The following is a 72,089-nucleotide window of genomic DNA, read 5'->3' as shown; positions in this document are numbered from 1 at the left end:
ACTCTAAGAAATGTGTCTCTTCTTTTATACATGTGAGAGTCATGTGTAGCACTCTCTTCAGAGAGGCACGTTGACTCTCCTTACGTTTAGAGAGTCACATCGACTCTATTTAGCCGAGTCAATGGGTCGAAAGAGAGTCACTAAAGAGAGAGGTACACATGTGGCTCTCCCATGTACGAAAGAAGAGTGAAAGGACACCTTTTTTTCTTAGGGTGTAGACTGCAATCTATGATGTTAATGAAGGCTTGCAAGCACTGGCTCCAAGGTTACCAGGACTTGTAGTGCGCTTCGAGCTGATGGTGTTGTCATTCCGGTGAGGAGTCTGCGCATTGTGCTTATGGATGACCTCAACACATTGAAGAACGTTAAGCTAGGAATTGTCTTCGAGCGGGACTTGAACCAAGGCACTTTGCGTGACAGTAGATTATTCTACCATAGAGCCATGCTGGTGCTACATACTATTCGCAAAAATAACATGTACAGGCGTCAAGTCGGGCGAGGAACGACGTCAAATGATGTAATATTGCGTCGCAAAAAAACAAACTACATCAGGCGTCACACAACGTGAACGGCGTAACGTGTGGGTGGTTTAAGAGCTTCCCACGCGTTACAAAGGGCTCAGCCATAAATCATCATCATAAGCATCCACGGCATCAACAAGAAACTGAGGAGAGGCGAAGCATGTAGGGAAGGGCATTTTAGCTCCACTAACGTGAAACCTGGGAGGGGCGAAGCATGCAGTGTGCGCCGTGTTACAGACGGCAAAATCATTACTCTTTACTGCTTTACTCGCCACCGGTTCACTAACGCGCCATCACTTTGCAGATGTGTTTCAAGAAGTGGTGTTTCAAATAGATGATTTTACCGTAGAGAGGCATATTTGTGTATCTTGATTTAGATAAGAAACTTGAGCACTTTGGTAAGTTTCACTGGTGGTTCTGACTCAGCTGCTAAGCCAAACATAATATTTTAAGCAGTAACGACGAACCTTTAACTCATAATATGCCTGGTATGGAGTGGTGGCGAGTAGTGGGATTTAATCAATTTTTGTAGCGCATACTCCTTTATGACGGAACGTGACGACGACAACGCCGACAAGGCGAGACCCTAAGGTGCTTCGCCCCTAAAAGTGCAGCTACGAAGGTGCGCATAGTTCCTTTCAGACGCTTAGTGGGTACCTCGCTACTTCGCAAAACGATGAATTATGGCGTAGTGAGTACTACCCTACTTCGCGAAATGATGGCGATTATGGCTTAATGGGTATTTCTCAACAGTAGTTCTCGCAGTTGACTTAATTTATTTTACAACGGACTCTATATATAGAAACGAAGGTCCTACAGGTTATGCTGCGGGTGTACTGCGTGTACTGCGCGGACCTGGCGTATTATGTTATTAGAGGACATATTTCTTTATTTAAATATTTTAAATACCTTACAGTCCTCAGATGAGGCATTGTGTAAGGGGGCGGTTCAAAAAGTGAACTTCCATAGTACTTTCATTACACGATATGCATGAACAGCGGTATGTACCAGCTCACATAATGAGGAGAGGTGTAGTACCAACATAGTTATGTAGTCAACGCAGCCGCTGCAGCGGTGGCTACATAGTAAAGCGTTTGCGTCTAATGCGGTAGGTACCGGGTTCAATTCACACTGCTGACCGGAAACTTACCGGTTTTTCCAAAAGGGGAACTGACCTGGCACTCGGCTGTTCCTGGGTACTCATCTCGAAAGGAGGCCCTATAAGCTTCTGTAAAAGGCCCCTGGGCACAGTCTTCCAACCACAGCCTTCGTGAAATAGTCGAGCATCCGCCGCTGCTGTAGGAGGTAGAGAATTGCTGCCGGCGGGTACCTACTGGTAAAATAGGTACATCGGCACTTTCGGCCTGGTGCTCGGCAGAACAAAGTGCACAGTCGCTTGGGAGGGCAACCACCCTGTGGGAAATTGGTTGGTTGGTTGGTTCCTCAGTACTTTGGCTCAACCCACTGCGGGGGATAGGCCATGAAGCGGACGGTGCTTTGCTTAGGAAACTAATTCACTTCGTGAAGGAAAAAGCTGAAATGAAATGTTTAGCCTTTACATATAAACTCGCAAGATTTAAAGCCGAGAAAAAGAAGAAAAAAAAAAAACGCCTATATAGAAACAACAACAAGAACAATAAAAAAAAGTAATATATTATATACTAGTGCATATAAGACAACTGAGGCTACACTCAACATTCAATTCTTTTGGATTCTCGTAAAAAATTAGAGACAGCGTTGAAAACGCTCCTGTGGCTAAAACCAAATATGGTTGCCCCAAATGACAAGAATCACCGGAAGTGACAAATTCAAGCCCAACTTCCGCAGGGGGTTCTTCTAGTAGTCTTTTTCTTTGTGTTTTAAATCTTCGGCACGTCAAAAGAAGTGTCTCCAGAGATTCCCTCTCATTACGTGGAGGCATAACGGTGACTGAGCCAGAACCCGACCTGTGAAGGTAAAAGTTCAGTGGTGGGACCGACAGCGTAGCCTTGTAATTTGTATTTCTTCCTTCCTAGATGAAACACCATCTGCTCTTCCAAGGAAACTTTAGCTGTGGGAAATCTGATGAAAACAAAGGAGATTTATCGAAGTTATTGGGCCGTGGTACGCTTTTCAAATCTCGCTGCTGTGACATACGCTGACGTGGGCAATACAGACAAAATAGGGCCATCATGGGATGATATTGCCAGTGGATCCGCATATTCATTGAGTGCTAGCCCTCTATGGCCTGGTACCCACACTAATCGAACAGCCCGTACATGCCTGGGAATCATCGAATAGAACGTCTGTATGGTACTCGATAAATTAGGTGCACTTAACGCAGAACAGACAGAGAGGCAGTCTGTTAGTACAACCACTGCTGATAGACACTGGGGCAATTTACTCAATGCTAGGACTATTGCCAGCAATTCAGCTGGTAAATAGGGGTGAAGTCCGGTAACCGAATCGAGAATGACCAGTCTAGAGAGAATGATACAATTCCCACACCTGCCTTCTCTTCACAAACGGACGCATCAGTCGCTATCACAGTGTTAGTTTCTAAAGTGGCCAGATGATCTTCCAAAATGCAATTTAGATATTTATATGGTAAATTTTTCGCGTTCTTGGGATATATATCATCAAATTCAATCTTAATTGTTTCTACAGTGCTGAGTATCTGTACTTCCCAGAGGTGAACTTTTAATGGGTCCAAAAGTCTCTGTGTAAAAATGACCTGGGGGCAACGTAATCTAGACCATTGGTGGTTAAAAAATGAGGCCTTGCTGGTTAATGAAGACATACTGTGACCTCCTCTGTGGAGAAGCATAGATTTTTAGGAATGTACGTACTGTTAAAATCTGAAATCTTTTGATAAGAGACGGCAGGCGTGATTCTTCGTATAGAATATTGTTTGCAACAAATTTTGGTAGCCCCAGACATAATCGTAATGATTCACGTTCTAACAAAACAATGGTCGAACTTTATAAGCCGGAGAGCCAGAAAACCAAAACGCAGCCGAATTCTAGAATTGGTCGAATGTACATGCAATAAATCATGACGAGCACGTCTCTGCGCAAACCGGCACGTTTATTGCTGAGCCTACGCAGCATCCCTACTGCGCGTGCTCCCTTAGTAGCCATGTTTTCTATATGGGGTCTCCAGTCAAGTTTGTCGGTATAGGTTACTCCTAAATACCTAATTGACTCGACCTGAGGTATCACGGCTTGTCGGTAAAGTAATGAAATTTGCACTGGTACATTTTGTGCGAAAACAACCATTGCACTTTTATTAATATTAGCGATAAATTAATACCCTCTAGCCACGTTTCCAGGCTATTCATATATTTCTGCAGGGTTTGGTAAAGAGTGTGAATGTCTGCTGACGTAGCGAAAAATGCGATATCATCGGCATACACATACACCTGCACGTTCTGCTGTATGGGAATAGAACATAGTAGAATGTTAAATAATAAGGGTGATAACACTGAACCCTGCGGGAGGCCTCTCGTTTGCTTATATTTTGAAGAACTGACACCAGATTGCGAGCAATAAAATTCTCTATCCCTCAAGAAAGCATAGACCCATGCCACAAAGTATTCTGGCAGTCCTAAGTTCTGAAGCGAATTTATCAGTTTCACATGCTCCACACTGTCATAGGCTTTGGTGATATCTAAGGTTACTAAAGCTGAATATTGTTTCTGATATCGAGCAAGCTGTATTCTACTTTCTAGATCAACATGTGCACACCAAATGGAACAACCACGCCTGAAACCAATTTGACATGGGCTTAGTGTCATTTTTTCTGACATCCAGCGATCTACCCGGCTATGGGAAATTGGCTGCATGGGACCACCTAACAAAAGACAATCCTCTTCTTTCTCCCCTTCCTAGCGTCTTAGTTTAGCCAAAGGCATATTGCGTTGATGTAATTTTCTTTGTATAAACGATAGTGGAGCCGAATGAGATCAATTAAGAAACAGATTAAGTATAAATTACGACAAAAAGTTTCCCACGTAGATTGCTGGTTAAATGGATGTTCTTGACTGCTTTTGTCTTTTATGCATTTCTTTTCTCTATGTGATTATGTGCTCATTTTACCCCACTCAGCAACAGTTCCCGCCGGAGTTTGCAGTATTGTCAAATCATATAGATGTAACACTGAGACAGGCTTTAAAGTTCAAGGATGAGACATGTGACTGCTTTGCAAAACGCAAAAAACTTCTGTATCTTGACTAAGCACCGCTAAAAATCAATCACCGGACGCAACTATATACGCATGTAATCGAAATACTACCGCATGGAGCTCAATTTATTAAGGCGCAAACATTCAGGCGGTACGCCGGCGAGCGCCGTTACCTACCGATAGCAAATAAAGCTCACGCGACGAAGTGGTGGCGTCACGTGACGACACCACATATAGCGGAACGACGCCATCATGGGATGACGCCATTTCATACCCCTACGTCATACAGACGTTGAAGTTGTTTAGAGGTTCATGTAGCCGTAAAACCCACACACGCTGAGATTTCGCGTTGAAAGCAATTACGGAGACGCAGGTGCCTCTGTAACTATCTTACTCGTTATTCCAGCTTAGGGATTCAGTCATCTATTTAGGTTACCTCTGTTATTTAATTGCATCATTACATACCGCTATAGTCTTAAGTACTGCCTGTGGTAGAAATGGGATGCTATTCCAGCGCACACGTAGGTTCTCAATGAATACACAAAAATGTAAGTTGAAATAACATAAGTTTGGGCGCGGTGGTATTTCATTTCAATTCAAGACAAGGGCCCATTGACCGTCGCTTGTCACTCGGTCCTTGTGTTGTGCTCTAGATGATGGAATACATATCATTCGCGGCTCTCGCCAGCAAAGATTACTCATTTCATACAGGGTGTCACGGAAGTTTTCGGTGGTGCTACTTCATGTCACAAGAGGTAACAATCATAGACCACATGATCACAAGTTTTGATAATGAAGCCACCGAATCACACTGCAAAATTAGGCAAGGTAGCAAACAAACAGCACGCGATATAAGCATGTGAACGCAAAAGTAAATCATGTTTGCCAGAATGCCGAACACTGACATACCTAAACACCAATACGAATAATCAGTTTCGAAGGCTTTCACAACGCATGCACTGCTGCCAATTGGTACTCATTGAGGCAATGGCATCAGCGAAGTGATGCGCTTTGCGCTTATAATCTTCCTTGCATTTCTTTTTTTTTCAGCCTGACTTGGAACTCATCACGTACGGAATTTTGATGACACCAAAGGACAAAGTTTGGGTTCAGCTACACAAATTAGAGGGTGTAAAATAAAACTGTATATTTTAGTCAACGCTTTTTTCACTTTTTTTACATTGCAAGAGAAATACACTGATGTCACCAGTAATACACTGATGTCGTCATTAATACACGTCTTACACCTCTACACGTGTCAGATGAGGCGAGAAAACTTGCAGACCACGCATCAGTAAAGACCCCGGAAAAGTACCCCTTTAAGACGCTATGTACGCAATTGTGTACACCAATTCTCTTTGCTATTCGTAATCAATCTAGGCTTGAAGAGAGCAAAAGACATTGAGCTTTTAATGAAATGAACATCCTCCATAATAAATTTGCCCTCATTTAAATTCATTTTTCAGGGTCTGTTTTACGTGATCAGTTTGGTGAAGGCAGTGCACTGTTCGACGAGTCGTTTGATGTGCGCCTTCCCTCGAGCCACGTCAGAGGTGTAATTCTCCTTTCCTTCAAATGCACGTAACCGAAAACTAATTCGCACTACATTTCTGGCGTGAGATTTCGTTCTATCTATGCAAAAACGGACATGAACGACTTCGGAATAAATAGATATTTAATTACAATTTAATTGGAAATAATTATTATAACACACATAAATAATGCATTATGATATTGTGTTTGTTACAATAGGATATCGAGTGCCTTGAAATAACGTTGTGTCGATTTGACGCATTTACAGTCAGTTCTTCATATGTGGCGGGTGAAAGGGTTCAGTACTTTCTTGTGTACCCGAGGCAACGGTGTTCTGTACCATCGTATGCGACGGCGAAGCACACCAAGCCGGCATTCGCTGCATCGGTTTAGCTTCAACTGTAACAATTTTTGGGGTTTTACGTCCCAAAACTACGATATGTTTATGAGGAACGTTGTAGGGCAGGACTCCGGAAATTTCAACCACCTGGGGTTCCTTAATGTGCACCCAAATCTAAGTAAGACACGGGCCTCTATAGCAATTCGCCTCAATTAAAATGCGTTCGCCGCTGCTGGGATTCGATCCCAGTGACCTTCGGGTCAGATGTCGAGCACCGTAGCCGCTAGACGACCGCGGTGAGTGGTTTATCTTTAACAGTCTAGGAGGGATACAAGTCTTGGAACCTTGCGAGACTATGCTGTAGAGCTTGTGGGCAGTACGATTACCGGCCCCTGGGATGGCATTTAAATGGGGGCAGCGTGCAATGAAAACGCCCGTGCTTAGTTTTAGGTGCTCGTTCAACAACTTCCAGTTGATCGATATTAAGCCGGAGTAACAACTACGACATGACTAACAATCACATCGTGCTCTTGGCACGTAAAACTCTAGCAGTTTTAATTGATCGACTACAGTTTGAAATGTTCTGCCCCTAGTCTATAAAACTGCGGGATGGGTAAAGGTGCCGCTCTAATCGAAAGCTGTAAAAGACTTATGTTACGCACCACTGAAAACAAACATAAAACATCACCGCTTTTGTTTTTTAATTCGGATATGCCTTCTCTACAGTTTTGTTTGCTCCCGCCGGATGTGTCTACATCCTCACACAGATGGTGCAAACCTCCACAAATTTTTCATGGGCTGCATTTCTTTTCACGCATGGGCTGCTACGAAAGCTTCGATCGCTGCCACTCATACATATTCGTCTTGGTGAATGTTTCTATTTTGCCCATGAAGCTATTAAGCAGTGCTCGTGCCGCTCTACCAATGTTATGCACATATAGTGTGTCCCAGTTTGACACAATAGAGTAAAAGTTCGCAGGCAAGCGTGACCAATATCTCTTAATTGATACTTCAACATAAGCGGATAACTATTTGCGAAAAACAAAAGAAGGCTGCAGGATCGAAGCTTCTGCAGATGCATTACGTCGTCAAGTGTCACTACCGGGTTTGTGAGAGCTTTCGACGGCTTTTCTATTCCTTGAGGCGGATTCCAGGATCAATGCAGATTTCGCTTAGACGGTTTTTAAAATTGCCTTAATGCGAAAGGGAAAACGGCTTTTTTTTGCGCCACAGGACCTTGAAGGGAGCACCACTCAGGGTCTCCGGAGAAAGGAGTCACGGAGGAAATCCGTGTACCTTATAAATAGTAGAATAACACGCTGTCCCCAAAATTTGGTTAAAATTTCATCTGACGCACACGTTCAGAAAAAATGCCGGGCCTGCGCGGAAAGCGCAGCACAGTCACAGGGAAAGCTGGAAGAGCGGCATTTCTAGAGCCCGTTGTAAACTCTCATGGGGCTACTAATACAAGTACACTAGCAAGGTACCCACTACGCCATAAATCACAATATTTGTGAAGTTGGTAAGCCCCTACAACGCCATTATTCGTCATTGTGCGCAGAAGCGTCGTTCCAGCTACACATATGTGAGGCATTATGTGCACCTTGTTTACGTGACGACTGATGACAATGAAGAATTGTGGCTCAGCCCTTGTAATGGGTTGGAAGTTTTAAACGGCTCACCAGTTACGTAATTCGCGTTGTGTGACGCCTGGTCGCTATTTCACTCTCCCACCATGCAATATAACATACGTTGACGTGAGAAAGAGACAGAGGGAGGAGGGAAGAACTTTATTGAGACCCTGAGGAAATGGATCATGGGAGCCTTATGAGCTTCCTTGGCAACCAATGCAAGTGCACTTGCGGGGAACCGACTACGCTATAACTCATCATAATATCTGTGAAGTAGGGAAACAGCCACTATGCCATTTTTCGTCATTCAACGGAGAGCCGTGGTACCCGCTAAAAACATGTAAGGCATTATGCGCACTTTGTTGATGCTGTGCCTGATGACGATGAAGAATTATTGCAGAGCCCCTTGTAATGGGTTGGAAGCATCCAACAGCCCACTCGTTGCGCAATTTGGATTGTGTGACGCCTGGTTACAGAATTCGCGTTGTGTGGTGCGTGGTTTGTTATTTCACTCTTCTACCACTCTAAATTACATATGTTAATGTGGTTCCTTCCGGACATGAAGCCTGTATAGCGTCTTCTTGAAAGGCAGTTCCAAGCACCGGCATGGCTCTGAGGTACAACGCTGGGCTCCCACGCAGAGGGCCCAGGTTCGAACCCCGTTCCATCCTGGAAATTTTTTCTTATTTCGAGCGATAGCGGTTACGGACAACGGTGGCGGCGGCGGCGGCGGACCACTACGGCACCAAAAACGGCCGTTGAAATGATCTCATAACAGCTTTCGCTGTAAAAAAACAAAAAGACCAATTAGAACACTAAGTACCCTATTGTGAGATCGCGGTAAGCTGTTCCTCCCCCTAAGATATCAGAGGTGCCTGTGTTTAGAAACGAAAAGTTAACGACTCAGTGTACCATGTACGCAACTGAGGGAAGGATGAAGGAAGAAACAAAGGGGGAGAAGGCAGGGGGGTTAACCAGACACATGTCTGGTTGCAGGAGCGTAGCTGGGCAGAGGGGGGTGTTAGCGACATTTTTAAATTTTGCATGTGCGTTCGTGCGAGCAATTCTGCACGCACGAACAGAACATACATAAAGTATGCTTAAACCCTCCCCCTCCCCTAAAATATTTATGGCTACGTTACAGTCCGGTTCGCTACCCTACGCAGGGAAACTGGAAAAGGGGAGTCGAAAGGTGAGAGAGACAGAGAAGAGGAGAGAAGCGGTAAACTGTCCCCGAAGAGGCCAACAGCTTAAGCAGAGACAATCTGTGCTTATTTAGAACAGAGTGTGAGTGATTTATATAACCTTGTACTTTACTGTTGGAGATCTGTGTGCAGCTCTTCTGCTGCAATATCACAAACGTCTGTTTGAGGCGTTTAAAATAAAGGTCAACGGTTATAGGAGTACTCACTCTGCTTGAAAGACTGGAAATCTGTCCCTATAGTCGTAACATTTTACAAAAAAGGGCGAAGCTTGCATTAAGTCGCGCAAGGCTTCAAACAAGGAAACTGCACTGTTCTGAAGTCTAATCTGATTGCTTCTAGGTTGCTGCTAGGCTTTAGCTGGGTGATGCTAGGCTGCTTCTAGGTTGTTTCCAAGATTTGTGAGGGTGATGCTAGGTTGTTTCTAGGTTGATTGTCTGTGGAGTATGATTCGAGTAAACCACAAAGACTGTCACAGACACAGCACGGATGGCCAAACTCCAGAGACAGAAACTCGCGCTGAAACCGAGCTCTCGCAGCAACCGTATATCTACGGGCACGTCGTCGTTGGCGTAAGGCTTCCATCGCTTCGGAGTCTTCTCGCAGCCGATATTGCCTTTCCCGTTTCCTAGTATTCTCTCATTGTACGTACTCGGGGTCTTCGGCTGGCCGCCGTCGCTTCCCAGGCATTTCTTTGGCTTACTGTTCCCTTCTTCATATTCAGTGGACGCGTGGTGAGTATTGCCCAATTTATGTGGCACGTATCCGTGACAGCCATTTCTTGTGCTAACTGTTGCCTGATTTATTTCTAGTGGAGCAGTAGTGTGTAGTGGGATTTACCAAATTTTTCAGGCACATAACCGTTTATGATAATGATAATTTTTTTCGGTCATACGTTTTGCCTGAACTTTTGAGAGCTTAACTAGTGAAATATGTTTTGTGGTTGAATGCGGTGAAACCTAAGTTCTCGAGCGAAAGCTCGGTTTTGCTTGCTTTGGCAACGGACAAGACCATTGATGAGGCCATAGTTTTGAAATGACAGGGACAAAGACAACAGAATGTGCGCTTTTCAGTGCTATGGTCTTAATGGAGATATCGAGCCAACTAGCCCAAAAGTATTTACTCTCGCAAAACCATTGGTTGCAGAGATTTAACTTTATTAAGACGAAAGACTTCGATGTCTGACCCAACACGAAAATAGGCCGGCGGCATTCCGCAACGTTGTCGTCAACACGAGCGATGCGAAAAATTATCATCACTATGGTGACTTCATCACATGAAGTCATCCTGATGACGTCATATTGACGTCGCAGGTTGCCAAAATTTGTGGCGGCATCGTGACGTCACGTCACGTGACTTCAAATGGTTCATCACATGAGATCGTTGCTTGGTCAAAGGTGAGCCTATCAAGGAGGCAGTGCAAAACCAGGTGAGCTGCAGAAAGCTTGCAACGCCTCCGATCCTGGAGGCAGTGCAAAACCACGTTAGGTGCACAAAGCTTTCGGAGAGGGGCCCGGGAGGATCAATACACCAACTGAGAAGCAAAAGAAGATGGCTTTCGCCTTTGAGTCATCCTAGGCGAATGCATAAAGGACCATGTGAGTTTTTACATGCCTTGGTTTAGACAAGGACGACGAAAAGTCCACACGCTTCGACCCGACGCCGCGACAAGGGTGCGAACGTGTTGCACTTGAAGACAACACGCAGGCGCTGCTCGGCGCCAACGCTCCCTGAAGGATAGATGGATGGATGGATGCTATGAGCGTCCCCTTTATAACGGGGCGGTGACAAGTGTGCCACCAGGCTCGAAAAAAAAAAAAAAAGAACCTTTACTCTTTTTTTTTTGGCGTTGGCCTAGTGTCTTTACTTCAATTAAAACTATTTTACTCCAGAAGAAAAAAAAACCTTAAGTTTTCAGCTCCGTTCTGTGCCCTTTACGGCAGAACTTGGAGGCAGGCAGCGCCTCTGGCGGTGGCGGCACGAGAGAGAGAGAGACATAACTTTATTCTTGTCCTTGCTGGGATCAAGGCACGAAAACGCACCTTGAGTCGCTGTTCGTTTTAGCGAAAGCGCCGCCCTAGGTCTCGCTGAACGTTTTTCGCCGGCGTTGACGTTGGCTGAGTTTGAAGGTCAGATTCACGCACCGGTGCGTTTTCAGGGTTTGTAGCGGGATGAGCAAAGCTATCGCTGTTCGACAATCAGCTGTGTGCGTCGCAGCACCACGACACCACCATTTGTCGGTGCAGCAGTAGAAACTATACGTACACTATAGTACAAAATACCAGAAAAGAGTCGCCGTAGATTAAAGCAGAAAACTGGGTAAGTTGTAAAATCGAATTTTCATAGATTTCCAGCGCTTAAAGAAAACGTTTGGCTGATACCACACTTTGTGGGAATCGGTTTCATGCGAAGCAGTCAGCGAGTAGTTCTATGCTGCATTTTTTTTGCTTTGAGTCAAGCGTTACGAGGTGGATCGACGCGTTTTTGTAAGTGTAGTAGTTGTGTGCACATCGTGGGCTTACCAGGCACGTCAAAAACACTGCTATTTAAAGGGCAGCATATGGTCTGAAGTAACGTTAGCATTAACGCTAGAGCACATGCGTCAGTATTAGCGAAACAAAGTGCACATTGCGGTGCGATAATGTGAATAGTACATGTAACTTTCGTCAGCGTATTTATCCGGGGTCGAGCGACGCTTACATTTGCGTCATAGGGATACAAGTACAATGTTTAATAGACTGCTATAAAAGCGAAATCAACACTCGAACCACAGACGTTAATATGATATGACGCCTGTATCGCAGGAGTACATGTGTTGTGTTTATTGCTTTCGTGTAAAATTGATAGCCAGCACCACAACTACGACTGACGTTTCACCAACATTACGCTTGCATAGGGTGTTTTTCCGAAGAAGTTTCCACACCTGGCGTGGATCTGTGGCAGAATACCTGACTGGCACGCAGAATGCATGGTTTCTATTCCAGCTGGGATTCCGATTTTTTTTTCTTTGCATTCATCGGGTCAACGCTGCCGATGTCGGTTTTTACCAATGTCGCCGTTCTTTGTTGTCGCCCTCCTTGGGTAGATATAAACTATCAATCACCTGCGGTGCATACCCGTATATTACGAGCCGTCGTATGTAGGTGTGGTGGTTCTTGGGCCCTCAGATGCAGGAAAACCAAGGCACGAACAAGAAACACATTTATCGACTTGACACACAATTACACACACACAATTACACACGCTTTGTCCCACTGAACAGTACAGATATCCCTAAGTCCTAACTTTTAGAGTTCTAATCACACGCGAGAGAATCGGCGCGTCCTGCCGTATAGGCCCGTCGAACGTCACTCACATACCGCAGTCAGGTAGCGATGATTCCAGCACGAAGCGGACAGGTGCGTGGTGCGAAGGTGCACGAACATACGACGACCTGCTCGTCGCGGAACGTACAGGCCCACGCTGACGACGGCGAACTCGGACGTGGCACCGAGGCCACGATCTCGGCTCCAGAACGGAGTCAGCTCGGGTTGCGCCGGAACCGCTTGGACGTGGCACCGAGGCCACGGTCTCGCCTCCGGAACAGGGTCAGCTCAGGTTGTGCCGGAACCGCCTGGACGTGGCACCGAGGCCACGATCTCGGCTCCTGGCCCGCGCGCTCGTTCACCACAGGAACAGCTGCTAGGCCCGGCCCGTAACGATTGCTCGTTCCCGGGACGCTCGTTCCTGGCCGCGTTCTTCCAGGCCGGCGACGTTCTCCAGCTCTCGAGCTTCGCGAGCGTCTCGCTCGCGCACACCGTCGTCGTCCTCTTTGGTTCCGTTTTTCTACTTCGGTTGTGGGTTACAGTCTCTTACTACACTACACTTCCCCCCACTTTCAGTACGTTGTTCCGCGGATAACGTTAGTATGAACGCGAACAACGGAACACAGCAATGGCAATGCAAATGCAAGCATTGCAAATAGTGCCGAGCATATGCAAATAGTGCCAAGATTGCAAGTCTTCTGTCATTACACAAACACTGTTACTCTGTTCGGCACACTCTCACACAGAAGATAAGACGCGCTAATCGCACGTTTGATACGGCCGGCGGTGGCATATACGGTTTTATCCACCTGCATACCGCGTACACGTCACAACGAGGCGCGCGCACACTGCCGGCTCTGGTGAATAAACACTCGCCGACACACAGCACACACAACGCACGATTCACACCGTGGATGTCTAGTTGTCTTCATGTCTTCACCTGGTCCTCTTTGCGCAGCGACGACACCACACCATGCTCGCGGTAGTCGTCGTCACCGGTAGTCGTTGTCAGTGAGTATTGTCACGTCGCTTGTACGTCCTAGTCTTGTGACGTTGAAAGTGACACTGCAAACGTAGTGGTTGAAGCGGCGGCTGAGGTGATGATGGAGACTCATGCATCTGTGCACTGAGGCTGTCCGTGCCATCTCTGCGGAGCGTAAGATAGCCCGGGCGAGATTGATTGAGGCGGTCGGTATTGCGTTCCTCGAAGTAGGAGCGTTGCCTGGGTCGACGACGTTGTGGTACCCTGGGCGTCGTGTCCAGAGGCAACCATGTGTCATCTTGTGAAGTAAGTGTACTGCGGTAACGCGTCGAATCCGGTCGCGAATTCGGCCACGGCGAGGTCGATAGCTGCGAGGATCGAGATGGAGGTGCCGTTGCTTGCCATCTTTCCGCGCACGCCGTCTGGTTATCGCTGTTAACTGCAGATAGACTGCTGTAACTGTGTTCAGGCCTAGGTGCACGTAGTCGGTTCGCGACGCAACTTACGGTGACCTGGTCTTGTCGCCTACTACGACGATTTGTATGGGTTTTAGGCGTCTTTTCATCGATGTCTGCGCTGCTATTGGGATTGATGGTCCGGGTTTCCATCACTCTCTTGTTGTCCAATGGCACGGCTCCCTTGATGTTTCCCAGGACAACATCATAAAGTGAGTCTCGCAGACAGTGAGCACGAACTTCTCCCTTAAAAATTGGTGTATCCAGGAAGACCACAGCTTCTGGTAGGTTACGCACTGTGCGGTCAAGGAAGAGTACCGGCCGATACGTACCGGTCAACCTTTCCTTTGGCACTAATGCCTGTCGCACTACGACCGTATCGCAGCCAGTATCGCGCAGTACGGTAACTGGCCGTTGATCCATAAACCCTTTCACAATGGGCACGTTCTCAATGTTCTCAAGTACAACACTTCGGCTGACTGCAGTGTTGACAACAGGAACCTTTTCACCATCTCTCAGAATGACGTATTCCGCATTCCCTGCTGCTTTTTCCTCGTTTCTTTCACCTGATACCATGCACGATGCTTCACATCTTTCCCCTCTGCCGGCGGAATACTTGTCACTATTTTGACCATGCACTGGGGAACATGCTTTCGTGCGCAACCAGCATTCAGCCGCTCTGTGCCATTTCTTATCGCACAGAAAACAACGGTCGTCCGCCCGAGGCGTCTTCCTTGCGAGCTCCATCCTTGGAGATGTGGGCGGACCTGTTTCTCTACATGCGCGTTCCTTGCCCAGATTGATCAGTGACTGAGCGTCCATAAAGTTGTCTGACGTCAGCGCTATCTCCTGCAACGTTCGGCAGTTCCTCTCCTTCAGAAACACTCTCAGAGCCGGAAGACAACTCTCCATGAATTGCTCGGCGATACTCAGGTCTCTAAGGCCTATAAAAGGTCTTGTCGGATTTTGATAGCTCCAACAAATGGTCAAAATAACCAGCAAGCCGAGAAGCATACTGCAGGCCGGACTCATTATCTTCGGGTTTCGCTTTGCGAAATTTTTCCCGATAGCCCTCTGCAGTGTACCGAAACCGCTGCAGTAGCGCCGCTTTTAGCTGGTCATAGTTTAACGCAGCTGTTGGATCTAGCCGGCCTATCACAGTTAGGGCTTCTCCAGTCATGCACAGACTCAGTGAAAGAGCCCATTTCTCACGGGGCCACCCCTGGCACGTCGCGACCCGCTCAAACCGCTGTAGGTACGCGTCGAGATCGTCCCGCGTTTCGTCAAAGGGCGGTATCAGTTTATGAGGGCTATATACTTCCGGTGCACGTGTAGTGCTCGTGGTGACGCTCGAGGTAGCTCCCCCTGGTTCATTAGCCTCGGCTGACTGTCGTCCCGCGCTTTCCTGTAGTTTAAGCTTCAGCTCCAAAATCTTGAGCTCTTGTTCCTGCAGTAGGCGTTGCCGCTCAGCGCTTTCTTTAGCTTCCTCTCGTTCACGTGCGCGTTCATCGCGAGCTAGTGCGCATTCTTTGTCCACCCATTCTCTAAGCGCATCCTTCTCGAGTCCTAGTTCCCGGCCAAGTGCGAAAAATCTTTCCCTGTGCATGGCTCAGCCCCGCATCTGAGTAATGGCTGTAATATTAATGTGCCATCCTGGCAGGCTCGCCAAATGTGGTGGTTCTTGGGCCCTCAGATGCAGGAAAACCAAGACACGAACATGGAACGCATTTATCGACTTCACATACACACAATTACACAAGCTTTGTCTGACTCAACAATACAAATATCCCTCAAGTCTTAAATCTCAGAGTTTATAACCCACACGCGAGAGGATCGGCTCGTCCTGACGTACAGGCCCGTCGAGCGTCACTCACAGTACCGCAGTCAGGTAGCGACGATGCCAGCACGAAGCGGACAGGTAAGTGATGAAGTCGTGCGAAGGTGCACGAGCAGACGATGACCCGCTCGTCGCGGAACGCACAGGCCCACGCTGACGACGGCCGACTCGGACGTGGCACCACGGCCACGATCTCGGTTCAGTTTGGGCGTGGCACCGAGGCCACGATCTCGGCTCCAGAACGGGGTCAGCTCAGGTTGTGCCGGAACCGCCTGGACGTGGCACCGAGGCCACGATCTCGCCTCCGGAACGGGGTCAGCTCAGGTTGTGCCGGAACCGCCTGGACGTGGCACCGAGGCCACGATCTCGCCTCCGGAACGGGGTCAGCTCAGGTTGTGCCGGAACCGCCTGGACGTGGCACCGAGGCCACGATCTCGGCTCCAGAACGGGGTCAGCTCAGGTTGTGCCGGAACCGCCTGGACGTGGCACCGAGGCCACGATCTCGGCTCCAGAACGGGGTCAGCTCGGGTTGTGCCGGAACCGCCTGGACGTGGCACCGAGGCCACGATCTCGGCTCCAGAACGGGGTCAGCTCAGGTTGTGCCGGAACCGCCTGGACGTGGCACCGAGGCCACGATCTCGCCTCCGGAACGGGGTCAGCTCAGGTTGTGCCGGAACCGCCTGGACGTGGCACCGAGGCCACGATCTCGGCTCCAGAACGGGGTCAGCTCAGGTTGTGCCGGAACCGCCTGGACGTGGCACCGAGGCCACGATCTCGCCTCCGGAACGGGGTCAGCTCAGGTTGTGCCGGAACCGCCTGGACGTGGCACCGAGGCCACGATCTCGCCTCCGGAACGGGGTCAGCTCAGGGTTGTGCCGGAACCGCCTGGACGTGGCACCGAGGCCACGATCTCGCTCCGGAACGGGGTCAGCTCAGGTTGTGCCGGAACCGCCTGGACGTGGCACCGAGGCCACGATCTCGCCTCCTGAACGGGGTCAGCTCAGGTTGTGCCGGAACCGCCTGGACGTGGCACCGAGGCCACGATCTCGGCTCCAGAACGGGGTCAGCTCAGGTTGTGCCGGAACCGCCTGGACGTGGCACCGAGGCCACGATCTCGCCTCCGGAACGGGGTCAGCTCAGGTTGTGCCGGAACCGCCTGGACGTGGCACCGAGGCCACGATCTCGGCTCCAGAACGGGGTCAGCTCAGGTTGTGCCGGAACCGCCTGGACGTGGCACCGAGGCCACGATCTCGGCTCCAGAACGGGGTCAGCTCAGGTTGTGCCGGAACCGCCTGGACGTGGCACCGAGGCCACGATCTCGCCTCCGGAACGGGGTCAGCTCAGGTTGTGCCGGAACCGCCTGGACGTGGCACCGAGGCCACGATCTCGCCTCCGGAACGGGGTCAGCTCAGGTTGTGCCGGAACCGCCTGGACGTGGCACCGAGGCCACGATCTCGGCTCCAGAACGGGGTCAGCTCAGGTTGTGCCGGAACCGCCTGGACGTGGCACCGAGGCCACGATCTCGCCTCCGGAACGGGGTCAGCTCAGGTTGTGCCGGAACCGCCTGGACGTGGCACCGAGGCCACGATCTCGCCTCCGGAACGGGGTCAGCTCAGGTTGTGCCGGAACCGCCTGGACGTGGCACCGAGGCCACGATCTCGCCTCCGGAACGGGGTCAGCTCAGGTTGTGCCGGAACCGCCTGGACGTGGCACCGAGGCCACGATCTCGCCTCCTGAACGGGGTCAGCTCAGGTTGTGCCGGAACCGCCTGGACGTGGCACCGAGGCCACGATCTCGGCTCCAGAACGGGGTCAGCTCAGGTTGTGCCGGAACCGCCTGGACGTGGCACCGAGGCCACGATCTCGGCTCCAGAACGGGGTCAGCTCAGTTGTGCCGGAACCGCCTGGACGTGGCACCGAGGCCACGATCTCGGCTCCAGAACGGGGTCAGCTCAGGTTGTGCCGGAACCGCCTGGACGTGGCACCGAGGCCACGATCTCGCCTCCGGAACGGGGTCAGCTCAGGTTGTGCCGGAACCGCCTGGACGTGGCACCGAGGCCACGATCTCGCCTCCGGAACGGGGTCAGCTCAGGTTGTGCCGGAACCGCCTGGACGTGGCACCGAGGCCACGATCCTAGCTCCTCGCCCGCACGCTTGCTCGTTCCCGGGACGAGCTTGGTGTGTCCCGGGAACGAGCAAGCGTGCGGGCCAGGAGCTAGGATCGTGGCCTCGGTGCCACGTCCAGGCGGTTCCGGCACAACCTGAGCTGACCCCGTTCCGGAGGCGAGATCGTGGCCTCGGTGCCACGTCCAGGCGGTTCCGGCACAACCTGAGCTGACCCCGTTCTGGAGCCGAGATCGTGGCCTCGGTGCCACGCCCAAACTGAGCCGAGATCGTGGCCGTGGTGCCACGTCCGAGTCGGCCGTCGTCAGCGTGGGCCTGTGCGTTCCGCGACGAGCGGGTCATCGTCTGCTCGTGCACCTTCGCACGACTTCATCACTTACCTGTCCGCTTCGTGCTGGCATCGTCGCTACCTGACTGCGGTACTGTGAGTGACGCTCGACGGGCCTGTACGTCAGGACGAGCCGATCCTCTCGCGTGTGGGTTATAAACTCTGAGATTTAAGACTTGAGGGATATTTGTATTGTTGAGTCAGACAAAGCGTGTGTAATTGTGTGTATGTCAAGTCGATAAATGCGTTCCATGTTCGTGTCTTGGTTTTCCTGCATCTGAGGGCCCAAGAACCACCACAATAGGGTATGTGCCGTACCTGTCTAGAGGAAAGGGTTTCACGAACTACGCGACAGGATTTTCACGTTATTCATGGTATGACCAGACAGTCATATTCGTCAAGTCCTCTTACAATCTCATGCTAATATTCGTCTACGCCAAGTCAAGGAGGCGACCACGACAGCACCCAGGTGTAGGCAGCTAGATAGATAGATAGATACGTAGATGAAAAGGCTCAAAGTGCCAAAGGTTCGCTAAGAAATGCTCCGCATTTAAAATTGAAGTATGAGAGGAGGAAAGGCACAGGACAGGTAGGCGTCCTACCTGTGTCGTGCTATTGCTATTATCTCATCTTTCAGTTTTTCTTTAAGTGCTGAAAATGTACGTCAATCCAACGCGTAGACGATAAAATGCGATGTTGGATTAAAAAAAAGAAAACTAAGATATCAGCTGTCGGATTCTAAAGATACGGAAGTTACGCCGTTGTGTGCGAGAAGAACAGATACGCCAAGAAGCTTTTATTTAATAATGACCGTTTCGGGGCATCAGTGGACGTCGCGCTGCATTTACATTTGATATCGACCACGGAGCAAGATCAGCCTTGACAGCCGCACGAAAACAATGAGCAGAACTTGCCTGAACCCTTTTGCTTGTATGCCGCACAACAAAGCCCCTGCCGATGGCAAAACTTACATTGACAAGTTTCACGCAAATAGTTTCCCATCAGATCTGCGGAGGCGATGCTGAACACTGACTCGAGAGTACTGGATTAAAGCGGTGAGTTGGGCGTGTTTGTACAGTTTGAAGAGATAATTCAGCGCAAGTGACACAGGGAGGGAACAGAAACGAGAAGGACGAACGCTGAACGTGCGACAATTTTAATTGGGAAAATTGCACTTACATATACATATATATGCATATAAACATATATTTACAGATATATGTATATATACTGTCCGACAAAGACGTCATCAACTGCGCATGCGTATTTACGCTTGTGCAGCTGTGCCCCAAGGGAAGGGTGTAGCGTGGATGGATGGATGGATGGATGGATGCTATGAGCGTCCCCTTTACAACGGGGCGGTGACATGTCTGTCACCAGGCTCGAAGAAAAACGAAAGAAAAAAAAAACCTTCCTTGTTTTACGTTTGCCTAATACTTTATCTACATTGATTAAATCTATGTTATTATACCAAAAAAATATAAATTCACGGTCCATCTCTCTGCCTCTTAAGGCAGAATGACCTTATTTTTCCCCATTATTTATTTTTGTACTTTATCTCTACTTTTCTGCCACGAATACTCTAACCGTCTCTTACTTATTTCTATCGCGGACGTGTTCAGCTGTCCATTGTTGTCCCTAAAACCCAAGGCTTCATGTAGACTCATGCCCACACGTATACCTGGGTGAATATCGCCACATTCAATCAGTACATGTTCCGTCGTTTCCTTAGTTCCCCCGCAGCATGTACATTGTTCTTCGTTACTGAATCTCGCTTTATAACTACGCGTTCTAAGGCAGCCCGACCTTGCTTCAAACAGTAAAGCGCTTCCCCTTGAATTATCATAAAACCTTTCCCTCCTTATTTCGTTTTTTCCCTTTCGGTAGTTACTCAGAGCGCAAAAGTCCGAGCAAGCGCCCCCTCTCTTCTTCGGGAGTTGTCAAATATGCGGTACAGCCCGTACAGGGTGAACGGTCACGTCGTCGGCGCGGACGGACGCACCTTCAGCCCTCCCCGAGTTTTTCAATGTTTTTCTTTCTTATTCCGCTATCTATTTTGGCATCCTCTGCCTTCTAACTTATATACATGCCTTCCGTACGCACTTTTGAGTGCAGCCCCTCCCGGGGCTCCGTAAGGGGTGACCTAGCTTAATCCATCTCCATTTGACTTATTTCTTCTCTCTATACTTACCTTCTCGAAACAATAATTTCTCACTCTACAGTCTCCTTCCTTCTTCGACTCCCCCACCACGTCGCGTGATGGACATCACCTCAGCTGAACTATCCTCTGGGTCAGCTTTGAGCGCTAGCTCCAAGCGGTCCCCAGCCTTCAAGCTCCTCCTCAGAGAAGCGAGGAACCTCATCAGAGATGAAGAGGTGAAAAAACCACTTTCACCTCGGCGACGCCCGTGTCGAGCAAGAACAAGCCCCGCGAAGCTACGCAAACATACTCGTCGTGCGGCGACTACACCGGGCCCCGTGAACCCTTTTCCGGCTTTCCCAACCAGCCTTGGTCCGTTCACATCGCCGGAAGCATCAGCACAGGCTGCGGAGAATTCAGCCTCGGCCATCTTGCCTTCGCCTGACTCACAAGGCCGCCATATTTTGCTGGAGCAAAGCTCGCAAACCCACCCTGCACCTGCAGACCTTGAAGGGAAAAGCACCCACTTCTCGGAAACAGCTTCGTCAACGCACTTTCCCTGTGCTGGTGGCATTCCTGAAACGTGCACCGAAGGCTCATCGCCCTCGTCCACTGCAGCTTCCGAGGAAAACACCCCCTCTACCTCTACCTCGGGCTCCCCCACTGACCTCACGTCAGAACAAAAGGAGGAACCCTTCATCCTGACCGCTCCAACCGACCCCTTCCCTCTTACCCGCCTCTTTCTTTTGAGTACAAGAAAGAAGGGCTCCCCGTTGAGAAAGGGAAAAAGACGGGTCAGCTGGTGCGCCCAAGCTGCGTCCTAAGAACCGTCCCACCTGATGGTTTTCCGGCCCTGTCTCCGATCGACCCATCGGGCGACACCCCCTTGTGCCGCCCGCTGGTTCCGACCACCTCACGGCAGCCCAAGCGCCCCGAGACTGCCAGCTCGTCTGCTCCTCCAAGGGGTGCAGCGTCCAAGCCTGCACAGGGAGTGCGAAACTCCGTGCCGCAATACGACACAGTTCTCTACCGCCCTGTAGGCAGACAGACCACCTTCAGGCAGGCCTCGCAAGAGGCGATCTCTGCCTTCTTGGCTGCGCTTGAGGGCGTAGAGCGAGTCCGAGTGAACTTCCGCAGGAATGTTGCTGCTGTTGACGTCCCTGCTGGAGCCGATATTGACTCCCTCCTCACCATCGCGGAAATCTGTGGTGTTGCGGTTCGTGCCCGCCAGGCTTCAAACAACACGTGTAGTGGGGTAATCTACAGCGTTGATCCCGCCCTCGATGAACTGGAAATCTGAAACAACGTTTCGTCGAGTCAGCCAGTTCTCGAATGTTCCCGCGCGGGCCCAAACATCGTTGTGCGCTTCGCCGGCAAAAAGGCGCCGCCGGACGTTGAGCTATTCAAGCAACGTCGCCGCGTTCGCGCCCGATGCCCGCGCCCAGCCCAATGTGACCACTGTGGCCGATACGGTCACATTGGCGTCACATGCACCCATGAACCACGCTGTGTACGTTGCGGTGATCCCCACCTCCGTGCCGGGTGCGCAGCCGAGACTCCCGAATGTTTTTACTGCGGCGGCCCCCATCGAGCCACTGAACCCCGCTGCCCACGATGGCAAGAGGAGCAACCTGCGACGTCATTGTGACGTCATCAGGATGACTTCATGCGATGAAATCACCATAGCGATGATAATTTTTCGCATTGCTCGTGTTGACGACAACGTTGCGGGATGCCGCCGGCCTATTTTCGTGTTTGATGAGACATCGAAGTCTTTCGTCCTAATAAAGTTAAATCTCTGCAAACAATAGTTTGGCGGCTAGTTGACTCGATACCTCCATTGAGGCCATAGCACTGAAAAGCACACATTCTGTTGTCTTTGTCCCTGTCATTTCAAAACTATGGCCTCATCAATGGTCTTGTTCGTTGACAAAGCAAGCAAAACCGAGCTATCGCTCGAGAACTTAGATTTCACCGCATTCAACCACAAAACATATTTCAACAGTTAAGCTCTCAAAACTTGAGGTAAAACGCATGACTGGAAAAAATATCATCATCATAAACGGGCATGTGCCTCAAAAATTTGGTACATCCCACTACTCACTACTGCTCCACTAAAAAGAAATCAGACAACAGTTAGCATAAGAAATGGCTATCACGGATACGTGTCACAGCAAATGGGCAATACTCACCACGCGTCCACTGAAGATGAAGAAGGGAACACTAAGCCAGAGAAATGCCTGCGAAGCGACGGCGGCTAGCCGAAGAGCCCGAGTACGTACAATGGGAGAATACTAGGAAACGGGAAAGGCAATATCGGCAGCGAGAAGATTTTGAAGCGATGGAAGCCTTACGCCAACGACGACGTGCCCGTAGATATATGGTTGCTGCGAGCGCTCGGTTTCAGCGCGAGTTGCTGTCTCTGGAGTTTGGCCATCCGTGCTGTGTCTGTGACTGTCTTTGTGGTTTACTCGAATCTTACTCCACAGACAATCAACCTAGAAAAAACCTAGAATAACCTACCCGAAGCCTGGAAACAACCTAGAAGCAACCCAGAAACAACCTAACGTCACTCAGCTAAAGCCTAGCAGCAACCTAGAAGCAATCAGATTAGACATCAGAATCGTCCAGTTTTTCTGTTTCAAGCCTTGCGCGACTTAGTGCACGCTCCGCCCTTTTTCGTAAAAAGTGACGACTATTAGAGACAGATTTCCGCTCTTCCAAGCAGAGTGAGTACTCCTAACCGTTGACCTTTGTTTTAAACGCCTCAAACAGAGGATGATATTGCAGCGGAACAGCTCCAACAGTACAGTACAAGGCTATATAAATCGCTCACACTTTGTACTAAATAAGCACAGATTGTCTCTGCTTAAGCTGTTGGTCTCTTCGGGGACAGTTTACCGCTTCTCTCCTCTTCTCTGTCTCTCTCATCTTTCCACTCTCCTTTTCCAGTCCCCCTAAGTAGGGTAGCAAACCGGACTGTGACGTGGCCAGACATCTTTTTGGGGAGGGGGAGGGTTCAAGCATACATTATTTTTCTTCTGTTCGTGCGTGCAAAATTGCTCGCACGAACTCACACGCAAAATTTTAAAAAGTCGCCAACACCACGCTCTCCCCCAGCTACGCTCCTGCAACCAGACATGTGTCTGGTTAAGCCCCCTGCCTTCTCCCCCTTTGTTTCTTCCTTCATCCTTCCCTCAGTTGCGTACATGGTACACTGAGTCGTTAACTTTTCGTTTCAAAACACAAACACCTCTGATATCTTAGGGGGAGGAACAGCTTACCGCGATCTCACAATAGGATACTTCGTGTTCTAATTGGTCCCTTTGTTGTTTTTTTCTAAACGCGTGCTTCACACAGAATTTTAACCAAATTTTGGGGACAGCGTGTTATTCTACCATTTAAAAGGTATACGATTTTCCTCCATGACTCCTTTCTCCAGAGACGCTGAGTGGTGCTCCCTTCAAGGTCCTGTGGCGGAAAAAAGGCGTTTCTTCCTTTCGCGTTAAGCAATTTTCAAAACCGTCGTAAGCGAAATCTGCATCGATCCGGGAATCCGCCTCAAGAAACAGAAAAGCCGTCGAAAGCTCTCACAAGTCCGGCAGTGACACTTGACGCCGTAAGTCAACTGCAGAAGCTTCGATCCTGCAGCCTTCTTTTGTTTTACAGCGAAAGCTGTTATGAGATCATTTCACCGGCCGTTTTTGGCGCCGTAGTTGTCCGCCGCCGCCGCCGCCGCCGCCGCCGCTGCCGCCGCCGCCGCCGCCGCTGCCGCCGCCGCCGCCGCCGCTGCCGCCGCCGCTGCCGCCGCCGCCGCCGCCGCTGCCGCCGCCGCCGCCGCCGCCGCCGCCGGTGTCCGTAACCAGTATCGCTCGAAATAAAAAAAAAACGAATTAAGAAAAAAACTCCAGGATGGAACGAGGTTCGAACCTGGGCCCTCTGCGTGGGAGCCCAGTATTCAACCTCTGAGCCATTCCGGTGCTTCGAACTGCTATGCAAAAAGGTCCTATACAGACTTCATATCGGGAAGGAACCACATTAGCATATGCAATATAGCGTGGTAGAGAGTAAAATAAGCACCAAGCGTCGCGCAACGCGTAGCACAACGCGAATTCTGTGACCAGGCGTCACACAATGCTAATTGCGCAATGAGTAGGTTGTTGAATGCTTCCAACCCATTACAAAGGACTCTGCCATAATTCTTCATCGTCGTCAGGCACAGCATCAACAAATGCGCATAATGCCTTACATGCGTTTAGCAGGTACCACGGCTCTTCGTAGAATGACGAAAAATGGCCCAGTGCCAGCTGCCCTACTTCTCAAACATTACAATGATTTATAGCGTAGTGGGTTCCTCGCAAGTGCACTTGTAGTGGTTGCCAAGGGAGCCCATAAGCGCATGATCCATTTCCTCGGGGTCTCAGATAAATTACAGTGATTTAGAGTGTAGTGGGTTTCTCGCAAGTGCACTTGTATTGGTTGCCAAGGAAGCCCATAAGCGGATGTTCCATTTCCTCGGGGTCTCAGTAAAATTACAATGATTGAGAGCGTAGTGGGTTCCTCGCAATTGCACTTGTATTGGTTGCCAATGAAGCCCATCAGGGCATGATCCATTTCCTCGGGGTATCAGTAAAATTACAATGATTTAGAGCGTAGTGGGTTCCTCGCAAGTGCATTTGTATTGGTTGCCAAAGAATCTCATAAGCGCATGATCAATTTACTTGGGGTCTCAGTAAAGTTCTTCACCCCCCCCCCCCGTCTCTCTCCCACGGCAACGTATGTTATACAGCATGACGGGAGAGGGAAATAGCAACCGGGCGTCACCCACTGCAAATTACATAAGTGCTGGGCCGTTTAAAGATTCCAACCCATTACAAAGGGCTGAGCCATAATTCTTCATCGTCATCAGTCGCCGCGTCAACAAAGTGCACGTAATGCCTTGCAGACGTGCGGCTGGTGCCTCGCTTCTCCGCAGAATGACGAATAATTGCTTAGTAGGTGCTTCCCAACTTCACAAAAATTGTGATTTATGGCGTAGTGGGTATCTTTTTAGTGTACTTGTATTGTAGCCCCAAGAGAGCTGATAACGGGCTCTAGAAACGCCGCTCTTCCAGCTTTCGCTGTGACTGTGCTGCGGTTTCAGCGCAGGCCTGGCGTTTTTTTTTCGTAAATAGTTGTCCGTTTATGTAGAAGTATCAATTAAGAGATATTGGTCACGCTTGCCTGCGAACTTTTACTCTATTGTGTCAAACTGGGACACACTATATGTGCATAACATTGTTAAAGCGGCACCAGCGCTGCTTAATAGCTTCACGGGCAAAATAGAAACATTCACCAAGATGAATATGTATGAGTGGCAGCGATCGAAGCTTTCGTAGCAGCCCATGCGTGAAAAGAAATGCAGCCCATGAACGATTTGCGGAGGTTTGCACCATCAGTGTGAGGATGTAGACACATCCGGCGAGAGCAAAAAAAAACTGTAGAGAAGGCATATCCGAATTTTAAAATAGCGGTGATGTTTTATGTTTGTTTTCAGTGGTGCGTAACAAAAGTCTTCTACGGCTTGCGATTATAGCGGCACTTTTAACCATCCCGCAATTTTATAGACTACGGGTAGAATATTTTACACTGTAGTCGATCAATTAAAACTGCTAGAGTTTTACGTGCCAAGAACACGATGTGATTGTTAGGCATATCGTAGTTGTCACTCCGGCTTAATTTTGATCAACTGGAAGTTGTTGAACGAGCACCTCAAACTAAGCACGGGCGTTTTCACTGCCCGCTGCCCCCATTTAAATGCCATCCCCGGGGCCGGTAATCGTACTGCCTACAAGCTCTGCAGCATAGTCTCGCAAGGTTCCAGGACTTGTATCCCTACTAGACTGTTAAAGCTTAACCACTCGCCGCGGTAGTCTAGTGAATATGGTGCTCGACATCTGACCCGAAGGTCACGGGGTCGAATCCCAGCAGCGGCGAACGCATTTTAATTGTGGCGAATTGCTATGGAGGACCCTGTCTTACTTATATTTGGGTGCACGTTAAGGAACCCCAGGTGGTCTACATTTCCGGAGTCCTCCCCTACAATGTTCCTCATATTCATATCGTAGTTTTAGGACGTAAAACCCCAAAAATTGTTACAGTTGAAGCTAAACCAATGCAGCAAATGCCGGCTCGGTGTGCTTCGCTGTCGCATACCATAGTACAGAACACCGTTGCCTCGGGTACACACGAAAGTACTGGACCGTTTCACACGCCACATATGAAGAACTGACTTTGAATGCGTGAAATCGACACAACGTTATTTCAAGGCACTCAATATTCTATTGCAACAAACAAAATGTCATAATGGTTTAATTTATCTGTGTTATACTAATTATTCCCAATTAAATTGTAATTAAATATCTATTCTGAAGTCATTGATGCTCCGTTTTTGCATTGATAGAATGAAATATTAAGCCAGAAATTTAGTGCGAATTTGTTTTCGGTTATGTCCATTTGGAGCAAAGTAAAATTATACTTTTGACGTGGCTCGCTGGAAGGGGCACGTCGAACGACTCGTCGAACTGTGTAGTGCCTTCAGCAAACTGATCATGTACAACAGTGCACTACAAAATGAAGTTAACTGAAGACAAATTTATTATGCAGGTTGTTCATTTCATTCAAAGTTGAAAGTATTTTGCTGTTTCTTAGCCCAGAGTCATTACAAATAGCAAGAAGAAGTGGTGTACACAATTGTGCACATAGCGCATCAAAGGGTAAATTTTCAGGGTCTTTACTGATGCGTGGTCTGCAGGTTTTCTCGCCTCATCTGACACGTGTAGAGGTGTAAGACGTGTATTAATGACGACATCAGTGTATTACTGGTTCAATGCACAAGGAAAGAAAGTGAAAAAGGGTTGACTAGAATGTAGAGCTTTATTTTACACCCTCTAATTTGTGTAGCTGCACCCAAACTTTGTCCTTTGGTGCCAGCAGAAATGCGTACGTGATGAGTTCCAAGTCAGGCTGAAAAAAATAAATGCAAGGAAGATTATAAGCGCAAAGCGCATCACTTCGCTGATGTCATTGCCTCAATGAACACCAATTGGTAGTAGCGCATGCTTTATGAAAGCATTCGAAACTGATTATTCTTACTGGTGTTTAGGCACGTTAGTGGTCGGCATTGTGGCAAACATGATTTACGTTTGCGTTCACATGCTTATTTCGCGCGCTGTTTGTGGGTTTCCGTGCCTAACTTTGCAGTGTGATTCGGTGGCTTCATTATCAAAACTTGTGATCATGTGGTCTATGATTGTTACCTCTTGTGACATGAAGTAGCACCACCGAAAACTTCCGTGACACCCTGTATGAAATGAGTAATCTTTGCTGGCGAGAGCCGCGAATGATATGTATTCCATCATCTAGAGCACAACGCAAGGACCGAGTGACAACCGATGGTCAATCGGCCCTTGTCTTAAACTGAAATGAAATACCACCGCACCCAAACTTATGATATTTCAACTTACATTTTTCTGTATTCATTGAGAATCTACGTGTGCACTGGAATAGCGTCCCATTTCTACCACAGCCAGTAAAGACTATAGCGGTATGTAATGATGCAATTAAATAACACAGGTAAACTAAATAGATGACTGGAATCCCTAAGCGGGAATAACGAGTAAGATATGCGTCTCCTTAATTGCTTTCAACGCGAAATCTCGGCGTGTGTGGGTTTTACGGCTACATGAACCTCTAAAAAACTTCAACGTCTGCGTGACGTAGGGGTATGACATGGCGTCATCCCATGATGGCGTCGTTTCGCTACGTGTGATATTGTCACGTGATGCCACCACTTGGTCGCGTGAGCTTTATTTGCTATCGGTAGGTAACGGCGCTCGCCGGCGTTACCGCCTGCATATTTGCGCCTTAATAAATTGAGGTCCATGCGGTAGTATTTCGATTACATGCGTATATAGTTGCGTCCGAAGATTCATTTTTAGCGGAGGTTAGTCAAGATACAGAAGTTTTTTGCGTTTTGCAAAACAGTCACATGTCTCATACTTGAATTTTAAAGCCTGCCCCAGTGTTACATCTATATGATTTGACAATACTGCAAACTCCGGCGGGAACTGTTGCAGAGTGGGGTTAAATGAGCACATAATCACATAGAGAAAAGAAATGCATAAAGGACAAAAGCAGTCAAGAACATCCATTTAACCAGCAATCTACGTGCGAAACATTTCGTCGTAATTTATACTTAATCTGTTTCTTAATTGATCTCATTCGGCTGCACTATCGTTTATACAAAGAAAATTACATCAACGCAATATGCCTTTGGCTAAACTTAGACGCTAGGAAGTGGAGAAAAAACAGAATTGTCTTTCGTTAGGTGGTCCCACGCAGCAGATTTCCCACAGGGTGGTTGCCCTTCCAAGCGACTGTGCACTTTGTTCTGCCGAGCACCAGGCCGGAAGTGCCTTTGTACATATTTCACAAGTAGGTACCCGCCAGCAGCAATTCTCTACCTCCTACAGCAGCGGCGGATGCTCGACTATTTCACGAAAGCTGTGGTTGGTTTAGGTGTGCCCAGGGGCCTTTTACAGAATCTTATGGGGCCTCCTTTCGAGATGAGTACCCAGGAACAACCGAGCGCCAGGTCAGTGTACACTTCTACACCTATTGGAAAAACCGGTAAGTTGCGGTCAGCAGTGTTAATCGAACCCGGTACCTACCGCATTAGAAGGAAACGCTTTACTATGTAGCCACCGCTGCGGTGTCTGCATTTTTATGTTTCAATTTTGCTTGCATCCATGACTTTATAGATAATCGCTTATGTGGTTAAGCCCTTATTAAATGTTGTATTTTGCTAGCCTTGTTTTTTATTTAGAGGATACTGCATTGACTACATAATTATGTTTGTACTACACCTCTCCTCATTATGTGAGCTGGTACATACCGCTGTTCATGCATATCGTGTAATGAAAGTACTACGGAAGTTCACTTTTTGCACCTCCCCCTTACACAATGCCTCATCTGAGGACTGTAAGGTATTTAAAAGATTTAAATAAAAAAATATGTCCTCTAATAACATAATACGCCAGGTCCACGCGGTACACGCAATACACCCGCAGCATAACCTGTAGGACTTTCGTTTGTATATATAGAGCCCGTTGTAAACTAAATTAGGTCAACTGCGAGAACTACTGTTGAGAAATACCCATTAAGCCATAATCACCATCATTTCGCGAAGTAGTTTAGTACTCACTACGCCATAATTCATCGTTTTGCGAAGTAGCGAGGTACCCACTGAGCGTCTGCAAGGAACTATGCGCCCCTCCGTAGCTGCACTTTTAGGGGCGAAGCACCTTAGGGTCTCGCCTTGTCGGCGTTGTCGCCGTCACGGTCCGTCATAAAGGAGTATGCGCCACATAAATTGTTTAAATCCCACTACTCGCCACCAGTGTATTCTGTGCATATTATGAGTTAAAGGTTCGTCGTTACTCCTTAAAATATTATGTTTGGATTAGCAGCTGAGTCAGAACCACCAGTGAAACTTACCAAGGTGCTCAAGTTTCTTATCTAAATCCAGAGACACAAATATGCCTCTCTACGGTAAAATCATCTATTTGAAACACCACTTCTTGAAACACATCTGCAAAGTGATGGCGCGTTAGTGAACCGGTGGCGAGTAAAGCAGTAAAGCAGTGGCGAGTAAAGCAGTAAATGTTGCCGTCTGTAACACGGCGCACACTGCATGCTTCGCCCCTCCCAGGTTTCACGTTAGTGGAGCTAAAACATCCTTCCCTACATGCTTCGCCCCTCCTCAGTTTTTTCTTGATGTCGTGGATGCTTATGATGATGAATTATGAATGAGGCCCTTTGTAATGAGTGGGAAGCTCTTAAACCACCCACTCGTTACGCAGTTCACATTGTGTGGCGCCAGATGTAGTTTGTTCTTCTGTGATGCAATATTACATCATTTGACGTCGTTCCTCGCCTGACTTGACGTCTGTACATGTTATTTTTGCGAATAGTATGTAGCACCAGCATGGCTCTATGGTAGAATAATCTACTGTCACGCAAAGTGCCTTGGTTCAAGTCCCGCTCGAAGACAATTACTAGCTTGACATTCTTCAATGTGTTGAGGTCATCCATAAGCACAATGCGCAGACTCCTCACCGGAATGACAACACCATCAGCTCGAAGCGCACTGCAAGTCCTGGTAACCTTGGAGCCAGTGCTTGCAAGCCTTCATTAACATCATAGATTGCAGTCTACACCCTAAGAAAAAAAGGTGTCCTTTCACTTCTCTTTCGTACATGGGAGAGTCACATGTGTACCACTCTCTTTAGTGACTCTATTTTCGTCCAATTGACTCGGCTAAATAGAGTCGATGTGACTCTCTAAACCTAAGGAGAATCAACGTGCCTCTCTGAAGAGAGTGCTACACATGACTCTCACATGTATAAAAGAAGAGACACATTTCTTAGGGTGTACTTCATCTAAGACAGTCGTAGTCGAGCCGTACTCTCTGACAGTGCACACTTTAAACCTTCTCAACATGCTAGGTGAACGCCCCTATGCGTGAGACCGCATTAGCTCTTCTCTCCCTCTTGGTTAACCTCCATGAATTTCCCTTGCATTTCTCTGTCTCGCTAAGTCATGGTCCATAAAAGTGTTCATATTGCGCGAAAAATAAGTCTCGCCTTTTGACTGGGGCCGTGTGTTATCCGAAATCGGCGCAACACCTGCGACGTGACCGATGCCATTTCGAGAAGGGCCAGACGCTGGCCGATGCACACGCGAATGCCGAGGCCAAACGGCTGGTACACGCCCGGTTTGATGAGATGCTTGTTCTCGGGGCCAAACCTGGGAAGAGAATTGGGGTGACGTGAGATTTAAACTGTGATGTAGCGCATAAACTTACGGGCTGTCTCGTGTCGGACGTTCCCCTTTTTACAGCGAAGGTGTATACGGCAAAGTGAAACAAAAAGTGATCCTTCCTACGTGAGCAAAAACTCCTAGCGCGTATTGCTCTATAAATCGAGTAAACCCTTTCTCTTCTTTTTCTCTTTCTTTCTATCTCTTTGTTTCTCTCTCTCTCTCTTTCGCGTGTTTCACGTGCTCCACTTCGCCGAGCAGAGTTTGCGTCTACCTCTGTTACCTGCTGTACTCGGTAGTGGGGCTTACCCAATTCACGTGGCGTATGCCCACCTGTGGCTTTCTGCGGACAAGAAAGGTTTTGCGGACGGCTCAAAGAGCTCCGCTGTAGATAATAATAATATTAGTAATAATGTCTACAGTCTTGCTCCCCAAAACCACGACGTCAATATGAGGCACGGCGTCGTCGGGGGCACCGCACTGATATCGACCACCTGGAGTTCCTTAACGTGCCCCTAAGTCAAAGTACACGGATGCTCTTGCATCTTTCACCCATCTATATGCGGCCACCATGGCCGGAGTCGAACCCGCGTCTTCAAGCTTAGAAGCGTGACACATTTGTACTTGCTAAGCTCTCACGGTGCACACACAAACAAAATTGCTGAACGGAAGGAGTGACAAAATTAGTGCTGGAGTCCCTTAGCCCTTGGGCCTGCGCGTTCGAACGTCCCATTGTACATCTCCACACTTTCTTGTATCCAACAGCCGGACACAAAAGGAGCACAAAGAGACGCAAGGGCTTGCGTACGCAAGTACATTGCAGGCCCCAGGATTAAAACTGGCAATAGCAACTTATAGTGCTACGTACGTAGCGTCCGTAATGGCGTTTTGTACGTACATAACACCAGGTCGAGCATAATGCGCATGAGGAGAAGTTCAACGCATGTGCTGCACGCGAAACGTGGCGTTATTGCGCATGCAACGCCATTAAGGAACCATTTTGCATGAATGAAATGACAGGCCGAAAACGTACGCAAGTGCGCCATCAGTAGTGTTAGATTTATATAGTACAATGTCCTTAAAATTAACGTTACGCGCGAGATCATAACTTGCGCTAAGTCTTTGAGGTACTTGTGTTTGTGGGCTCAACGCCTCCTCTATTTTTGGGAAAACGATAGAGGATGATTGGTGGATTCGTCCTTATAACCTTTACGTCATAATTTTCAGCATCCTCGTGCACGTGATCCTATACTTCCTGTGAAGATTGTTCTTTTGCGACAAGAAAAAAGCGATTGAACGAAAACTTGTTAACGCGCAAGGTGTTTGTTATTTTGTCTTCTCTCTAGTATACAACTCCGTGTATGTATGGACATCTCCCGCGCATCAACGCCCCTTTAGTTATGGTAAATAAAGGGGAAAAATTTTTTTCTTGGCTTAATAAAAAATTGTTTCACAATACCACAAGCATAAACCCTGCCACGTTAAGGCACTTCGTAAGCGATAAAATGCGCAAAAAAGAACGCTCCTGTGGCAACGCTACAATGAAATCCTGGCACCAACTCACTGTGACGTCATAGATTTCGACGCCATCTCCTTGGACCTGGGTCGTTATTAATCGGTAAAAATGAATTACACATCTCCTCTGATGGTGTATATCTACTTCAAGTACGAAGTACGAACACTCTCGTACGAAGTTTAAGGAAAGTTTTGGAAGCCAAAGTACGAGAAAAAAAGAAGAACCCTTTGAAATCCGGAATGTCACGCTGACGTTCACGTGCGCAGTTTTCGGCGCGAAAGTTAATAGTGAGACTTTGACCTTAATTTTCTTTTCTGTTATTGAACGTACGACGGTGAAATTAACGACAGTAAAGTATTAAAAAATATTTATCAGTGCATATTGATTCACTGTTTCACTTTCCTAAACTGTCTCCAACGCCATAATTTAACAGAGTAGTATGCTAGCGGTATACAGACGCCGGCAAAAATTTCTGCTTTTCTAATAAAGATTCTTTCTCTCTCTCTTGCTACCTACCTGTCAGGGTCAAACTTTTCTGGGTCCGTCCAGTACAGCGGGTCGTGATGCAGCTGATACGTGGGCACCATGACAGAAGTTCCTTTCTTGATTAGGTACTTGCCGTACCGGTAGTCTTCACCCGCGCAACGTGTGGTGAACCTGCACACCGCAACATGACACACGCTTTCATATCACACACACACACACACACACACACACACACACACACACACACACACACACACACACACACACACACACACACACACACACACACACACACACACACACACACACACACACACACACACACGCGCGCACACACACACGCACACACACACACACACACAAACCATCAACACTGGCTTTGCCGGTACGCGTCATAACCATGATATGTTTGAGGTACGCCGTAATGCAGGGTTCCGTCACTTTCGAGCAGCTGGTGTTCTCTAACGTGCACTGTCATGGCACAGAACGCGTGCCTTTGCCATTTCGCCCATTTAAATGCGACCGCCGCTTCAGGAATCGAACCCGCCACCTTCTTTTCAGCAGCTATAAATACTGGTTTATATTGCAAGGTAGATAAGACGGACCGGAGACAGGCGCATACTACGCTGATTAGACGCACCCTGCTTTCACAAGAAGAAATAAGTTCATGGGTAGACAGAGGCATGAAGCGAGGAAAAATATCGGCAGGTCCCATGCATCGTGGGAATCAATTTCATACTAAGCAGCCAATTACAAGCAATCTATGCCGGAATTTTAACTGTTAGCCAAGCGTTACGAAGTGGGTCTACGCCTTTGTGTCATTGAATAGTTGTCTGATTTTCATGGGCTTACCTGGTACTTAGAATACACTTTCGCGTAAAGGGTAGCTCATGATCTTATGTAACGGCAGCAATCACGTCACAACAGATGCATCAGATTTATAGCCGCGGAGTACAGTACTCACGTAAAAAAACGCGACATCAATTTTTCTTCTTTTTGTATAACAACTGGTATGCGCAATTGCTCGAGTTAACCACGTCATGTCGCGACGAATCTGGTCTCTAAATATAATGTGGGCTCTCATGTACTCGTTGGAGTCGAAATTACGCCGATATGACCCCAACTGAAGATGTTGTAAACGAAAGTACATGCGTTACTTATCCCTAAATTGTCCTGTTAAAATCCGTGAGTACTGTGCACACATAAGTAGTGGCCGTAGGCGTATTCGCGCAACGCTCGACTATAGCTTGCGGAGTCATAGGTGGGCATATGTAATATTTATGGCCTTGTTATAAAATCAGACAGCCAACACTGCAACCGCAGGTAGCGTTGTTCTGACATGAGGCTTGTATGTGGTTGTTTAGCGAAGTTACTTTATTCGTGGCATGACATGAAAATCTTGTTCCTCATGCCCTCACGCTTTCCTATGCCAATTTCGGTATATACCGAGGCCTGAAGGTGACGAGAATAGAGGGCACCAAGACGTAGGCGGCAAATAGATAGATAGATAGACAGATAGATAGATAGATAGATAGATAGATAGATAGATAGATAGATAGATAGATAGATAGATAGATAGATAGATAGATAGATAGATAGATAGATAGATAGATAGATAGATAGATAGATAGATAGATAGATAGATAGATAGATAGATAGATAGATAGATAGATAGATAGATAGAAACGGTCAAAGTGCTTTTGGTTGCCAAAGAAATGCTTCGCCTTTAAACATCATTGCACAGGTACGTCGCTGGAACTAACGGTTCGACGAGTGATCTCGTCGTCTTGAGGGAAGCAATAGCCTTACTCGCCAACCAAGCCTCTTGCTACCGTGGAGAAGGCAAGTCGTCTCGTCTAAAGGTCACCATCGTTTCATCATCTGCTTTTTAAGACCACGTTGTTGATCACCTTCGATACCCAAACAGTCTGCCCTGATTATTGTTACTCATGCATGAAACCCCATTCCTTATGTAATGCCCCCTCAAAAAGGGGGCCCTTAGGGCAATAAACTTAAAGGGGTCGTGCAACACGTTTTCAACATGATCAGAATACGCTGCCGATCGGTAGTCCAGGCTTCTGAGAACACGTGAGCCAAACGTTGTAGCGGAGCACGCTACTTGGGAATTGCAATTAACTCTCAAATCAGCTAGAAATCGTTCCATCGACAAATGATGCCATAAAGGCAAAGTCCACTGCCATTGGCTGATTTGAGCATCGTGAGCTGCATAGTTACCGTGGCCGCCACCGGATGCCGCCACGTGCCCCTGCGCGCGTCATACTGAAATTAAGCCTCGCGTTCGAATAAAAAAAAAATACACGAAAGTCATCAAGGTCATGACGCGCGATGACGAAGGGGCGCGTATTCTGGTTCCCTTGTCATACCCGTCCCTAATAAGCTTCCAGCATGCTCGCTAGTACGAAAGGAGAGAGAAAGCGCTTGAAGTGTGCGACAAATCCCGGTAACTCCGCTTACACTTGAGAGATTCTAAAGAAATTTTTGCGGCTGTCGATTCGTGAGGAAAGAAGCTCTTTTAATGAAGCCATTTGAGGATTACTTGGCTAAAATGTTGAAGGGCCCCTTTAATTGAACTGAACGTCGACTCCAGCGATTACTTCATGCGATTCCCTGTTCTGCGATTGCTTCGTGCGATCCCCTGTTCTGCGATTACTTGATGCTCCAGTCACGTGACTGCTGTCACATGCACGCACTCTCGACGACCCCCGGCTGCTTCGCGCTGCAGCAACGGGCATACATGACCAGCAAGCCGTACTGTCGTAACTTTCGCATGCCACTAGGACTAAGGAGGCAAGATGAAACATGCCTCCTCCAGATGACTCGACGTTGCCTACACGTACTACGAAATTAGACAGTGAAACTCTCCAATGTGCACGACACGTAATACTCGGGGAAGACTTATAAGACGCACTGTGTGTCTGTTCTCGGTATTATTACTCAAAGCGACAGATTCTGAAGGCAGCCACACATTGGCAACGCGGCTTGAGCTTCGAGATGCGGCACCTTCCGGGCCAGTGGCAAAGCACGCATGCGCGACACGGAACGCAACACCGCTGCTGGTGTTTTTAAGGACTGCGTACCTGAACGAAACATTATGAACAGTGCTGGGCAGTATCGAAGATACATGTATCTTTGATACTATCTTAGATACTTTTTGGGTATCTTGTATTTGTATCGCGATACGTCTCGCAAAACAAGTATCTGTATCTGTATTTCCGATACATTGAAGAATGTATCCTGTATCTTAAGATACAAGATACTGCGATCGCACCACCACCGTGCGAAGCAATAAACGTTGGCTGAGCTCGAGCTTCTCGAGCTGATACTGCTGCCATTAGCTCACCGGAATAAAACTAAAGGCAGTGACATTATTTTATCTTTCCGCAAGAGTTTTCCAGCGAGGATAGGAGATAAGTTCTGAGCGTCGCTATATAATGATTGGGCGGAGTTACGAGGTGGCGCACGCGTCGTCTCGACAGACAAGCGCGCGAACGTCTGCGCCCAGCCGAATTTTTGTTTAATCGTTTTTTTAAATGCGAAGCATGTCTTAGCGAACCCTTGGCACTTTGAGCGTTTCTATCTATCTATCTATCTAGCCGGTTACGTCTGGGTGCTCTCATGATCGCCTCCCTAACTTGATGTAGACCAAAGTTGGCATGGGAGGGTAAGAGGCTTTGACCAATATGACTGTCAGACCACGACATAACGTGAAAATCCAGTCGCGTACGTCGTCAAAGCCTTTCCTCCAGACACGTGTGGCACATGCCCATTCACCACGGGTCGCGGTGTACGGGTATGCGCCACAGGTGATTGACAGTTTATATCTACCCAGGAACGGCGAGAACAGACATTCGTAATTTAAATGAGAGAGCGTTAAGAAAAACCGACATCGGCAGCGTTGACCCGACAAAAGGAAAGAATAAAAATTAAGAACCCAGCAGGAATCGAACCCAAGCATTCTGCATGGCAATCATGTATTCTACCACAGAGCCACGCCATGTCTAGAAACTGCTTTAAAAAAAAACACCCTACGCAGCCGTAATATCGGTGCAACGTCAATTGTGGTTCTTGTGCTGGCTATCTAATTTTAAGCAAAGCAGTAAATACTACATATGTGCTCCTACGATACAGCCGTCATGTCAGATTAACGTCTGCGATTTCAGTGTTGGCTCTGCTTTTATAGCAGTCTAATAAACAATACATTTGTATTCCTATGATTCAGCAAGCTATATTGAAGCAGGGTCATTCCACGAGAGATCGACACGGGTCCGAAAGTTGATATTTTAGATTTGATTGAGTATTTAATATTTTATGCACCTCTTACCAGGTAGACTGAAAGTAAACTTCATTTTATGATTAACGGCATAACCTACGAGGAAAAAAATATCGAACTTATCCAACACGGAGGGACGAATTCTGTCACCTGTGATTCTCGAAAGTTTGAGATGCTATAAAAACACAAATGTTATTGTTACAAGGGAAATATTTTTTTCCTGAAATTTATGCCTAATGGAGAATAAATTCATACGGTTTCAAGTTTGTAGAGCGAAGGAAAATAGTTTTTAAAAATGTCTAATTATGTGACATTTTATAAAAGGTTATGTATTCCCCATTTTTTTTCTCTGAAGGCAATGCAAGCAGCGCTTTGAAACTTTTACGAGTTGTGCGAATATAGTGTGTTCAATAAGTGCATAAAATATTGTTGCTGTAGGGCAAATACATATTTTTATATATTGCCTCAAACTTCTCATATCGGCGAAAGTGAACGTTACTGAAATGTGAATATTAAAAAAACCCCATCTTCGATTTTTCTTAAAATCCCGTAAAGGGACAACCGAAGGCCATCGAAAAGTAATATAGAAAAACATGTTGCATTATTTTGTTTTTAGCGACAATATTCGCGGTACAAATCAGAGCTTTTCCAGAATGCGCTGAGGTGCTGAGAAATCTAGAAATCGGAACAGAAAGCGGCAATCAGCTTCAAACGCGACTACACGTGACCGCATTTGGAGAAGAAAGGCTGTTTTAGTGGATCGGAGTAATTATTTTGAGCACGATATTCCACAGTACCTGAATTTGCACTTATACGTCGAGTACTGGCCCCGCCACGGTAGTCTAGTGGTTATGGCGCTCGACTGCTGACCCGAAGGTCGCGGGATCGAATCCCGGCCGCGGCGGCTGCATTTTCGATGGAGGCGAAAATGTTTGAGGCCCGTGTACTTAGATTTAGGTGCACGTTAAAGAACCCCAGGTGGTCGAAATTTCCGGAGCCCTCCACTACGGCGTCTCTCATAATCATATCGTGGTTTTAGGACGTTAAACCACAGATATATTATTATTACGTCGAGTACTGAGACTTCTTATATGTGGGCGCCTCTCCATTACTGACAACACGGATGCGACTGCTGTGACGGCCATGTGTTTTCAACATTTTGGTTAAGCGAATTAAATATAGAATAAGTTCACGAACGATGCATAACAAATTTTGATCATTTGGGGCGCGGAGACTGCCGCTTTAGACTGGAGAACACGCTTTAGGGCTAGTTCTCGTCCGTCGTCTGCTCAACAGATTAATTGCTGCACGCCGCATCTCGGAGGCAATGCTTTAGATCATATGGTTTAGAGTCGGTACAAATATAACGCCATCTGTAATTTTATCGACAAATACTTTGTGAAATTCATTTGAACATACTACACTTCACTTTTGCATTCTCACTGCGGATACTTGCGCACTCTGTTTTACGTCTGCTCTCATTAAAGGTGGGAGACATATGAACAGACGACGGATAGATCGCTTTCGTGCTGCTGATTTCACGCATCTTTCTTTGTAAGAAAATGATAGCAGCATTGCCAGTGATTGAGCCTAAGGAGCGTGGCAATGGCTGACCGCTCAGCCATGATAGAGTTTTTTGTGCAGATTACCTGATGGTGCACAAAAGAAAATACCTTATCAAAGAAATTTCCGCAAAGGTCGAAGACATCGGCCTGTTTGCCCTTCAGAAGCTTTTGCCGAAAGCTGCCCGCCATGCACATGACAACGACCACGTCTGCCAGAACTGCTTCAGACGCCTCAGAGATATGCTGTCGTCATCTGATGGCTCCTCAGCTGAAACAGTTGATGAGTTTTTGCCGGAAGAAGAGGAAGCCAGAAGTCAAGAGCGGTGCGTAAATACGCCTGAAGCATTGCCACATATGCGACTTGAAAAGCTGCATGCGCAAAATAGCAACGTTCATCCAGAGCAAAGCCAACCTAGCAACATTTCCACCGTGACCATGAAATGCCACCGTAATGTGTGTAACCGCCATTTAGAACCATCAGATCTAAAATGCAATGTGTGTGCTCAGTGGTTCAAGAACTTCAAACAAGCCTATGAAGCGTGCTCTTCTTATCAAGAGCGAATGCGTTTGTTGACACTCTTGCCGAGCGAATTGGAGCGCCGAAAACTCCAAGCGCTTATACCAAACTTGTCAGCTTACATGATATACAGATCCCGACGCTGGCGCGAAAAACACGGGATATGGTCAGCACCAAATGCGCTCAAAAGGACACGGCTGAACCCAATGGACGTCCAGGCAGCTATGGCCTACTACTCAAAAGATGAGTATGGCTGCTCTCGGCAGAGTCCCAACAAAAAAGATGTAGTATCTGTTTTGATTGACGGAAAGAAGGAGCATGTTTCCAAAAGGTTTATGACCCGTTCGGTGCGAGAGGCTTACCGTCTCTTTAAAGAAGCTAATCCGAACACGTCGATTGGGCTCTCAAAGTTTTATTCTCTGAGGCCGAAGTGGGTTCTTCTTGCACCACAGCAAGAAGTGTGTCTTTGTATATACTGTGCTAATGCCACGGAGTGTGTTTCTGCCCTACAAGATGTCACCGATAGTGCCTACACGGCCGACTTCTTGAAAGAACTGTGTCTTTGCAGCTCTCCTACAAGTGATTGTTTTTTAGGCAATTGTGATTATTGTGCTAAGGAGGACGCTCTGACAGCTACATGTTTGGGAATCCCTGAAGAAATTGAGGTAGCCTATGCAGTATGGGAAAATGGAGATCTAGTAAAAAAACAGCACAGGCAAGTGCTTTTCTGCGAGAGCTAAGTCTGTGGTTTGTCAAGTGGATTACCCATGATTACATTAGACACATTCAAGAATCAGCCATACGCCAGGCAAAAGAGAACCAAGAAAGGGAATCTGCATTCTTCACTTTGATTTCGCCGAAAATTGGACAGCCATTTTACCGAATGAGGTACAGTCGTATCACTGGCACAAAAGACAGGTGTCTATATTTACGTGTTGTCGTCACAAGCAAGCATTCAACCCATAGTTTTGCCGTCATCAGTGATGACACTTGCCATGATGCTGCACATGCCTGTTTTTGCACTACAAATAATCCACAACTACATGAAGGAACAACTTAAGCCTGACACACATGTTATCTATGTTTCTGATGGCGCCAGCAGTCACTTCAAAAACAAGTACCAGTTGTTCGAGTTGTGTCAGAAAGATCACATATCAACAAGTGGATTTTTTCGGCCACAGGGCATGGCAAGAACTCTTGTGACGGTGTTGGTGGCCTAGTAAAGCATCAGGCCACGCTCTACAACCTGAGAGCGGCAAGCTCAGCTGTGATTAAGTCGGCATCTGAAATGGTGGCGCAAATGAGCGCGAAGCTCAAGAATGTCAAGCTGCTGTGTGCAAATGCAGACGATCTAGAAACCTTCCGTCAGTTTAAGAAGAGCCAGTGGAAATTGTTGCCACGTGTTCCAGGCATACGTTCTTGGCATGTCTGGCTAAGCACATCTGAAGGCACTGATCGTGGTCGTGTTTTGTTAGTGTCACGTACCGCTGAAGGTGATCTGCGAAAGATGCAGCCCTTTTGAGCGCATCTCTTGTTTTACGCAATCATCACCAAAAGAGCAGAGTGTGGGTACTTCAAGCGCATATGTTTTATCTTGCGAGACCCAAGACTTGCGTTGGAACACTTTCATGCATAAGTTTATCTGCAAATATACACAGATGTCTTGCAACCGAGTTACAGTGTAGAAGATTTCCTCCGTTAGAGCTGTGTAATCAGCAGCATAAATGCGCCTTCATAGGTATGTATTTGTCACAGTGCTAAAACAGCCTTTCTTCTCCAAATGCGGTCACGTGTAGTCGCGTTTGAAGCTGATTGCCGCTTTTCTGTTCCGATTTCTAGATTTCTCAGCACCTCAGCGCATTCTGGAAAAGCTCTGATTTGTACCGCGAATATTGTCGCTAAAAACAAAATAATGCAACATGTTTTTCTATATTACTTTTCGATGGCCTTCGGTTGTCTCTTTACGGGATTTTAAGAAAAATCGAAGATGGGGTTTTTTTAATATTCACATTTCAGTAAGGTTCACTTTCGCCGATATGAGAAGTTTGAGGCAATATATAAAAATATGTATTTGCCCTACAGCAACAATATTTTATGCACTTATTGAACACACTATATTCCCACAACTCGTAAAGTTTCAAAGCGCTGCTTGCATTGCCTTCAGAGAAAAAAAATGGGGAATACATAACCTTTTATAAAATGTCACATAATTAGACATTTTTAAAAACAATTTTTCTTCGCTCTACAAACTTGAAACCGTATGAATTTATTCTCCATTAGGCATAAATTTCAGGAAAAAAATATTTCCCTTGTAACAATAACATTTGTGTTTTTATAGCATCTCAAACTTTCGAGAATCACAGGTGACAGAATTCGTCCCTCCGTGTTGGATAAGTTCGATATTTTTTTTCTCGTAAGTTATGCCGTTAATCATAAAATGAAGTTTACTTTCAGTCTACCTGGTAAGAGGTGCATAAAATATTAAATACTCAATCAAATCTAAAATATCAATTTTCGGACCCGTGTCGATCTCTCGTGGAATGACCCAGCATTGCTCGACGCCGGAGGAATACATTAACGACAGTTACGTGTTATATTCACATGATTGCACCATAAAGTGCACTTGGTTTCGATAATACTCACGTATGTACTCTACCTGAGGGCTGACGTTACGTCGCACCGCCGTCCGCCGCGGTTGTATAGCGGTTACGGTGCTCGGCTGCTGACCCGAAGGTCGCGGGTTCGATCCCGGCCACGGTGGTCGCATTTCAATGGAGGCGAAATGGTAGAGGCCCGTGTACTTAGATGGTCGAAATTTCCGGAGCCCTCCACTACAGCGTCTCTCATAATCATATCTTGGTTTTGGGACGTAAAACCCCAGATATTATTATTACGTTACGTCGCACCATAAGTTACCCTTTAACGCCAGTGCTGTCGACGTGCCTGGTAAGCCCACGATGTGCACATAGCTATCACACTTACAAAAACACGTCGGTCCACCTCGTAACCCTTAAAGGCCAACTCCGGCGATTTTTCGAGGTCGATGGATCTCAATGAAATTCGCTGGGTACGTCCCTTTGCACGTTTCCGTCATTTATACCAAATTACAGGCTTGAGACATGCGCAGATTGTTTGCAAATGAATTTTAAAGATTGTCTGCAAACGCCCTCCTGGCTTCCCACAATTATTGGCAACATTGCGTCTGTGACGTCTGTATTGGTAAGGCAGCGGAAGTGACGCAGCCGAGGGCACCGCTAACCTCGGCGCTTCGGCCGCTACAGCGAGCGTCTGCTGTGCACAAGGCGACAGACAGCGTTGGTTTGGCCGGCGCTTCGCTGGTCGTCCCGACTGCCACAGTTTTCATACTCCGCGCCGGCGTGACCGGCCTACCTTGCACGACTTCCGGTTCGTTCGTAACAACGTCTACGTCATACGTAGACAGTACACTTGGTTGGGTTTCGGTTTCGGTTTTGCGCTTTTTTGCTTATTTAAAATTATTCTCCAATTTGCCGAGTATTCCTCCTATCGGGCCCGTAACAGGAGCGTCTCAGGAACATAAAAGCACCATTACTTTGACATGGCCAAAAAATCGCCGGAGTTGGCCTTTAACTCAAAGCCATAAAATACAGCATAGAAGTACTCGCTTACTGCTTCGCATGAAACCGATTCCCACAACGCGTCGGATCTGCCGATTTTCTTTTTTAGTTTGGTCTGTGCCATATGACACTTGACACTTAGCCACTGTCCTGTGCCGCGTACTAAAATGCGTGCGGCGTCTTTCGCACACATGCTGATGCCACTGTAAAGTCATTATCGAAGTTCCTCTTGTGTGGTGCTTCGTTGCGAAGTCTGAAGAATGCAAGAATGGCGGGTTGCTTTCCCTGTCGTGGCTTTCACACTTCGGCGATTTGAAGGATCTCGTGAATGTAAGTTTGCATTACATGCAGTGACATTGACTTATATGCAAATAAGATTCTAACAGCTATAGCACCAACGCTACCGATGCTGGATTTAACAGAACAAGCATTCACCTAACAGACGCTATCTTGGCGTACGTCTGTTTTAGATGTGAAGCATCTTATAGCGGAGTTCAATCCGATGGTGGTGGTGGTGTGCGGCGTGATCACCCTTACTGCGCATGTGCGAACCCTCTCCACTTCACCTCTCCCTCCCCTCCCCTTCCCCTCTCCACTTCTCCTCTCTTCTTCTCCCCCTCTGAAACGCGGGCTCTACATGCCGAAACACTGCCTCGCATCGCCTCATGGTCCCCTTTAGCGACAGATGGTGCGATTCTTTTTCGTTTATTCAGAGAGTTTTTAAAATCATAAATTGATTGTTAGCAGAAGTTATTTCTTAGCTTGTCCTTTTTTTTATTCCGTAGATTACCTATGTCTCTACATTGTTTTTTTTTTCTGCCGGTCTGCTTACTGCAATATGCCTTTAACGTGCTGCCAATGTAAGCTCTCTGCTTTAATCCTAGTTTTAACTGTCTGCGTCATTTCTGCTGCTGTTCTTCTTCTAGTGGAATCTAAGTTTATATACTTATATTCGACTTGAATTTACTGTTATGTAAAGGTGATGTTGAGAACAAATATATAATAATCCGGGCGCGCCTGGAGCATACAGTAACGATAATTCTGCTTACTGCTGAGTAAATTAGCAAATTTGAGTTTGCATTATAATAACATAAATTGTTAGGCGCCATCTTAAATACGTTGGCAAAGATATTCGAGAAACACTGTTATACCACATGCTCCGTTTTTCTGATGAGCGTCCCAAAGAGTCGTTTTACGCCATTTTCCATAGGCAGTGAATTTAATTGTCGTAGATATTCGGGGTTACCCGCAGCGGTGGTCCAGTGCTTATGGCGCTTGACTGCTGGCCCGAAGGTCGCGGTAGCCGGATTCCAATGGAGGGAAAATGGTAGAGGCCCGTGTGCTTATGTGTAGGTTTTAGAACCCCAAGTGCTCAAAATTTCCGGAGCCCTCCATAGAGCGTCTTTCATAATCATATCGTGGTTTTTTGACGTAAAACGCAACAATTATTATGAGCTCTTAGGGGTGCCTCCTATATCGTGCTTTTATACTTATTCGCTGTGTTTGATACGGAACCGCTTTTCTATTTTACTTACATATATATGTTTTCGTTGTTTAGGCTTCCCTGAATCCTTTTACTGTTGCTAATCACCAGGTAATCAGATCTATAAGTGCCAATAACGTGAATAGCGCTTTGCGCAACCGTACAATACGTCTGAAACGTTTCTGGGCTGCACATGTTCTTGGTGACGTACACCTGTCCGGTGATCCGCTATTGCGAAAACCGTAACATATTTACCTGCAAGGTAGAACTCCACAGTTGTATTTGCACCATCGTGCGGAGGCTTCTTATAGAAGTTCATATGGTTACTTGGCAACCTGCTTGCTGGTCAGCAAGCAGAGCAGTGACTAGCTCCCATCAGTTACAAAAGCTACATGCAAGATCCGCTATCAGCGAAGTGTATAAAGAGCTGTCATGTTAAGCAGCTAAAACAGCACCACTGAGTTGTTTCGGAATGAAACAGATATACCTTGAACATGAACTATAAAACTTTTGATATACTAACAAAGTTTTCATTCAAATGAAATACAATTGGTCGCAGTTAATAAATTTTCAAGCGAACATTTATGTGCATAGGCGTTTAATGCTGCGTTATATAGATATATATTAACAAATTTGAGAATGTATCTAAGTATCTTAAGATACAATTGGAATGTATCGTATCGGATACAATTAACGTTGCAGTATCTTGTATCTGTATCTCAAATACTTCTTGCCTGAGTATCTTGTATCGTATCGCGTTACAATTCCAAAGTATCTTTGCCCAGCCCTGTCTGAATGACTCGTGTGTCTGCGTTTGTGTGTGTGTGTGTGTGCGTGCGTGCGCGCGCGCGCGCGCGCGTGTGTGTGTGTGTGTGTGTGTGTGTGTGTGTGTGTGTGTGTGTGTGTGTGTGTGTGTGTGTGTGTGTGTGTGTGTGTGTGTGTGTGTGTGTGTGTGTGTGTGTGTGTGTGTGTAAGCCGAGACCGAGAGTAGCAAGCCATGTAATAAGCCACACTAACATCTCGGGGGGTAAATATTGGTCTTTGAAAAACAAACAAGCCTTATACTCTTACAATTTTCGTTAACTGCATTCGTGTTGTAAATGAAGACGAGACAGACACAGAATAATAGCAGTTATATGTCACGCATAATCTTAGCGTACCCGCTCTAACACCGCGACAGGTCCTGCCGCCACCAAATCCGACTTACAAAAATGTAGTAGTTATTGTACTAGCTTATGCAAGACACAAGCCACTTTTATATCGAACGAATGCCCTCCACCGCCTTTATTGTCGGCTTGTAATGCTGTATTTCATAGCATTCATTTTCCACCTCAGGATTTCACATCATTAAAGTGGCGATGTCACTTCAGCCGGGCCTGGCGTCAGATACTGTCCTTAATGCGATGCGTTTGCCCGATGTAGGACGCAGTAACTATAGGCACACTTGTGGAAACAAATGTGACTCTATACGTGTGGCAGACTGTTCTTAATAAACCTGCAAACCCCGAAAGGGACAAGTGACCCAAGAGTCCCTGTCCTTCAGACCATGTCCTGTCGTGCCATTTGTTAAGTTAGGCTTCGATACTTACGTGATGATGGGTGGATACATGCGTAGCGTCTCGGACAGTACTTGGTTCGTGTACGTCAGCCCCGTGAGTGTCGGAACGGAGAGTTCGTCGCCCTACAAGAAAAAAAAAAATGAAACGCTTTTCCGCGAGCGTCGCTTTTCCACCTCTGTTACTGGTTTTTAATAAGTTTTGCATCAGGATGTATACTCTGCAGGTGTGATGTGACGTATAACATGCTTATCCGCATATCACTAGTGCCGGCTAATATCTGCCGCGTTCGCGACAGTTCGCTATGACGGTAATTGAAATGAATTATTTCAAAACAAATGTGGTTATAACGCATTTCCTTCGCCCTTACCGCTCCGTCGTCACTCCATGGCTCATTTACTGCCATGACATCATGGTTGTAATCGTCGTCAAAATTTATCTTGTTATCATACCTGGAGCTTCCTGCTGGTGGAAATCACTATACACTTTCACAAGGGTGTCAGAATTTTCAGTAATGCCCGGCCATGCGTGAATAGAATTCAATTCATTGGGTTGCGCCTGGCACATATGAAGTTTAAGGATAGGTTGTACCGCAGTCGAATGTCAATATTATGTACTTTGCAAGAAGAGCGATCTTCTCCAGATTGCTTCCGCACCACAACGGCAGAAAACACTCACAGGGGCTCTTCTGTATTCCCTTAAAAGACGACTCCAAGTCGAAAGCAATCAGCTGTGGCTATTTCATAATCATCATAATCGTCATCAGCAGCATCGGAGTTTGAGAGGTCGCGTGGGCAGAGAACACCTTCTTGACGCTTTGGATGATGACGACGACGACAGTGATGATGACGATGTTGATTATGAGTTATAGCTCAGCCCTTTATCATCGGTACGCAGTTTTCAATCACCTACTCGAAACGCTATTGACACGGTGTGATGCCCGATGCGATTCTACTCATTTTCCACGCAATATTACGCCTGTTAGCGCGACTCCTTGCCCGACGTGACGAATGTATAGGGTGTTTTATTCAAAGCGATTTCAAGCAGTGTCGGGCTGGGCTCTGTCGTAGTATAGCCGACTGCCACGCAGAATGCCTTGTTTCGACTATGGCTCAAATCCTGATTGTCATCTGATTTTCAGGAAGTGACGTGAGCTTTTGTACCGCGTGCCGCGTCTTTTAAGGCCTTAAGGCTTTCGCCTTAATAAAAGATCTATACACTCTTAATCAGGTCGCGGTTAGATGCTAGCGATGTTCAGGAAACTAGACGAAAAATGTCCAGTTTCCTGGCTATATCAAGCCCTCTAAACGGGACCTGATTAAGAGTGTACAATGAAGCTTCATCTTAAAGCATTCCAGGCTTCACACGTTCGTCACTTTGCTTCGTTGGCAAGAAGCAATAGTTGTGGTTTTTCCAGATTTTTAAAGTACGGAAATTGCGTGCCTACCTCTTTCTTGAAAGCTTCGAGTACTTCGCTTCTCATTCTCTCCTGGATGTCGGGGTGTTTGCCCATCAGGTAAAACCAGTACGTCAATGCCAGCCTCGCGGTGTCGTAGCTGCGCGCAGTGACGAAAGAATAAAGAAGGAACCATTTATTTACCTCCTATTCAAATTTTCTCTGCATTCAGAACTCACCCGCCGAGGAAAACGTCCATACAGTTGGTGCTGAGCTCGTACAGTTTTTCCTGGGACAATGGTACTAACAGGCAGATCCACAGAAAGCAAATGGCCACAAAAAAAAAAGGCACAGTCAAACGACCACATATGAACACGATAAGATAAGCTTGCTGTCAACACTAACAATAATTAGGTTTTCCAAATCGAGATACATGTTTTAGGTTACGCGGCGCACAACGCAGTGTAACATGCACATTTACTGCCATAAACAATGCCACAGGCAACGCAGGGATGACCACCAAGATGCCACAATAGGCAAACAAAGGTACAAAGCACGAACGCGTTCGTAAAGGTGGATTTTAAAGTTAAACGGCACATTTCGCGAATCATTACATATCAATGAAGGATAGTCAGTACGTTCTATATATATATATATATATATATATATATATATATATATATATATATATATATATATATATATATATATATATATATATATATATATATATATATAAAGTTTATATATTAAATAAAATATAAACAAACCATTAATGTTCATTACGTCATATATGCGCATCACGGGTAATCAACATGTAAATATTAACTGGGTGTTCCCTTTCATATTGTGCGTGACTGTACTTGATGTCCCCCTCAAGTGTATGCATGATATAACGTGCATGATATAAAGCCTTTATGCATGATATAACGCCTTTTTGAAAAGAACGGGGACGCTTCGGAAAAGATTCGTCTGACAGCCTACGAAAACCGTCACTGAAAGGATGTTCACCGTAGCACTTCGGTAAATTTTCTGGCGTTCAAAACTTTCTTCACAAAAAACTCATTCACTAAAACATTGATTTGCTCATGATCAGAGACAGGGTTAACGTAAAGGATTTTCCTGTTTTCGCATCCTTATTAAACGAGGACCGTTGGGCAACGAATGTTTCCATTATTAACGATTGTTAGGTTTTACATCCCACAACCACATTATGATTATTAGGGACGCCGTAGTGGAGGGCTGCGGAAGTTTCGACCACCAGGGGTTTTTTGTCGTGCACCTAAATCTAAGTACACGGACCTCAATCATTTTCGCCTCCACCGAAAATTAATCCGCCGCGGCCGGGATGCGATCCTGAGACCTTCTGGTCAGCAGTCGAGAACTATAACCACTAGACCATCGCTTCGGGTAATGTTTCCATCATTCATTTCTTAAAAGGATCAAGTAAAATTTTTCATACCGTCAGGGCGATTTCTCTTGCAGCTGCCTGCGAAAATAATTTGTGCTGAGATTGATACGGGGAAATTTTAGGTCCTGTACAGGGAGTGCTGCACTGGTAGATGACTTTAGCGACAACAAAAATAGTTTGAGGAAACAGGGCTAGTTTGTGTGACTGAGTATAGAGGCAGTAATAAACTCTACATTGGAAATAATCAGATCGCATATTTCCCTCTAGAGTGTACTGAATGGGAAACTAAATATGAAGTCCATCTTTGCATGTATTCGTATTCCTCGTTGTATATTTTTCATATTATTGTGTCTAAGTCGGTATATACGATCTATTTGCACTGTCGCATGAAATACGCTTAATTTTATTTGTATTTATGCATGTTCTCAGTCAGGGTTTCAGTGCAGCTACAGTGGTTCCTTGGGCAAGTTGGCACGCTTTTCTCTGTGCCCTTCTTTTTCCGGTGTTCTCTCGTTTGGGACGTTTTGTTTTCAAGATTTAGCGTACACCTATCAGTGTGCCTCACTAGGCCACAAAAATAAAAAATAAAGAAATAGCACAAGTTTTGACGTACTCCTAATGTGGAACGCATGCGCTCCGGCTTGCGGGGGTCAAATAAAAAAAAGGAGGGGGGGAGGGAGAGGTCGTAGTTACGTCTTGTACTAGACGATTGAAAAGAGCGCTAAATAACGGAGGACAAGACGGAGGCCACAGGAAAGGGGCATCGACTGCCCTGCGAATATGTGCCTGTCGGCTATGCACCTGTCCTATTGTATCTTTCGTCTTGTCCCATGTTATTTCTCGCTCTTTTTAGTCATCGTGAATTACCAACTCGCCCAACAGCCTATGCATCTTGTATCTGTTGCGTGAAGTATTAAAGTCTTACCGCCATTTGTCTGAGGGACTTCGTTCTTTTTCGTCTCCGAGTTGCTCTTGCCAAGCGCGTCGTCCAGTAGTAGTTGCGCCATGTCGGGCACGTCCACCTATGGGTTTGAAAAAAAAAAAACAAAAAACAAAACGAGACGATTAAGTATAATCGAAAGTTTGGAATGCAAGAAAATAGTCTGAATGAGTGTGACCCTGAAAGGGCATCTGGTAAAGAAAGGTGCGAGAAGTCATGGGCATTTCAACCTTGTATATAAACTACGCGAACAATTTACAATTAAAGAAACGTACAATGGGTACCTTCCCTGCATCAGAAACGCAACTCTGCGTATAATAATAATAATAATAATAATAATAATAATAATAATAATAATAATAATAATAATAATAATAATAATAATAATAATAATAATAATAATAATAATAATATTATTATTATTATTAGTAGTAGTAGTAGTAGTAGTAGTAGTAGTAGTAGTAGTAGTAGTAGTAGTAGTAGTAGTAGCACTAGTAGTAGTAGTAGTAGTAGTAGTAGTAGTAATAACGCCATTACACATTGTAAAATGGCTTTGAATACCGTTGAATTTCTTTCTTGGTTCTTCGCCATTTCACTTTTTCAGAGGTGTGTTTGTTACCATCGGCATTTTGCATGTCTTGTCTTGTGGTAATATGCCTTGTCGTTTTGACACTGTTTTATACATCCCCTCTTTTTGTACATCTATTTTCTCTTCGAGATAGCCATTAATAATTTTTTTTACTTAGTGCGTGCAACAGCATTAAGATCGCTGAGCCTTTCCTGGGTGTGTTAAACAAACGGTCGATCGGTTACGTCATTATTAAGATTGTAGTGCGCAGGAATGAATTCCTTCTGATAAATCTCGGAAGAGCTAAGCGCGGAATGCTGCGAAAAGTAGCCTTTTTAACCGCACGATACTTATCACAGGTATATAACAGCTGCATCTTACCGGTACTTACCTACGGAGCAGAAACCTGGAGACTTACAAAGAGGGTTCAGCTTAAATTGAGGACGACGCAGCGAGCGATGGAAAGGAAAATGATAGGTGTAACCTTAAGAGACAAGAAGAGAGCAGAGTGGGTCAGGGAACAAACGGAGGTTAAGGACATCATAGTTGAAATCAAGAAGAAGAAATGGATATGGGCCGGGCACGTAGCACGTCGGCAGGATAACCGGTGGTCATTAAGGGTAACTGACTGGATTCCAAGAGATGGCAAACGCGTGAGGGGGAGACAGAAAATTATGTGGGTAGAGTAGATTAAGAAATTTGTAGGTATAACGTGGCCGCAGTAAGCACAGGACCGGGTTGATTGGCGGAACATGGGAGAGGCCTTTGCCCTGCAGTGAGCGTAGACAGGCTGATGATGATGATGATGATGATGATGATGATGATGATGATGATGATGATGATTACTTATCACAGCTGGAGGAAAACATTGCCGATCGTAGAACCTTACTCCTAGAGATCACATAATGTTACCGTAAAAAATTTCTCAGATGTCTCAATCATTGCATTGAGATGGAACGAATACAGTTTGGCATCTGTTCCTCTTGTTGGGTTATGACGTCGTATTTCAAACTGAGAGACCGAAAGCGAAAACCGGAAGCGGACGTAAGACTAGAAGGGCCCAATCTTTACTTCTTTGCCTGATTTAGTTTTTATTTGCTCAGTTATACTGCCTTTCTTGCTCCATCATTCGGTCAGAAACAGAACATCGCATATCACATTCCGTTTCAGAGTGTGGGAGGAAGGAGCATTGAAAAAAACTTTGTCTTGAAAACGTAAAACATGAATTGTCAGTAATTAGAGAATATACAGCTTCCTTGTGAACGTTACATCGTTCTCGGTGTACCGGCTTACTGTACACGTGGAGGGCAGTGCTAGCCCTTGTAGCAGCCCTTCGGGACACTTTCTAAAACAAAACCAAGCCCCACGTTTCGCACGGGCCTTCTTGTTCACGGGAAATGAAAGAAAGTAGCACGTGTCAACAGTAATCTTGTTGCTGTCGTTTTACGCAACCGGGTAAGCAGGACGTGGTCGGTCGCTGTAAAAGTATTCTTCTGGTACCTCTGTATAGTTGGAGATTGCGGCCCGCGATGGCGCCACCATCGCAAATGCTCACGTGCTCGTCCGCGGTAACCAGTGTTCCGTTTAGGGCAATAAGCATGCAGACGAACTGTTTAAAACAAGCTAGTTGTTTATAATATTATGAGGAAGGAGAAAGAGAGGGAGAGAGCACAAAGTTAAGGAAGCTTCGCACAAAGGGTGCCAAGCCTGAAGGAAGTGCGGAGTTGGGCAGTCTTCTTTGTTTTTCTTTTTTTCTCTCTCTTTATTTTAATTTATTTCTTCCTCTCTCAAAATTTATGTTTCTCTTTCTTGCTCCTTCTATTTTTCTTCCCATATTTTTCCTTTGTTCTTCCCACTTTCTACTTCTCACTTCGTTCCTTTTTTTTCTTTTTTTTTTATACGTGGTTTAGCCTGTTTTACGCCAAGCGACGACAGCATACGACAGCCCGGGCATCTAAAGTGCTCCGTACTTATCATCGTCAAGGCGCTCGAATAACAAGAGGAAGAAGACTTCTTGGCGGGAGCGCGCGCTCACTAGATGATATCATCAAGGCTCTCGACGAGCAAGAGGAAGATGACTTCTCCTTGGCGCAAGCGCGCGCTTAATACGCTACAGATGGCTACGCATTACGCCAAGCTACGGCAGCATACGACAGCATACGACAGGCAGGCTACGACAGCATACGACAGCAGCATACGACATAAAGTGCCCCGCAATTAAAAGGGGAACAGTAGGAAGGTCTACTAGACGAGGGTCCAATTTCCTGGTAGTAAGTAAACAGCGCGACTTCTTCAGACAGTTACAAAACCAGAGGGAACGACACGGACAGGCGCTTGTCAGTGTCGTTCCCTTTGGTTTTGTCTCCGTCTGCAGGAGTCGCGATGTTTACTTACTGCTACGCATATTCAACTAGCCTAAGCTTGAGATTACTAAGTTACATTTCCGATTTACTGTCTAAGACTTGAGGTAATGTAAGTTGAAGAGGCTGTAGCTTATCGGTAAACACGTTACCGTTCGCGAGGAGATTAAGTTGCCTTAAGAGTAGTACGGCGGTAACAACGCTACTGATGAGGTAACAACGCTAAGGTAGATGAGATTGAGAAGTTTGCGGGGACAATGTGGCCGCAACAAGCACAGGACCGGATTGATTGGTGAAATATAGGAGAGGCCTTCGCCCTGCAGCGGGCGCATTCACGCTGATAGTGATGATGGTGAACAACGCTTCATGGTAGCGACAACTTGCGAAACCGAGTTTCACAAAAATCCACAATACTGCAGAGGCCTTTCTTATTGATCTTAATTGCATGATTAAGAGTATGTAGAGACAGAATCGTTAGCACGCAGTCTCTTAACAATTTTTCCTGCTTTATATGATTCACACTATGCGAAGGTATTTCAAGCAAGCTGTAGTTGAACGAACCGTCGCTAGATGTCGCTACCATTGTTTCCTATCGTCGTCGGTGGCTCCCGGAGAGCCTTTTCTCCGTATACGGGAAGGACTTTAGAAAGAATCCAAAACTCTCCAACGCGCGTGAGCGACTCAACGACGAGGAGTCGTGGAGTGGTGCGTTACGCAGTCCCGACCTGGGGCCACAACTCTTGGCTGTCCGAAGGGCCCCGGCCGTAGCGGAGGAGCTACATATTCCCGTGCCGACCTGGGTGGAGCCGCCGACCGGGTGAAGAGATGGAGCCTCTTCGCTTCCACCCCTGATCCCGATCCCTTTGGTCTTTTTCAATAAAGTTTCTCGCTCGCTCGCTCTCTCCTTTCTGTTGACACCTTAGTGATGGCTTCTTACCTGAGGATTTTGATGACGGTATTTGATGATCTCGGCCGCGTACTTGGTCATTTCAACTAGTGGATTCGTAAAGAAGTAGCCGAAGAGCTTGTGAAGCATCTTGAAGACCCGCGGCCAGTGGTAGAGGTTCACTAAAAACAACAGCCGTACAGGCAAAGCAATGGGTTATTTATTGAAGAGTAGATAATATATGATCCCTACGTGGTGAAGGTATACACTACACAAAACGTAAGAAAAATATAGGTATCAAGGGCGTGACATCATCGCAGTGTAACCTCTCACACTATGTGTTCTTAATGAACTAAGGCGTAACAATAAAACGTAATGATATATAAATTAACAATATAAACAGAAAGCCTATATTTGCAGTATCGCAAAAAAAATAAAAAGGAATGGGGTAGTGCACTGAACAACCTATTTACCACGCTCGCCTAGCATTAATGATAGCTACTGCAATTAATAATTTCATGACTGAGATTAGAACTGAGACTAGCTGCAATTTTAACGCGATACTTATGTCTAGCTCAAAAAAAATATTATGCCTTAAGGGCGAGACTACGTCGCAAATAAAAAAAAAATGTGATTTTCAAGTGAGAGCACATACTAGGTTTCAGTGCTTCGCATGTGCAGTCATAACTGCGAGGATACGGAGTGTACAACGAAAGGCGTGTGGCGAATATTCAGTTCTGAACGCGAGTTTTTACTCACGGGCTAAGCTGTACATGAAGCCGCTCATGATACCGGGGAAGCACCGCAGCGCCTTCTGGAAGAGCGGATTATCCGGACTGCGCTGAACCTGGGTGTCCAGATTGAACCCGCTCTTGCTGATGACGTCGAAGGTGAACCGCTCGCAGCGGCTCCCGATGTCCACTTCGACGCCGCTGTCGGCACCCTCGCCCAGAATGTTTAAGAACTCGCGCTGCGCATCTAGCAGAGCGGGCATCACCTGCAATCGAAATGAATGGAATTCAATTCGCGAGCAATGCACATGCGAAAAACATAAGGGAAGTGGGCCAGTTTTGTAGTGTTGCGTTGTGACTCATAACTTACGGTGCGTTACCCAGAAAGAAGTATTTCTAAACATGGGAAAAAAATGAAAGCTTGGCCATAAGTAGCTCAAGTCTTGCCAAATACTAGGTGGCAACAATTAAAGAACGACATGGACAAAACATACAGGAATGCAGAGGTAAAAAAAATAATGAAGATATAAAACAGTATCTACTGTTAGCGTCACGCAAGCATCGATGAAGCAACATTGGCAGAACATGAAAAAAATGAGAAGAAAGAGTTATTTCGACTAAAATCCACAAATATCTACATGTAGCGTATATTTATGAAATAAAGAAATGCATTCATGGCCATCCGCGGTGCGAGGTGAAATATTCTTCGTGGGTCATATGGAAAGGAAAGCAAGAAATAAAGAGGGTGGGGGTGCTCTATGACGAGCAAATTCACGCGGATGCTAGAAAAAAAGATTGTGGTTCGGAGCGTCCCTCTGTAGCGATTGGTTGTTATAAGGTGCGTTCATACTAGTGGCCGCATGATGCATGCAGATGCAGTGCCTTTTATGTAGCGTTTCGGGTGGCTGAATGTGTGGGGCTGAAGGCTCAGACACAGCAGCACGTAAGAATTAGCCGGTATTTGGTGCTGAAGACTCAAAGACAGCAGCGCGTAAACATAAGCCGGTATTGGGGGCTGAAGACTCAAAGACAGCAACAAGTGCACATTAGCCGATATGAGATGTTGAAGATTGAGAGAGCTCAGCACGTACACATTAGCCCGTATGAATTGTTGAAGACTCAGAGAGAGCAGCACGTACATAATAATCAGCAGAGAGCACGTCATAATATACAGTAACTTTCACGCCTCGTCTTAAAAGAGGGGATGTAGACGTTCGGGATTTGATAGATGATAACCTAGTGGTAGTACCAGCTTATGGAGTTCCAGAATATTCATAAGCATTCGGAACTTTCTTTTGTGAACTTGGGTATATTGCATTAGAGAGGACCAAGACGACGCTGATTTTTTGTTTGTTAGCAGGGACAGCAGTGATTAGCTTTAGCGCTGCACATACTTAACAAAGTAGGAAAGTGTGGCACAATGGCATTTGCTTCACTAATGGTGACAACGTGGTTCACCATTTATTTGCTAGAATTAGCAGCTGTATATTCAGTGTGATATGGGGACGCGTAAATAGATGCTGTGCAAAAAACACTACTCGTTTTGGAAATTCGTCCTAAAGGTTTTATGTTGTTGCCTCTGTTCTTTTAACCTCCAACCCGGTGAACGGATTCTGTAAATGTATTAAACAATCAGCTAGCTACAGATGGAAAACTGTTTTCACTCCAAAATAAATGGGTTGTCATATTTTGGGTCAGCGGAGGGTAATATGAAATCATCATTACAACTTATTTAGATGCCAGCTGATCAAGAAAATATTCATTTTATCACTTTAAATGGTCGCACCAATGCGCAACAACAAGTGGCTTGGCCCAGTCAGCACCGTTTGTCACGATGTATTTATCAGCTGACTCTAGCAAGAGAGAGAAAAAAAGAGAGAGAGGTTATATGGGAATGGAAGGATAACTATGCTAAGCATACTTTGCTACTGTGCAATAGGAAATGTGGAAAGGAACTGAAATATAAGGAGAGAAGTGTGCGATCTGAACTGACACATTCACACAAAGCGGCGTTCACTTGTTCACTTTGTCAAAAACTGTGATGTATGCTTACCTGAAAGACATTAGAAACACTCACCACTTTCAGTTTTGCTGGCGTGAAGAACTGCTGCATGCAGGTTCTCATCGTCTTCCAGTGGCGGCCCTCAACGAGCACGAGGTTCCGTTCCAGAATCGGTTCCAACTCATGGATTCGCAGGAGGTGCTGGAAGAAAAAGAGGGAAAGGAGACGCGGAAAAGAGATGAGCTGGACGTCGTGTACACGAGTACCCCATACGTCAGTCCGGAGTTTTGGTCGAAGCCAGCAAAGAAATAAAGTCAGAAACTATTTTCACGCTTATGAACAGAAGTGTACAGACACACCAACTCAAATTGTTCTTTATATACAGTACGCCTGAGCAACTACAGGATAATTGCAATGATAGTGAATGAATGCAGCATTGCTGTTAGAACAGTGGCTAGCAAACAATGGCGAACACTTATCGTTTTATTCAGCCAATTATAGCCAACACGCACAATGACTCAGCAAACATTGGCCAACACTTACGATTAGTCAGGCAGTATTGTCCAAAGCTTACGATTAGTCAGGCAACATTGGCCAACGGTTACAATTAGTCAGCCAATATTGGACAAGACGTACAATTACTCAGAAAACATTGGACAATACTTACGATTAGGCAGCCAATATTGGCCAACAGTTACGATGAGGCAGCGTATAATGCCCAACACTTACCATGCCAACATTGGGAAACACATACAATTATTCAACCAACATTCGCAACACTTAGGGCTAGTCAGCTAATACTGGCCAATACTTAGAATTAGGCCGCCAATATTGGCCAACACTTATTAGTCAGCCAACATTTACCAACAGTCACCACTCCTCATGCAACATTTGCCAATAGCATGCCAACATTAGCCAACATTAGCAAACGTGTAGTCATTTCTGGCCAACAATAGCCAACGATAACCAATATAAGCCGTGCTACGAATTATTCAGCCAACACTCGCCACTACTACCCCAGTCATCATTATCGATTAATGATACATGGTTATGTAACATAGAAATGTATGCAAGGAATACCTGGGGCAGTATCGGATCAAGGCATTCTTGGTGGCGGTCGAGTATCTAGCCAGAGCTACACCATATTTCGCTTTCTTTCTTGGCATTGATTCGAAAGAGGAATGGCAGTTGCATGAATGTTTAACACCCTGACAGAACTACTTATATGTCTCTTCTAGTTTGTGGCAGTAGATTCCCGTTTAAACTGTGACTGTGCTGCGTGTTCCGGGCACGCCTTGATCTTTTTTTCGACATGACGCAATGTGAAGGCACGGCGCAGTTTGTTCTCCAGCAGGAGTGGCCTTGTTTTTTTTTACAGAATTGCGAGACGACAATTGTGTGTAACATGTAGCAGTTCTGAAAAAAAAAATATTTCTGTAGCACGTTACAATCTAACAATTGAAGGCGCAAGCCTGTTTCCCACTTCGCAATACGTTAAGTTATGCAGTCGGGGAAGAGACTTCTTGCAAGGCATAATTTGCTGCAGTGTGAGTGGTATGCTATAAATTCCCTTGAAGGTCACTTTATTGTACCCCCCCCCCCCCCCCGCCGCTTCTAAATCTTTCTCTACCTGACATGGCGTTGCACTTACTCCAAGTAGGCCCACTTTTGACGACGCGACGACGCCAACTGATGGCGTCACATGATGGCATGATTACGTCACGAAATATGAAGATATATGGCCTCATAATGACAACCAAAACATAACGCTATGAGGGCGGTACATGTTGGCGTAGGTCACGTGGGATTTTGTACCACTTCATTACCCAGCTTTTGCTCGAGAGGCCTCCCAACGAGAAACCTGACGCTCTCGCCTTAAAAAATCAAAACACGTTTGCAGAGTTCACCTTACCCCTCTGCTGTGGAAGTTGTTGAATTCTTTGGCGAATATCTCGCTTATCATCTCCGGGTCCTTCACGACTACGAAGGGGACGTCGCCCAAGTAGAAACTGCAGAAATGTTGACATAGTGTCAGTGAGAAAAAGCTGTGGTTTTTTTAGTTATTAAAATAAAAATGCATGAAGGATTTGTTGCCAATTCTTGGCAACAATTACCCCTTTTCAATTAGCTACTAGCATCAAATTAAATAAAATTAAGAAAGAAAATAAAGTCAGCCTTCAGTTAGGTGAGTCCAAATCAAACACAGCCCGCTATTGATTGGCACACGCAAGAGCGATGCACACTTTTGATGTAGTTTACTCAGTACTCATCACAAATATCAACGCATTCAAAAAAGCACCTAAAAAGCGAATATAAGCTCTGTTTACTGAATTTAAGGAGGAAGTTTTCATTTGCGAATTATTAGGTCCATGGCAATTATAGATAAATAAAAAAGCAATGAAAGTGTTTCATTCATATAAGGGAAATGATTGCCCCACGTCGTCCAGTCACCGCTCTTGTTATTTCCCCAATCTTTTGCACAGTTCATTCACTTGCCATCATCGCTATAGGATATGCCTAGCTGCTTTTGATCAGTCTATTTTCCTTTTTGAGCGTCGTGTGGGTTCTTTCTAGTAATTATCTCCAGAGGGAAAAATACAAGAAAGTGGTTTAGAGGCACCGCTGACTCTCCTTCGATTTTGTGCGGAGACGCGCTATTTTTCTTGTCCGAGCTATACACCACCGCCAACTTTGCCTGAGGCTCTCTGTGTGTGCGTTTAGTCTGCGGATAAACGCCATTATTTCTTATTTATTCGGCTCATTTCGTGCCTCGTTAAAGCACAGCACGGGCTGTCGGCTTAGTGCTTCGAACGGCGTCCTTATTAGATTTAGGCGGATGACCCCCAGCTTTTCCTCGGGAACGTCTTGTCCGTTATCTTAGGAAACTTAGCGTTGCCGGCGTCCAATGACGCGACTGCCTCCTAACAAGATAACGTGGGCCGGGAGGTGTGGGGAAGGGGCGTGCGGTGGCACTCGCATAAAATCAGGCCTGCCCGGCTGTCGAACGTTTTTCTTTCTCGAAAAGTCACTTTTTCATTAACGCACTTTCCAATTTTATCGTGATTCATTTGAGAAGTTAGCCGGGGAGTCATTACCGGGCCTGTCAGCTGAGCGTAATGATTTTGGAAGCTGTCGGGTGAAAAAGACAAGTGAAAAACAGTTCATGCGCGAAAGCCTTAAAGCCATCGAACTTAGAATCCCCGTTAAGGATTTACTCAGTACTCTCCAGTAATTAGGGTGGAAAGACGCTGGTGCATTCGTTGCGAACGAATAGGGAGTAATATTTGCATGTGCATTTATTACGCATGCAAATATGAGCTAATGAGAGTGGATAGGGCCAATGAACGCGGTGCCAAATTCGGCGTCTGGAGTTTCATGCAATGGAAACACTGTCACCCACATGTACAGGCGGCGTCAAAAATGTTAAGAGACCACTAGGTCTCACAAAATATTTAATTTCTCAGCAATTTGTGACAGTACCATGTCCTACTGAACAGTAAATGTTGTCAGCGGGTTTTAGAAGAGGCTGGAAATATAAATTCAAGGCTGCCTGTCGAAGCAGGTGGAATATTTCGCTTTTTCTTCTGTCCCGTGGTCCTTGAACTATTTACGCTCTCTGTACACTATAGTCGCGTGATGCAGTGAAGACGATTTTATTATTTGATTCGAGAACGCCGCCGTATACGACTTTTTGCGTCAATGCTTTCTGGGTTTTTGTTTTTCGCATTGTCAAATTGCAAAGCCGTGGAACGCCGTTCGCAAGTTTACTGTCGTTTTTATGCTTAAGAGCCACCTGTATTAATTTGCAACACGGCTTGAGCTTGGAGCTGCGGCACCTTCTAGGCCCTTGGCGAGACAGTGGTTGTGCGAAACGCAACACAATAGCGCTGTTGGTGTTTTAGATGCGAAGGCATCTTATGCTCGGGGCAGTATTCGTTCTGCGGCGTCCGCTCCATACTGCGCATGCGCCAGCTCTCCCCCTCTCCTCGCGTGAGCGCGAGGAGGTGGGATGAGGTGAGGTGGTGGATGTGGCGTGAGCGCTGCCTCCGCTTCGTTTCTCCTCTCCCGTTTCTCTCTCTCCGCCACAGCTGTGCGCTCGTATATAATGCGGCGTGCGCTCGCTCCCGTTGCACTCTCCTTCGCGATGGCGCTATGGACGCTCGCGAAGCTGAATGTAAACGGCAACGCCGGCAAAGCGAATCTCGAAGCTGCGAAAGCGCGCGTTCGCTGTGCTTCCGTCATTCTCCCTCTGTGCAACGGTGTGTGAAACGCCTTGAACAACGTCAGCGTCGGCGCTAGTTGCAGCGGCAGCGCCATCGCCGCGGAGCAGAGGAAGGCTCGGGAAGCTGAACGTAAACGTCAGCGTCGGCAAGCGGTAATTCAAACGCCTCAACAACCACCGTCTCAGAAGTCATAAAAGAGAAACGGAAACTCAATGCGCGCCCTTCGCAATGCTTTCGCATCCCACCATGGTTGCCCGTAGGGTGAGATGATGTGTAATTGTTTTGAGGGACACTCCACTCAGCGAAAGTTTCTGAATTACTCTTTTGTGTATATATGTGTGTTTGTGACTGTACTATCGCGCTCAGTATGAGCTACATCACGTGAGCGCGTGGCCGAGCGCTCTGCAAGGTTGTAGCGTGGCGCCGATCGCGGCATATTTTCGAGTTATCGGGAGCGAGTTTGGCTGCTCGTGCGAGCGCGCATCACCCCCACTTGCTTGCTTTCATCCTCGAAGTTATCATTTTCGAAGCTGATATCACCGCAGGCCTAAATGAGGGCGAAGGTGAAAGGAAGTGGAGGCGATGTGCGCTCGCAGGGACAGCCAAACTCTCTCCCGATAACTCAAAAACATGTCATGATAGGCGCCACTGTACAACCTTGCAGAGCGCTCGGCCACGCGCTCGCGTGATGTAGCTCATACTGAGCGCGATAGTACGTGCTATTTGTTTGTATATGTGATCGTTGTGTATATCAGTCATCACCCGACACCTGGAGTGGCAAGGCAGGCGATAAACCAGGATAACATCTCCGGGAATTTCATGAAAGTTTATTACGTCTCTCTTGTTCCTGCGCAGGTTTTGGGACCGGTGCCCACCGGTGGGGAGTTGCGTTTTCGACCGCGTTAATTAATTTTCTCTTTACCTCTGTTCAGTTGGTTTGGCTCTAACCTGCTTGATGTGGAGGGGTTTGAGGTATGTATCGCCTGGGCTATTCCGTGTCTCCATGTTGTATGCGCAGTTTTCTTGATGGACGACATATAAATCCAGGTAAGTTGGACAATGTCTGCAGACAGACTAACAAGAAGTGCAGCGAACCATTTTTCATAGATCTCTCTGCCATAGCCCCGTACGGTGTATTTATACGCACACCAGATGGTCAGAATCGTTACAGAAATTTTCACGACACCTTTTATGACCATATGTGCTTGCACACTGTTGAGTACTATGATATTACATTACAGCCGTAAAAATGGAGCCGTCACCATTTGCTCACCGGAACTCCCTTAATCATCCGCAGAGTTGTAGAGTGTATCTTGGCACAATTAGTTCTCTCAAGATAAAACTTTCATTTTAATGTGTAATTCTATCATTATGTGTGTCGAGATTGAGGAAAAAGGTGCTTTAAGAAAGCTCGACTCTTCACACTAATCATGAGGAGTATAATGATACCCACAAAATAAAAAACGTTATTTGTTCTTTCAACATCAGTCGTATATTGTACGAAACAAGTACAATGAATGGGAATTGAAAGCGAAGTTTTTGTACAAGTTGGGAATAGGTAAAGTGATTCCACTTCGTGTACTTCTGGAGGGAAGGCAACGTGCGATGGCGCTGCCTCGATCCGTTGAAACAAGTGGTGGAAACACAAGTATATTTTTAGAATGCCTCATTTTTGATCAATAGTTGGTGGAAATTTTTCGCTCGAGGGACGGACTTCTAGAATATGTTTTCGAGCGGTAATATCTTGTGTTCCGAACTTTGTCTTTTTTCCTTGTTTTGACCCGCAAGGTTGTGTTATTTTTTCTGTGCATCGCAGCGGATTCAAAGTATTTGTCTCTGCATGCACGTACAGTATATCACTTGTTTCACCTTTGCTGAAGTCGTGTGCAAATCTTTGTGTTCATGTACTGTTCGTCTGCATTTTGTTAAACATCTTGTCTCACTGTGTGTTGGGCAACATGGGACATTTTTCATTCTTACTTTTTTTGACGTTCCTCTTGTATGCTAAACGACGAAGGATATACGGCGTTTTCCTAAGACGCCGTCTTATGCTATTTCTTCACGTGATTAAAGAGAAAGAGAGACATAACTTTATTTGTGTCCTTGCTGGAGTCAAGGCAGGCGGGGGCCGGGAGACTAGCCCTGCCAGAGCCCCCCTTCCTCAGGCGGCGACCAGACCAAGAGAAGCAGAAATATCTTAGTGATTCATGTTACAGAAAGTCAGACTTCCAAAGACGGACATATCGCTGCCGTGTCCTTTAAATTTTACGTCTTTGTTTGCAACGCTGCTTTATTTTCTTCAGTAATAAGGAAATCACGCACTTTGCAAAGAACGGAAAATAAGAAAAAGAGCTCCGTGTGGATGAAGGCGGAAAATATGGCGCTTTTATGCTTTTGTACCGGCTGGCTCGTTTCTTCGCAAGTCTCCGTGGAGTAGTTCTGGGGTTTGCGCAAAACGGTAGACGAGAATTGCGACAAAACAACGCCTGTGAATACGTGAAATGCCGGATTTGGCCGAGCGTGTGTACGCATAAAACGTGCTTTCGGAATTGCAAATAATTTTTTTTTTGGCGTACGTTGAGAAAAACCCACAGAATACGCGCTTATGGCGCTTGCTTCACATAAGAAGCGAAAACAAATAAGAAAGCGTTTTATTGCGCAGCAGCATACGGAACGTGTTGACACAATTCATGCCTTCAGGATGAAATTCTGGAAGTGTTTATGCGTCGCCATTCGTTTCGAATGTGCGCTGTGTTGATGCGCAGCTATTTGACTGGTGTATATATTTATATATTCCCTTGTGATAAAACGGCGCAGTGTTTTTTTTTTTCTTTTCAGCATTGGAAGAAGGCTTTTAAGTACTTTATGAAACGAGAGAGAGAGAAGGCAACACACACGAAGGCCGCATAAACGCCGTTCGGCGTATAAGGATTACATTACGTAAGACACATGCGCGCCGCCATATTAGCTGTTAAACAAATGCTTTCTTACTTTTTTTATATCGCGACGTGAAATAACAAGATCAGGAAGCGTCGAATGCACTAACTCAGCCGTTTTCATACGTATCTGTCTACCGCAGCGCTGTTCGTTTAGTCGGTAAGTTCACTGCTGGGCAGTATCGAAGATACATGTATCTTAGATACTATCTTAGATACACTTTGGTTATCTTGTATCTGTGTCGCGATACGTCTCGCAAGACGTGTATCAGTATCTGTATTTTTGACGCATTGAAGAATGTATCGTGTATCTTACGATACAAGATACTGCTATCGCAGCACCACAGGGCGAAACAATAACCGTTGGCTGAACTCCGCTCGCTTCTCAAGCTGGTACTGCTGCCACTGTCAACAAATTAAAACTAAAGGCAGTGGCATATTATTTTATCTTTGCGCCAGAGTTTTTCAGCGATGATAGGCGAAGAGCTCTGAGCGTCTCTATTGGTGGAGCAGGGTCACGTGGTGGCGACTGCGTCGTCAAAAAAGACAAGCGTGCAAATGTCGATGCTTAGCCGACATTTTATTTTCCCGTTTCTCTTTTTTTCAGTTGTGTCAATGCCATGACACTTGGCACTTAGACCTTCCTGTGCCGCGTACTCTAATGTGTCCGCCATTATTCGCAGACATCCTGATGCCGCTGTAGTGTTGTTATCAATGTTTCTCTTGCGTGGTGCTCCGTTATGATGTCTGAATGATGTAAGAATGGGGCGTTGCTTTGCGTATCGCGGCTTTCAGACATCGGAAATTTCAAGGATTTCAAGGATGTAAGTTTGGCTTACATACAGTGAGATTGACTCATATGCAAATAACATTCTAACAGCTACGGCACCGTGCACCGAGACCGATGCTGGATCTAACAGAACAGGCATCCACCTAACCGAAGTCATGGCCTACGTCTCTCCTTGTATTCAAAGAGTCTTTAAAATCATAGTTTGATTGAAAGCACAAGTTATTTCTTAGCTGTCCTTCTCCATCCCGTACATTACTTATGTCTCTATATTGCTTTTTTTTTCGGTCTGCTTACTGCATTATGTTTTAACGTGCTGCCAAGGTAAGCCTTTGCTTTATTCTTAGTATTGGACTGTCTGCGTCATTTCTGCTACTGTTTGCATACTTATATTCCACTAGAATTTACTGTTATGTAAAGGCGATGTTTTGAGAAGAACATATTGTTGAGAACAATATATGTTAAGAAAATATATAATTAGCCGGGCGTACCTAGAGAATCCAGTAACCAATTCTGCTTACTGCTAAGTAAAATTGCCAAATGGAGTTTTCATTATCATAACCTACATTATTAGGAGCCATCTTAAAGTTGTTAGCAAAGGGATTCGAGAAGTCAAATGCTCCGTTTTTCTCATGAGGGTACCGACAAGCCGTTTTGCGCTATTTTCCACAGGCACCGATATTTTCTGTGGTCTTACCTTAAGCGCATTATTGTCATAGCTATTAGGGGTAACCCGCCGCGGTGGTCTAGTGGTTACGGTGCTTTACTGCTGACCCGAAGCTCGCGGAGGCCGCATTTCGATGAATGGAAAGTGCTAGAGACCAGTGGGCTTAAATTTAGATTTTAGAACCCCCAGGTGTTTTCCGGAGCCCTCCATTACAGCGTTTCTCATAATCATATCGCGGTTTTGGGACTCGAGAGCCCCAACAATTATACATAATCATATTATTAGCTCCTATATCTATTACTAGATGTTGGGGTGGTCGCCTGTATCGTGTTTCTATACTTATTCGCTGTGTTTAATACAGAATCGCTTTTATAGTTTACTTAGATATATTTGTTTTCCCTGTTTAAGCTTCACTAAATTCTTTTGTATGCTATTACTAATCACCAGGTAATCGGAATTATAAGTGTCAATAGTGTGAATAGCGGCGGCGTCCTACGGCACTTCGTACAACTATACAATACGTCTGAGAGGTTTCTGGACTCCACATCTTCTTGGTGACGTACACCTGTCATGTGACCCGCTATGGCGGAAACCGTAATACGTTTGCGGGCAAGGTACAACCTCCACAGCGGTATTTGAACGATCGTGCGGAGGCGTCTTACTGACGTTCTTGTAAGTAGATGGCAACCCGCTAGCTGGTCGACAAGCAGAGCAGTGACTTCCACCAATTTCAAAAGCGACAAACTAAAACCGCTATCAGCGATGTGTGTAAAGAGCTATCATGTTAAGCAGCTACTCGTGTCATGTTAAGACGTTGTAAAGAAGCGCCAGTGAGTTGTCTAGGAATGAAACTGATATAGCTGGAGCTAGAAGTACAAAACTTTTGAGATACCAATAGATATTTCATTCAAGCGAAACAATATTGCCCGCAGTTCATAAATTCCGAAGTGAAAATTTTTGTGTATGGGCCTTTAGTGCTACATTATACGGATATATAATAACAAGTTTGCGAATGTATCGAAGTATCTTAAAGGGACACTAAAGGCCAATAACAATTTATGTCACAGTGAAAGCTCAATGTATGGCAACGTCTAAAGCGGCAATATTATCAACAGCAGTGCCCTACTTACCGAGAAATTAAGCTAAATGTATCACACGATGAGCGCCACGACCGGGGCATTTTGGAAATGATCCTGATGTCGTGAGAGAGTCCGACTACAATTAATCACTCGTAATCAAACTAACTGCAATAAAAAAAGAACCTTATGTGCATCGAGAGACGTAATAAATGCTACTTGTTCGTTTCTGTTTCATTCATGGAAAAAAGAACCTCTTTGGTGTTGCCCTGGGGAACGGCGCGCGTGGTTCGAAGGTTCGGTTTTCGCCGAACAGCGCTTCGCCCGGCGCCCTGCTTCGCTCACGCGGTCGCGTCTCAGTGGTAGTTGCGGTATCGCGTACTGCCGCGTGTGTTTTGCGCGCTCGCGAAAGTCGCTCTGACAGAAAGTTCGACAAAATGCCGCATGCATGTGATGTTGCCGGATGCCCGAATGGTGCACGCCGCCAGTGCACGCCGCCGCACAGTAAAGGCGGGCAACGTTGCGTACGGCAACAGTGTTGTGAGAAAGACCGCTTTCAGGTGGGTGGTTGCGCTAACGCGATGCGGACCACTAAAACGTGATTTTATTTCAAAATAAGCACTCTCTTGGCATAAGAGTAGCACTACGAGGTTTTCTGGACCGCTATTTCAACAATCAACGTCGACTTAATATTTGTCTTTAGTGTCCCTTTAAGATACAATTGGAATGTATGGTACCGGATACAATCATTGTTGTAGTATCTTGTATCTGTATATGAAATACTTCTTGCGTATCGTATTGCGACACAATTCTAAAGTATCTTTGCCCAGCCCTGTAATAGTAACGATACAAAAACGCAACGCTGCAGCCAAATAGGGGAAGTCCATCCGTAAAATAATCTACATATATAATTTTCCATGTACAACAATGCCGATAGTTGGCAAGTTGGTACGTGATCGTAGACCAAAAACCATGTACAAAGCCAGTGAATCTGCATAGTTTAGCAGTTCTTGTACAATGCACATTTCGATATACTGAATGAAAATGAGTTTGATATATACTTGAAATCACTTGCCCCTTCGAAAAAGCATCTACATCTGAGGCTCCTACTCACCCGAAAACATCACCGTATTCCTTCAGCCAGCGTCCAAGGCTTTCTATCTGACTCTGAAATGAGAAGAAAAGTTTAGATGAAGCTGTTTGTGTTCACAGTAAACAGCACTAGTGTTCGTACAAAAAAGAAAGAAAGGTATGCAAAATAAACGAAAAATACACAAGAGTACTTTTTATGACACTTTACGGCCCTTTATGATCTGAATTTTCTGTTGTTTTCTAGCCTCTGCTGGTTTACACGAAAACCACGAAACCTGCACACTAAAATTCGTTTACTGCAATCGACACAGAACAATCAAAATTAATCGTGACCATAAGGCGTCTATACATTTGAAGGCTAGATTCCATATAGTTTATCCGTGCCATGTGCCACGCAACGGAAGGTCTCGCCACGAACATTTATCACCCGCAAGCCTTCCATTGTCAGCTGTATCGAAATCATACGCTCGAGGCGGTAATGTTGAATTCAAGGTCTCGTTCAGCGTGCCAAGAAAACTGAGATAGATAGATAGATAGATAGATAGATAGATAGATAGATAGATAGATAGATAGATAGATAGATAGATAGATAGATAGATAGATAGATAGATAGATAGATAGATAGATAGATAGATAGATAGATAGATAGATAGATAGATAGACAGACAGACAGACAGACAGACAGACAGACAGACAGACAGACAGACAGACAGACAGACAGACAGACAGACAGACAGACAGACAGACAGTTAGACAGACATTAGATAGATATAGATAGATAGATAGATAGATAGATAGATAGATAGATAGATAGATAGATAGATAGATAGATAGATATAGATAGATAGATAGATAGATAGATAGATAGATAGATAGATAGATAGATAGATAGATAGATAGATAGATAGATAGATAGATAGATAGATAGATAGATAGATCAGACAAACAAACAAACAAACAGACAGACAGACAGACGGACAGACTTTTTTCTGCCTGATGTTATACAGCAGCGCTCGTTTACTTCGCCACCATATACCTATATTTAAATGTATCTAGTCGTTCTAATGTCACCATTTACGCGGAAGAGTCAAAGCTGTATTTATATATTGTTCTACGACGCGGTTTCGTCGGGAATCCACTGACTTCACTCACCGGTTTCAAGAACTCATCCGTGTTTCCGTTGATCAGACTCCGAAGGGGAGGCGTCGGTACGCCGGTGCCTTCGAAGGCGTCGAAACATTTTTTACGCTCGCTGTAGAAGATATAAATAAATAAATAAATAAATAAATAAATAAATAAATAAATAAATAAATAAACTTCATTTCAAGAATATTTACCAAGAAAATCAATATATATATTTTTTTCTTTTAATATTCACTCTAAATTTCCCGTCTGACATCACATGATGATGAAAGAGAAATAACTGACAGTAAAAAGCCGAAATTCCACGCGCATCAGAAAGGCAGAACCACTAAGGCACTCCAATATCATTAAGCCGAATGACGAATGGAACATGTTACCAGCCGAATTGGTCGACCGCAAGACTGCGGATTCATTCTATGAAGGACTATGCCACCGCAATAATGCCTAAATGGCGCTGCGGGTAATGTTCCAAATAAAAAAAAAAGTGTTCCCAGGTTACTTTAATCTAAAAACATTTTCACATAGAAATGGATGCAGTGTTTCCTATTACAGGCTTATCAGGGCGCATGTGCATAGTTATGAAGATGTAAAAACTGTGCACCTGTCCAGCGTACGCACGAGAACGACAGAAACTGATCTCATCGATTGGGCAATATCATAGTAGGCCATTAACCGATGAGGTTGTGTCAGGTCCTTGGCCTGACGTCAGCAGCACAAGTGTGGTTATAGAAGCAGTCGTAGCCTTCTTACAAGCCACTGGACTGGATGCACGTCTTTAGATTTGCCCCAGCGTCACGAACTACATTCTCATCTCCCTACTTTACCATCTTCATTCATCACTCCTTCGCTCCCCTATTCCCCCTCCCCAGCGTAGAGTAGCAGGCCAGAGCAAACTATAGCTCAGGCCGACCTCTCTGCCTTTCTGTAAATAAAGTCTCTCTCTCTCTCTCTCTCTCTAAAAACTTGCCTTTGTCACGCTAACTCCGGCCATCTTTGACAACCTGCGTTTCTTCAACGCGCACCTACATCTAAGTACACTTGCGTGCGTTCATTTGCCAATTTATCTTGTGTATCGCAATGAGAATTACTATTGTCTTCGGCTGCTGCCTGCCGCAATGCGGGTGACAGATCCGTGAAACGCTTTTCTTTCTTCGCCCACCCGGTTCGACCTTAGTGCATTGGTGGAAATAAGCGTATCGTATTGCGCTTCAATCGATTGTCCGGCATTCTGAACGAGTCAGCGTGCGCAGATGCGACTATCAACGTTTCTTACAACCCAGTGCCCCTGACCCAAATGCGGATAAGCGCTGCGCTATCTTCGTATACCTGATAAGTGCAGTGTTTCCGGGAAGCGCGCGTCGATGCGCGATGATAACGCACGCCTGATTTGATATTAAGGGGGCAAAGCACATTACGGCATGTTCGCTTGAAAGACGTAGATACGTCAACTGGAGAATGAAGTCGTTGATATAGAACTATGGCAATAATATCTGGGGTTTTAAGTGCTATAACAATGATATGATTGATGCACACCGTAGTGGAGGGCTCCAGAAATTTCGACCATCTGGCGTTCTTTAACGTCCCTGCACACGGGCCTCTACCACTTCGATTCTATCGAAATGCGACCACCGCTGCCTGGATCGAACCCGCGTCCTTCGGGTCAGCAGCCGAGCGCCATAACGACTGTACCGCCGTGGCAGACATGGCTGGAAACGCTGGCTCTCGCCTTGACTTAGACAACCGACAGTCTTACTTTCGCGAGAGCGTGATAAAAGAGGACAGCGTTACCGTATCGCCCACGTTAGTTGAGTGGAGCATTAGTATATAGGGATAGAGTTCACGTCTCCAAGTTGCGGCTTAGGCCTTCCCTAGCAGCGGATGATGGCGCTCAAAAAACAGCGAATAAAAAAAAAACTGAAAATTCCAACTTGCCTTTTGGCAAGCAACCGTATTCCAGTCTTTTTTTAAACATTAATAATTATTAAATAAACATTAGCTTGGCACTAACAGCGAAAATTTGTGTTGCAGAATTGTTTACAGCGATTATATTGTAAGGCCCAGAAACGTTCGAAATGGGAAGCGATCTCGCAGTCTCCGCTGAATGATACTTGGTCATTGAAGCTGCCTGAAAGTAAACGAAGTCATTTTGCACAGTCATTCGCTATGAACGAAGTGAATCCTTCAACAGCAGCGCCAAATTATGTTCGAAGCGGGCCTCCGAATGCACCGGCATGTTTTACGTAGAGCACGTTAACCGCGCAAACAAGGTAACGTTAAATCACTGTACGAAGCGCAATATTCTACCGATAAGATATATATGAAGAGGACAAGCCAGGAGTCCCTATGGCTTGTCCTATTTTGTAGCTGTCCTTGGTAAAGTTTAGCGCTATTTAAAATAATTGATCATTACCAAATAGCCCGGTGAAATTGTGCGTTGAGATAGCGTTTGAATTCTGAAAATAGCCGTGCGTACCCTAAACGCCATGCGTTGGGAAAATGCGGAGCTGTTTAAGTGGAGGTTTATCGCTGCGGAGCGTAACACAGCTCCTGGCGGGTATGGCAAGTGCCACATAATTGGGCAAGGTTCCACTACTTCACCTCTGGTCCATAAAATGTTATTAATTCACAACCTGAAGCAGCTTCGCCTGACTTAAACGTCGCAAAGACTGGTTTTAAAAGTGCCAGTGGAGGCCAAATGTACTATACAGCAAATAAAGCGATGAAATAACAATACGATGCCACCAGCTTTGCTGCTTAACCAGTCTTCGCGACGGTTAAGTCAGTGAAGCTGCTTCAGTTAGTTTTTTTTAAACCGTCTTTTTTGCTGACATCTAGGAAAAAATACACTCACCTGATCAGCCAACGCCCGATGGCCGCTAGCAGATCAAGACGACCACAGAAACAAACACCCGAAGCCGATTCCAGTTCGAACATAGCGAAGTGACCGCTGAATTGGCTCCAGCGCTCAGTTTGCTCAGTATTCCAGACGGCACCCGACACCGAGCGCGCCCCTTTTGGATGTGGCAGAACAGAACAGCCCGCTGTGTCGAAAGAAAGACTCGTCCGTACCAAAAAAAAAAAAATGAAGAAAGAAGGAAGGTTTAGCTAGAACGGCGACACACAGCAAGATGATTTCGAAACGGCGCTCAAATTGCGTCTAGAGTGTGCGGAATAATCTGTGCGCCCATTGGCAGCCGGTTTCACAAAAGCTATTGCGGGCGCGTGATCAGTGAGGCAGAGGAGACCCCTGTGAAACGCGTCGTATGAAGAAACGCCGGCTACGCATCCTCTTATCTCACGATATCGCGTACAGAGGGATGCACATGTGGCTTCTTCAGGGTCAGGCGCTCGCACTGTACGCGGCGTCAAACCAACGACCGCTGGAGTGCCGACGTACTGCAAACGATTCATGACCTTCGAGGACGCGGTTGAAGTCGCTGCGG

The 72,089-nt window shown here is 46.0% G+C and overlaps 1 protein-coding gene across 1 annotated transcript; it reads right to left on the bottom strand.

Annotated features, from left to right (window-relative positions):
- Window positions 1-21,353: 21,353 nt before the first annotated feature.
- On the bottom strand, window positions 21,354-68,752 carry LOC119398977 (cytochrome P450 9e2). Its single transcript, XM_037665791.2, has 15 exons — window positions 68,656-68,752; window positions 67,526-67,578; window positions 58,635-58,731; window positions 56,798-56,923; window positions 54,749-54,986; window positions 54,041-54,171; window positions 50,161-50,257; window positions 48,064-48,127; window positions 47,876-47,984; window positions 46,462-46,553; window positions 33,451-33,591; window positions 31,244-31,406; window positions 22,053-22,189; window positions 21,609-21,790; window positions 21,354-21,538 (listed from the first exon to the last, which is right to left on the bottom strand). Exons 3-15 carry the CDS (start codon window positions 58,683-58,685, stop codon window positions 21,354-21,356), a joined length of 1,716 nt encoding a protein of 571 aa, XP_037521719.2. The 5' UTR covers window positions 58,686-58,731; window positions 67,526-67,578; window positions 68,656-68,752.
- Window positions 68,753-72,089: the final 3,337 nt, after the last annotated feature.

This window comes from Rhipicephalus sanguineus, chromosome 7, assembly GCF_013339695.2.
Source record: "Rhipicephalus sanguineus isolate Rsan-2018 chromosome 7, BIME_Rsan_1.4, whole genome shotgun sequence".
Lineage (NCBI taxonomy): Eukaryota > Metazoa > Arthropoda > Arachnida > Ixodida > Ixodidae > Rhipicephalus > Rhipicephalus sanguineus.
The sequence above is the reverse complement of the archived record's forward strand: the minus strand, read 5'-3'. Positions and strand labels throughout refer to the sequence as shown.

What these genes read in the sequence shown, in the direction of transcription:
- LOC119398977 (XM_037665791.2), bottom strand. Translation starts at nt 58,685, where the DNA reads ATGATAAGCGAGATATTCGCCAAAGAATTCAACAACTTCCACAGCAGA. An exon ending in CACACGGCCCCAGTCAAAAG is followed by an intron (nt 22,190 to 31,243) that starts GCGAGACTTATT and finishes ATGACGTCGCAG; the next exon opens with GTTGCTCCTCTTGCCATCGT. An exon ending in GCGAGGCCTGCCTGAAGGTG is followed by an intron (nt 21,539 to 21,608) that starts GTCTGTCTGCCT and finishes CTCCCTGTGCAG; the next exon opens with GCTTGGACGCTGCACCCCTT.